At 38.8% G+C, this 72,089-nt stretch overlaps 3 protein-coding genes across 6 annotated transcripts; all 3 read left to right on the forward strand.

Annotated features, from left to right (window-relative positions):
* The first annotated feature begins 9,158 nt into the window (after window positions 1-9,158).
* LOC131237430 (uncharacterized) lies at window positions 9,159-31,369 on the forward strand. The gene is made up of 3 exons (XM_058235176.1): window positions 9,159-9,401; window positions 10,190-10,333; window positions 30,904-31,369. Exons 1-3 carry the CDS (start codon window positions 9,225-9,227, stop codon window positions 31,045-31,047), a joined length of 465 nt encoding a protein of 154 aa, XP_058091159.1. The 5' UTR covers window positions 9,159-9,224; the 3' UTR covers window positions 31,048-31,369.
* Window positions 31,370-35,024: 3,655 nt separating this feature from the next.
* Window positions 35,025-46,472, forward strand: LOC131237431 (uncharacterized). Of its 4 annotated transcripts, XM_058235177.1 has the most exons (5): window positions 35,025-35,362; window positions 35,769-35,935; window positions 40,602-40,634; window positions 45,630-45,731; window positions 46,303-46,472. In XM_058235177.1, the coding sequence occupies exons 1-5, from the start codon at window positions 35,300-35,302 to the stop codon at window positions 46,388-46,390; spliced, it is 453 nt and encodes a 150-aa protein (XP_058091160.1). In that variant the 5' UTR covers window positions 35,025-35,299; the 3' UTR covers window positions 46,391-46,472. The 4 variants fall into 4 exon arrangements, with proteins under 4 accessions (XP_058091160.1, XP_058091163.1, XP_058091164.1 ...); XM_058235180.1 differs by lacking the exon at window positions 40,602-40,634 and having other exon boundaries at window positions 35,065-35,362; window positions 35,769-35,880; XM_058235179.1 differs by lacking the exons at window positions 35,769-35,935; window positions 40,602-40,634 and having other exon boundaries at window positions 35,088-35,362.
* Window positions 46,473-56,154: 9,682 nt separating this feature from the next.
* Window positions 56,155-64,262, forward strand: LOC131237432 (protein SPA, chloroplastic). The gene is made up of 5 exons (XM_058235182.1): window positions 56,155-56,441; window positions 56,537-56,620; window positions 57,978-58,029; window positions 62,234-62,390; window positions 64,029-64,262. Exons 1-5 carry the CDS (start codon window positions 56,271-56,273, stop codon window positions 64,048-64,050), a joined length of 486 nt encoding a protein of 161 aa, XP_058091165.1. The 5' UTR covers window positions 56,155-56,270; the 3' UTR covers window positions 64,051-64,262.
* The last annotated feature ends 7,827 nt before the right edge of the window (window positions 64,263-72,089 follow it).

Below are 72,089 nucleotides of genomic sequence, written 5' to 3' on the forward strand. Positions count from 1 at the left end.
GGAAGCTACCTCCCTTTATATCATTGACCCAACATTGATCCATCTAGGGTCGTCAATCCTAGTTAATCACATACGATAGGCAAGTTCAGGTCACTACCACCAACGCCCTACCAAGTGGCAGCCTATTTTCGAAGGCTCGTCACCAACCCGACTGGGGACCACAGCTAGGCTGCGCCAGGATAGGCTTATTTCATGCTTAAGGTCACTCCACTAATGCCCTACCAACTGGCAGTCTATTTTTAAAGGCTCGTCACCAACCCGACTGAGGACCACAGCCAAGCTGCGCCATTGTAGGCCGACAGCTCGAATACAGTGTCTCATACCACCGTATTCGGCTCACGAGTTTGGGTTGCTCACTGGTCGCTACGGGGAGGCTCGTCGCCCTAGCGTAGGCCAACAACTAGACCACGGTGTCCCATACCACCATGCCCGGCTCATGAGTTTTAGCAGATCGTAGTAACATGGTTAAAACGGGTCTTTACATTGGAAATGAGTACCTCAGGTTCAAGCAGTAATGTCCATACATGGTAAACACACAGTAGGCAAATCAGGTTACTTGATAAGTTCGATTTGTACGAACGTACGCTGAATTAATCGACATGGAGCGCTAACCACTGTCGACAATCATCGTACGACTCGGATTCACCGAACGCCTCAAATGTAGTAAGACTAACTCAGCCACTCAAACAAGAATTGTTACCGATTGCCTGGACTACGTCGTAGTCCCAATCACAGTCAAATGCAAGAAGTAAGCATACATGATAGTCATACGGTATTTAACAACCAATTCCAACGTACATATCATTTGAGCATATTATTCAACACATAAAACATGATATTCTACATATATATTTACTACACAAAATATGCACTTGAAATTAAAGCTACATGAAGAAAAGTATACATATAGCTAAGGTAGTTGAGAATACTATCTCAACAACCCTTGTAATTACAAAGTATCAACCAATTACTCATACATGCATTTTGTCAAACACTTAGACTACATATTACACATACATGTAATATACTAGTTCCAACAGACATTAGGGCAAATCCTTTCACAAAGGAGCTGCCACTCATACGACGATCATATATTCTCAGTTTACAAGCATGGCAAGCACAAATCATATTTTCATAGTCGTTCAGACATTTCAACAAACACATAGAATGCATTATTCTCAACATAGTTTATATCTATATGTAATATATGAAAAACATCGTATCTAAGTACATGTGACAGCAATCAAGTTAGTCATAAACTATTACTGACACTGAAAGCCTTGAAAACCATAATCTAAACGTTTATAGTCCGCACCTTCCGTCGGTAAACTCGTATCGAACTTAGTTCGAACATCACGCCTTTGTCTACGGCACAACAGCTACCTGAATCACGAAATAGGTTAGCTATTTCACCATTAACTCATTTTGAATCCCTAAAATAGATTAGGGTTAGGATTTCTTACCTAAGAACGAAGTCGGAATCGCCGGTATAGCGAAACGAACAGAGTGATTAAGCACGAGAAGCGGCAGGGAAGGATCCCAGGGACAGTCTCCCACTTTCTCTCTCACTCTCTCTCTCTTTCCTTCTCTCTTTGCCCTCTTCTCTCTCCTAGGGTTGCAAATTCGTATGTGAAGGGAGAGAGAGGGTTTAAGGCACTTATATAGGCCCAGAACTGATGAAAATGGCCCCAGGGCTAAGGTATACTTATGTTATATCCAAAGGGCGTCTATTTCAGTCCAACAGAGCACTTCTGATGGCCCCTTTTCTGCATGCGGTTGGACTTAAGCTTCCTGACGTTGGATCTAGGTTGAGTTAGGTTTTCAGTCCGATCGGATTTACAGATCGACCGTGGCGGATTAGTTTCAGTTCAACGGTCACCGGTACTCGATCAGGGCCACAAGTATACTGATATGTGTTGAAAATTTTTCTTGATCCGAGGGTGTAATTGGGTCGGAATCTGACAGTCTAAAACCTTAAAATTGGCGTGCAAGCGAACGACTCAATTCACTTAAGCTTCAATTCATATCTTAAAGATATTCTCGTTTCTCACACACTTCGTTCTGCGCTCAAGTTGTATGCTTCTGGACACTATCTGGATTTGATTTCCAAGGTGGTAGTCAAGCCCAGTAAGACAGTCATAACTGTATAGTTTCGCAGTCATTGGACTTTCGACACGCGGTCTAGGTCTGATACGAAATTTCAACACACTCCCGAGAGCAACTGGGTTCTGAGATTGATCCTAAGTTTTTACGTGATATAGCGTTAACGATTCTACTTATTTTGGGTCTTATAGATCGTATTTAAAGTGATTAGTGTTAATTTTATAGGTAATCTAGTTTCGCACTTAATAATTTTCGTCTAATTTTTACAGGGTTCGGTTCTTAATGATTTTTGCCTAAGGGGGTACTCGGGTCTTTGTACGAATTTTTTCGGGACGTTACAGATGGGCTAGGTATGGGTTCATTTGACTTGGTGAAGAGAGAGGTATGGGTGAGTAATGAGTTGTACTTAATTAATTGATGTGATAGATTGGGTAGAGATTCTCTTGGAATTCGTAACATATGGCATTTTTCTCGAAATAAATGCGGGCCTACAACTCCTGGCCTGGGTATCGCATCGGTGTGCAAGACGTGGCGTAGGAACCACAACGACGACATGGTCACAATGGTACATGTATCTAATCGAGTCGACTTAGATATATAGGATGCGACTTAGGGTCGCGCGCAAACACTGATTATAGGTCGCGGGTTGTCAAAATTCGACAAGGAGGATCACGAGTCTAAGGAATAGTACAGTCTAGGATACGAGCCTTACATAATTTATTATATGTATGAGCAGATATGGAGATCAGGTAGTTAGTTTATTATGATTGGGTGGTCTAAAATCAAAGTTGACGGTTATATGTCTTTATCTAATGGTGAATAGTTGGTTAAATAATTGGTTTTGATGAGCGGATGAGAATACTGGGGTATTTGATGGTTCATCTTGAAAATCAACGGTCGAATGACTTGATCTATGGATGAAGATTACTCTCAACAATTAGATTCATGTTAGAGTGTAGATGAATGGTTAAGGTATGCTATATTCGTAACTTACATATGTAAACACTAAATTAAGTTTTGTAGGTAGCACCCAAAAACTTTTGATACCCGAGTATCAAAAAGTCCAGGGTGTTACACAAACTTAGCCAATATTAAGGCTTTCGAATCGTTAGTTTATGACCAAAATTAAGGGTATTAACCTTAAGTAATATCCTATAATTACCCCTATAGTTGTGACCCAGATTGATGATTGATAACCATTAGACTAGTCTCTTAACCATATATATCAATTTTCGTGTCCGAATTGCGAGGTGATCGTAGCCTTGCGTAGATTGTCACTTGGGACAACTATACTATGGCATAGATCGACCTATACACCCGATACTAGACTCCAAAAGCTAAAATCAACCTAACGTAGGGTTACATGACCAACTACCTAGTTGTTAGTGCTTGCTTCTTGTTGGATTTTCCTTCGATTAAAACCTAGTTGTTAATTAATCTTCAGCCGAATCTACCTCCACTTGCAATTAGAAGTAAGAATTCCATCCAACCCTTCGGTTTCACAACCTAATCACAGATTTTTAGTTATTAATGAGATTTCTTTGATGTTGGTTTAGGAATCGATGTTTTTTTTCAAAAACTATAACCCTAAGTACGATTAGATCGCGTAAAACTCTTGTAACATGAGGACCATTTCTTCTAGGTATATTTTATCAATCATTGATAGTCTCAAATAATGAATCTGTGTGTTTATTAAAATTTTATATGCTATAATTGTTAGATTCACATTTTTATTGCAACCCTGATGATATTTGTTATTGGTTGTCAACATGCTCGATAAAATGCTTGAATGATATGAAATTCCTAATATTATAATTATTTTATGCCGTTTGTTAAGTTTTATTGTTATAGATTAGATTGTAATGATTCATACATGTATTCAATTGGTTTACCCTAATATGAATATTAATTTGTTTTATGCTTGAGATTATATAATTGATGGTTGAATTATTATCGTTGTGGATCAAGTTCAGTAAATTGTTTAACTGGAAGGTTTGCCTTAGGTTGGCTACTCGGAGCTTATACAGTCGACCGATAATAGTAGGAACTATGCGAGATATGTTTTACATCCAATGTCGGTTTTGACAGAGTTTTCTGAAGTCAATCGGATCAGTCTAATACATAGCTGGTCATTCGTGTGCTTAATGATTGTACAAAACTTTATAAAATCTAAGATACCACTATTTTCACTAAATTTGAGTGCATTCATAACCATTAGTGTGATATGATCCTATTAAAGACTCATGGGACAGGCATAGTAGTATGAGACATTATGTCTGAGTTGTCGACCTATGCTGGGGGATGAGTCACCCCCTCCCCTCTTCCCAAGTGATTTATAAGTATGTATGAAGGTGTCAAGCCCTATATATTATATGCTCGTGGTATCAACCCTCTTGGTTGACATATAAATCATTGGATTAGTGGTGCATATTATTGGTGTGCGTAATTCATTAGGTGTGGTATGTCATTTGTCGTGCATGTAATTCTTCACAATCCTTTGTTATGCCATCTCAAGATGTTCACAGACATTTCTGAAAAATTCATTATATTATTTGATTTTGTGCTAACAATCCCTTGCCACCGAAATGATTATACACCTTTGACATTTAGGTGATGAACTATAAATTGGATTAAGGGACACTGGTGAGGAGCAGCTATGTGCCACAATAAGTGATGTGACTCGTTTATCGACTCGTAATATGATAACGGTATCTTAGATTCACGAATGTGCTATTTGAACTTGGATTAATGAAGATTTGGCTAAAACATGCATATCATGGTATCTGTTGATAATTGTGGTGACTGGCTACATTACAATATGATAGATATTTTGTAAATGATGGTGTTGACAAAAAGTATTACAATTGTCGTTATTCCCGGGATATACATCCACATATCATGCCATCCATGCACTTAATAAACCAGATTAGGGAACTATTTGTTTTGTTATGCTATTATTACAAGCACTTAATTGTATTAATAACATGTGTTACTTAAAAAAATTGTATCAGTGAATTGATTACTCACTCCTACCTGATTGGTGTTTTAAAACACCAACCAAATGATATCATTGATACAAGTACCACATGTGTCAAGATTCTAGATGAGCCCATCTAGACCCTGTAGAGGAGATACAAAGTGCTTCACTGCGATTCTATTGTTGAAATTGTGTTAGGATATTATTTTTCTTTTTTGTATATTTTTAGAAACGTATAGTTGAGTCCCCAGCTAAGCGGACTCCCTCACTTGTATTTGTATGACTATATGTTTTAATTTGGATATATTATTACTTGTGTACTATTAAACTCTAAATTAATGACAGGTTTTGGTTTACTTCTGTGTTATTATATTGGATACTAGTTAATTGTATAAAAAAACTATGTTTCTACATTATGAGTTCACACCTAGAATATCTAAAATTGAAAATGTACTTGATTTTTTAAATTTGTGATGTGACAACCATACCATAGGAAAATAGTGAGGATTGAACATGAACTTCCTAAGGCCCATTGTAATGTTTATTTGTCATCTAACTTGTTAATAAAATTACACAGACCTAGATGAACGGAAAACACAAATATCAATTTGATCCAAAGCTTTTGTGGTTGTTAAAAAGTTTTCAACAATAAGCATTCAATCCCCATTGTTTTCTAGTGGTGTGATCTACTTGAGATTTGGATTAGCTCATTTTTGGGCTCATGCCCTAAAATGCCCAAAAATGAGGAAGCAAATCGATGGATGACATTGATAAAACACATTATTGTGGTGGGGCCTACAGAGCTTTGACACTAGCTAGGTGGTTGGTGTTGGGCTCACTAGCCAAACTGTGTCCGGCTATCACCCACATGATATTGGAATATGACATAACTATTTCATCAAAATAGAGCCTGTCCTTGGGGAAGATTATATAGCTGATTTATGATTAAAAGAAATTATGCATATTAGACAATAATTTCCAATTTTATTCTATTTTGGTTAAAGTAGTGGCGGAAAAAAAAGTCCACTTCCAAGTGGAATTAATTTTAGAAAAAACAATTAATAGGATTGTCTTATAAGTTAGGGAGTGGACTAGGCGTAACTTTATCTCACCTAAGACCCTGTCCATCCATTTTGACATATTATTTTAAGACAAAAGTAAAAAAAGAAGAAGGAAATTGAAATATCAAGCACATTATACTACAGGAAAAAAAAGAAAGAAAAAAAGAAGTGGTGATTGACTCTTTTCTTTTTTTTTTTTTTTAGACCATAGTTTTAAATTAAGCTAGTATTTATTATTTGTTTCCATATAAGTTTTTATTTTTATTTTTATTTTTTAAAATTTTTTACCTTATCAACCAAATGGATGGCAAATAAACATTACAACATGGGAAGTTTTTAATAGTGGAGTGGCCAATCACCACTCCTTAAGATTAAGGTTTACTTAAGCTTTTGGGCTCCTGCCATAAAATGATCCCCCAAAATGGATGGACGATGTGGATTTCGAATATACACATCAAGGTGGCAAGGGCCAATGCTACACGTAATTCCTTCCCATATCATGACTTACGAAGCGGACTGTGTACCGAGTAAACTCCATGGGAGCCATCATGACTTGTCCTTTATCAACTACATCCTCACCAGATAATTTTAAGAAGCTGATTGGCTGGTGTACCACACACCACCGACGAGGATGGCGTGTGAAAAAACCGGCGCTGCTGCCCTGCGTTTTACTAAGGGTTCGAAGGAGATGAAAGTTAAAGGGACCCAACAATGGTATATTTATTATATCCACACGGGTCATCCGTTTTGCAAGATCAAAATAAATCTTAAGTGGACTACACTACAAATAGCAAGGGTATAATGATTCTCACCATTAAAACATCCTTAGGGCCCACTATAACATTTATTTTCCCTCAAATCCATTCATAAGGTCACACATACCTTGATGAAGAAAAAAAATAAATATGTTGTTGATCCAAAACCTCTGTAGTAGAGAGAAGTTTCAATGATAGACATTCAATCCCCCACGTTAATTTATAGCATGCTCTAGTTGATGTTTGAATCTGTCTTATTTTTCAGCTCAAACCTTGCAGCCAGCTCGCTCTATAAACAGACACTTTGAATATTACGCATACCTCATGATCGGACCTTAGACCTTGATTATGTTAATATACCAGCCAAATTGATGGTGTACAGTACACTAGCCAGTGAGCTTTCATAATTTGAAGGGTTTAAGCGGAAAAATGAAGCATACCAAAAGTACCGTATCACATAAAACATTGTGAAACGAATGTCCACCATTGAAAATTTATTCGAAGCCATAGAAATTGTATTAAGGTAATATTTTTGTTTTACCTGTGTACACGTCTGCACTATGTTACAAGAAGGTTAGAGGGCAAATAAACATAACTCAAGTATTAAAAAGATTTTATTGGTGGAAATTATTATTTCTATTATTTGCCGTGGTGTGATTTAATTGAGCTTTGGATATACTTCAATTTTAAGTTCAACCCTGACACGAGGTGGAAAAGTAGATGAACGGCGTGGATAGACTGCATGAATGATGGGCCAAACAAAGTACTCAGTGCCATAAAAGCATTCTGAGTTAGTCAGCCCGCAATCCGATTTCTATTAACGTATTTCTTAACACGTGTCTGATAGAGAGATGACCACACTACATACAGTGTCAGTTAGAAAATCAAGCGTGCTCTTGTGGTATCCTGATAAAGAAGTTACTACTCCGACAGAGCGTGATGGAGACGTGGTAAACTGCTGTGGGCCTTGCCACAATGTATGTGTTATATATATCCACGCTGTTTATAAATTTTTCGAGATAATTTTAGAGAACGAGACAAAAAATAAGGTGGATACAGATTGAAAATAGACCACACTACGTAGAGTACTTGGACAATGAGGCTTACTGTTGAAGACTTCTTGAAGGACAGATAAGCTTTAAATGAAGCTGATGTTTGTATTTTTCCTTGATCTGTGTCTATAAGAGACCTCGTGATCATGTTGGATGACAAAAGAAGATCATGTGGGCCCAAAAAACGTTTGAACGGTGGTCATCACGTGCTGTGGTACACTTGAGCGTAGAATCTGCCTATTGTTTTAGTTCAGGCCTACAATGTCTTTTAAGATGGATGGACGGTGTGGATATAACACATAAATCGGTGAATAACAGTTTACCACGTCAGCACACCAGAGAGGTAGGCGGTGTGTCTCACACCATGCAATCCGTGTCCCAAATTAAACGGTCCAAATCGGAAACGGATTGGCTGGTGTACCACGCTCCAGTCAGCAAGTTCTGTGGGTCCCATCATGAGGTATGTGTTATATCCAATCCGTCCATCCATTTTGTGAGCTCGTAGTAAGGATTGAGACGAAAAATAAAATAGATATAAGGATCAAGTGGATCACACTGAAAAAAGCAGTGGGGGATTGAACGTCTGCCATTGAAAACCCTTTGGGGTTCACAGAAGTTTTGGATCAATGTAAAATTTGTTTTTCATATTCATCCAGGTCTTTGTGACGTTATGAACAGATTGGATGGAAAATGAACGTTATGATGGGTAATTTTTAACGGCGAAAATCATTATCTCGGCTGCTATTTGTGGTGTGGTCCATTTGATATTTGGATATTATTCAATTTTTGGATGGTATTTTAAGATGATCTCAAGAAATGGATAGATGGCGTGGATATAATAAATACATCATTGTGGGGCCCATGTAACTTTGATCTCCTTTGAACCGTTCGTAGGAGCGTCAGCGCTCATCTTCACACGACACGTACCTACACCAGCTACACCAGCCAATCCGCTTCCGTTCAAATCATGGTTCACAATTCAGATGAATAATGAACCAAAATTACTGTATATGTGCTTGGTTATCTGACCATTGGATTGGCGAACATTTATTGGACGATTAAAAATAAAAAATCTAACGGTTCAATTTCAACAAAAAAGTGACGATGAATCAGAGGTTAGGATTGTTCAACCAATCTGATTTATGGACCGTGACTTGGGCGCCTGCATATCAAGTGTCATACGATGGCTGAGTATCATATGTTAACTTGATCCAAGCGTCTGGGGAGTGGGATTGAGCGTCCTGTGTTGGGGGGAGAGAGTGAGAGAGGGAGAGAAATGGATTTGCAGAAATTGAAGGATTTGCTGGAGGGCGCAGGGGAGGAGAGTGTCCCAGCAACCGTTGATGAACTTCCCGCCAGATTCTACGATCGATTCATCATGCATGGCATCCACGTCGATCTCATCGAACCCGGTCGGGTACTCTGCTCTCTCAGAGTCCCACCCCGTTTCCTGGTATTTTCATTCTTTTCTTCTTCTTCCTTTTTCATCTTTTTCTGTTGTAGCTGCTTTTCTTCTTCGTTGTGGGTTTTTCTGTGGATGTCTACATCCACCCCGAACGATTTGTACACACCCATTTTCAATTGAGGCTGGTTCTGATACGAAGATTTCTAGGTTAAAGATTAACGTACAACTTGCTTTGTGGGGCCCATTGCATTTTTTTTTAAAGACATCCAATCCGTCCATCATGTGAAGCCCTTCCTTTTCTCCTTGGCTTCCAAAAATCAGGTCAGTCCAAGACTCAGGTGGGCAACACTTGTAAACTCATGCCTAAACCCTGTAAAATCACGTGTTGTGGCGCACGTTAGTTCTGGGATGGCCTGGATTTGTGGGTGTCTATCCATCCTGGATGGATGCATCTTCTGAATGGATTTCGATGGAATATACAGAATACATTATCCTCACAAACAATAAGGAAGGCTTTTAATGGTGGAGGTTGTAATCCTAACTGTTTTCTTTGGTGCGGTCCACCTGAGTTTTTGATTTGCCTGAATTTTAGGAGCCAAATGGAAAAATATGAGGCGCAAACAATGGATGGATTGGATGTCATTAAAACGTCATGGTGGCCCCTGCATGTTGATTTGTACTTTAAGATTAAAGTAGAAATATTTGTGGTGGATCCATCCTCTTTACCATTTTGGGAATTGGAATAGCACAACTTTAATTACCCCTATTCTTTTCTTTAAGTTGTAGATTTGAGATTATAATCTTCTTCTTCTTCTTCTTTTTAATATAACATGTAGAACACTGGTAACTTTCTGCATGGCGGGGCGACGGCGTCTCTGATCGATTTGGTGGGATCGGCAGCGATTTTCACTGTTGGAGCCCCAACATCTGGCGTGTCCTTAGAAATCAATGTCTCTTACTTGGATGCTGCCTTTCTCGATGTGGGTCTCTCTCTCTCTCTCTCTCTCTCTCTCTCTCTCTCTCTCTCTCTCTCTCTCTTCTTTCAATTAGTTTGTTTTAATACTGTCTTGAATTGTGTTTTGTTTTGGATTGCTATTTGAAGCTTCTTATCCTTTGTTTGTATTGGATTTCGAGGACATTGGTTGCATTGTGTTAGGATCGAGTAATTTCCTCAATTGGATCTGTCCTCTTTTTTTTCTTTTTTCTTTTTTGCTTCTAAGTCTTTCCTTTTCTGATACGAGTACGACTTCTTTAGGTGGTGTTTGGATGCCCAAGTGGATTGAATTCGAAACATTCATTTTAACTTGAATTGAATTACAATGATGTTCACTCAGTAGTCACATTGAAGATGTATCCTGTGAGTTGCAGACTTGCAGTTATGTTTCTTTCAAGTGCAACTTAATCTTATAAATAATGTGAGTGTATTTTGGACCTCCATCTCTCAATATGGATACTAACAAAGGTTACTATGGTTTTATACGTGTAACCTAAGTGACCAACACCCCTTATGTTTTCCATTCCCAACCACTCGATCCTGTTTATGGGTAATTTTCAATTAGGATTGCCATTGTACTGACTCGAAAGTATGGCTCTATACTACTATTTCTGAATAAGTTGCAATGTCAATGAATATTTAGAATGTAGAGATTTATACTTTGATTTTTGCAATATCCCATGTAGTGAATATTGGGACAAATCTTGATCTCAGTCTTTGCAACCAAGATTGGGCAGAGTGGGGTTGGGATTAAGGGACCGAAGAAGGACCATTTGATGGTTGTTCATGGACTTTTATGAAGAAAAAAGGACTTAGTAATCTGTAGACTGGGGAATATAAGTTGGGTTTGAGGTTACAATTGAAGACTGGAAGGAAGACAAGGAGACGGTTGGGATTTTGTTGGTTGCAGTTAACATATAGGGGTGGTATGGGTGTAGGGCTGACAGTAATGTGCCCCTTCCAGGATACGGATCCTCTGGTTGTTGGAAAAGCCTTATGGTTATGGAAAATGCAGTCTGGAGACGGATAGCGGTGGAGATAGGCAATGGCAGAGATACTAGTTTTTGGTGCAACAGGCGGTGCAGGGAAGTTGAACTGTATATTGAATTTCCTTGTCTCTATTCATTGGTGGTTCGCAATGATGCAAAAATTAGTGGACTAATTTGAAGCAGTGAGTATGATTAATTGGAATCTAGTGCTCAGAATAGATTTCACGAAAGCGGAAGAGTTGGAAAAGTCGTCTGTCATCAATTGTGATTGATATGGAGGATTTTCTCCTTTGGAGATGGGATCCATCCAAAAAATTTAGTTAAGTCATTGGCCAAAAGATTGATTCTTGAGAGTGCATTGGTAGCCCTGACAGGCTGGGTTGGAAATCTAAGGCCCCTCCCAGGGCCATCGTATTTGTATGGCTAGCTGGGTGCGACCGCATCTTAACTATGACCATTAACATGATCATAGTTAATGGGTTCTGCTTATGCTTGAGGAACACTGAAGATGTGAACCATCTCCCTATGCTCGAGGGTGCCGCTTATGCTGTTTCTCACAATCAGTGTGGATGTGGATGCTGAGGCAGTTCCAGGAGGTATGCGTCATGCCAAACGCAATCCAACAACTGTTCGATGCTTGGAGTGTTCGTGTAGAAGGTGCAAATCCATGTGGCAAATTTGCTTCTTTGCAGTCCTGTGGGTGATATAGAGACAGTGAAACAATCACACCTATGAGGGTCTTTGCTTGTCAGTTTCTTTCATGATCCCTATATTAAACATCTTGTTTTCTCATGGGCAGAAGTGGTGGGTTTGCCGCCTCCATATTGTGTTGAGGAAGGCCCCTCCTTTGGTCGGCTTGTTTGTATGCTTGTATGCTTTGGCCTCTCGGCCTTTTATTTCTAACAAAAAATCCTTATTGCTGATCAAGACAATATAGGGGTGAAAATTGTGTTTTAGGGACTGCAGGTTACCGAATATGTTTGTGGGCTGTATGTAGGATGCAGTTGATGATTAGGTGCTGTGAATGGAATTTAGGTTTGGTAAGTTGGTTTAATGTAGGCTATGTCTGAGGATTGGGGACTATATGTGTGGCATGGCCACATAGGGTATGTAAGATGGAATAGGAGATGGGGTTAACATTATGGTTTGGACATTTTAGGGTTTTAAGGTGTGTGGACGGGCTAATCTGGGGTTTTAGGATTTATGGTTTGGCTCATTTGTGGATTTAAGGTTTTGGGGTTCAGAAAATTGGGGATTTTGGTAAAAGTGGGGGAATTGGGGTTAGTGAACTGAGAAATTTGGGGAAGTCTAAAGTTAGGATTTGGAGATTTTTGGCATTTGGAAAATTAGGTATTTTGGGTTTGGGAAGAATTCTTGTTTTGGCAAAATTGGTTTTGGGGAAACTGAACAATCTAGGGCTTCAGATTTAGGTATTTTGGGAAATTGGAAAACTAGACTTTTGGGGATGCAGAAAATTGGAAAGAAGGAAAAGAGCATACTTTCTAGGGTCCTTCTTGCTCTGGTACCAAAATTGATGCAGCAATTCGAAATATTTGGACATAAATTCTGTATCCTGAATGTATGTATCTATGAAAAGCTAAAAAATCCTTCAATATTGCTGCACAATCGAAAAACACCAAAGTAATGGACTGTGTAAGTATATACCATTACCAGTGGTCTGTTCAACTAAAAAGAAAGGATAGAAGCAACTAATGCTTGATAAAATTAGAGCAACTAGTGCTAGATCAATACATGCTCAAGAAACCTCAAAACAAAAATTTCCACTCATTGTAGTCCATCTTGTTCATGCTTATGGCTATTTATTTATAGTCTTTGAATGAAGAACCTCTAAATAATGTAAAAAGCCAATGTCAGATTAGTTAAATAATTAATGCAAAAACCAAGAATGAATCCTTTTGGTCCATGTAACCAATCAAATCCCTGTCCAAACTTTATAAAGAAGTATTCACCAAAAAAAAAAAAAAAGAAAGAAAAAAAGAAAAAAGAAAAGAAAAAGGAAATCCAATGTTAGGTTCAAAAGCTACTGGAAATATCACATACACTGACCGTATGGGCCCCCCTATACAGCCATATGGAGTATTATAGCTGATTGCATAGGAAGCTCAAAATAGGTAACCAGCTGTTGTATAGGATCATTTAGAGCCTTTTTAGTAACATTTATTGCAACTAGAGATCCCTTTTCCAATTAAGTTTCTATGTACCAACCGTAGGATCATGGTATTCAACTGTAGAGAACAAAAAATGCCATATGGTTGTCTATAAAAATTAGATAGGGCAACGGGATGATAAATAGAGATATCTAACATTGCTAGGAATCCAATTAGAACTCAAATACCTTATATACCAGTAAGGAGCCTGCACACCATTTGTATAACTATACCTTCTTTTTTTTTTAATTTTTATTTTTTAAAAATTATTTATTTATTATTATTTTATATTATACTGCAGTTGCTTATACAAGCCTCTATTTGAACAAATGACTGGACATGGACCAACCGTCCACTCTATCACTTTTTTTTGGACCATCCAGTTGGACGTGGGCCCCATAGCCCGATCAGATGACTTTTTCTTGTTAATCTTCAATTGACCAACCAATGGGACCTATCTAGGATCCATCTTGATAGATGTGTGGCCTGGAAGCATCAAGCTGGTTCTGGATGATGCACAGTTATCTTTTTAATGAATAAGATCCTTGATTAATTAGTCTATGTTCAATTTGATCTAACAATCTACAGAGCCTGTTAACATTAAGTACAATAACAGAAAATGTGCAACTATGTAAATGAGGAAGATTGTATTTTGTAATGGATATGCAACAGGTATGCATATGTAGCAACTCCAAAAGCACGTCAATTGATGTGCGATTTGTGATTCAAATAAATTGAGCATGTATGAGAATTTAATTGTACCAGTGACCATGCATGAATGCATGAACTTGTACATGCATCAGTATGATAAAAATAAGTTTATGAAAATTACCATTTTAGAGGGGTGGGTGCTTAATCAGGTATTTGGCTAATGTTTAGTATCATTATTATAAGTATTACACACACACACGATTAATACAATGTTAATCTTGCCGATAAAAAAAAATCATGTTGATCTCATTTCTCATAGTTTATGTTAACTGTAAAAATCCTCAAGATATCTGATTTTTTCCAAACAAACTATTGATTTTTTAGAATCCCTAAATGATCCTCCGAAGGAGTGACTGTCAACAGATGCCATCTTCTTCATAGTTCCAGATTTCCTCTTTTTCATTCTTCTTTCTTTAATCCCAATGTTGCATACATGTTCTATCAGTGATGTTCTTCTGTTCAGTTAACTCAAAAAATCCATTTACTTACAATCAGCCTTTCAGTTCTTTAGTCCACCATTATAATATGAGAGAAAAGACTAACAAGGACAATATACATTAGACAGTGTTTGTTGCTCATATGGATTAGTATTTGCTTCAAATTGTTGTTCCTAAGCTGTCTTGTAGGACGCATTTGCTTCAGTTAAGCAACTGGTTATATCTCCGGACTTAATATTTTCAAGTGCTAACAAAAGCACTTGCAGTGGTCGGTGGTATCCTAAAACATATTGAGGCTGTCATGCCACACAAGCACATAAATAGGAAAATGTGAACTAGGTGAACAGAAACTGCTCGAACAACTCGAAGCTGCACATGAAATGGGATCCAGCTCCTATTTGGGCCTTTCTCCTTTTTGATGGTTGAAGTCATATTCTGAATTTTAAAAGCATTTGCAAGTTTCAGATTTTAGGATGCAGGTGTTATGAGTCATGACCTTTACTTTAGAGAACTCCAAGCCCTGTGCAAAACAGAATATTGTGCAACTATCTCAAGTCTCAACCTAATCCAAGGAAAAAATTGAAAAGGTAAAGTAATATGAGCTGTTGAAATTATATATTAAAAAGGACACATAAATGCTTGATCTGACATTCCTCCACTAATAACAAAATGAATAAGCCATTTCCAACATATTGGATGGAAAAAATTTGCATGAAGGATTTCTTATTGTTTCAATTATGAATCCTACTAATAGGCTGATCCAATCATCAGGTGGGCCACATGGGAATTTAATAATTTTTGGGTTGCATACATTGTTTTCTATTCTCAAGATAACCTAAGAAGTATGAAAACAGACAGTATAATCATGTACAATTGGATGGCTAAGACAGAAAACAATAATTGTTCATCATTTATGTGAACATGTTCTTTGTTTAGATGCTAGGATTGCCTGATAAGGCAATTTTTGGTTCGAGGCCAATCAAGATGGAGTCAACTGAACGTATGGTTTGGATCTCGTCCATGTATTTACAAAAAAACAAAAAAAACAAAAACAAAAAAACATGGGGGCATGGTAAGGGTCATTGGATAAGCTCCTTAATAAAGTAGCTTAGGGGAGCATGATTCTGTATTCAAAGGAGAGCTACATGTGGAAGCATTGAGGTTGTAATTTAATCATCTGAAGATAATATGAAACAAAATCATTATAGATTTGACTCCAATTCAATGTGAGTCATTACAAGGGTCGTGCTCATATAGAAACACCAGCAGTCAATTCACTAGCAAAAGTAAGATTTAAGATTTGAGAGAACCATTCTCTCTTATAGTGAGGAAGAGTTAACAATGCATTTACAAGAAGAGGTCCCATGGGGTATGTTGTTCGCTAATGACATAGTTTTGATTGACGCGACGAGGAAGGCCATAAACACAAAGCTAGAACTATGTAGGTGTGCTTCAAAATCTAAATGTTTTAAAAGTAGTTGGACAAGTATATGGAATGCAATTTTTGTAATGGTGGGAGTGCAAATGAGGAATTAGTTAAGATTGCTGACCAAGTACCCCAAAATGACCATTTTCAATATTTCAAGTCAACAATTAATGAGAGTGAAGAGATTGAAAAGGATATTGCTCATAGCAAGGTATTATGTAACGGTAATAGTGGCTATAATGACCACCATTGTTGCCTTTACGAAACAGCCGTTACGGTCCCTTGTAACGGCTGTTACGATCTCTTTTTTCTTTTTTGAAAAAAAAAAAACCCCTCGAAAAACCTATATATGCCCCATAAAGGACTGTTATGGCCTTTACGTGGGGTGTAATTGGTCGTTACGGGGGCTGTAATGGAGGTTACTGGTCATTTTTTCTATAACAGCCCTTACGGCCATTACAACCTTGTAACATATAATGGTTGCCACCGTTACCTTTACATAACGGCCTTTACAACCCTGCAACACCTGTAATGGAACACCATGGCTCATAGAATTCAAGCTAGGTGGAATACTGAAGATGTGCCTTTGGAGTTTTATGTGGTTGTAGCATACCCTATTCAAACCGAAGGGGAAATTTTTTGGGGTAGCTATAAGACCAACCCTGCTTTATGAGATAAAATGTTGGGCAGTTAAGGAACAACATCTCAATAGGATGAGTGTAGCTAAAATGGGGAATGTTGAGATGGATGAATGGCAAGACGAGGAAGGATAGTATTAGAAATGAATGCATTTGAGGGAACTTCGGAGTAGCACCAATAAGATGAAGAGAAGTAGACTTTCAAATGGTTTGGCCATGTGCAATGGAGACCAAGAATTATGTTGGTTTGGACTAGGTACAAATTGAAGGCTCTAAAAGCATTAGGAGAATGCCCAAAAGGTGTGGGTTGAGGTAGTAAGAAAAGACTTGACGACCTATGGTTTAACTACATATATGAATGGTGGGACATGATTCATGTACCCCACCCTAGTTAGTTGGGATGTGGCTTAGACAATGATGATGCTCTCTTATAGTCATCATTCTTTGACTTTTACCCCACCCTAGTTAGTTGGGATATGGCTTAGACAATGATGATGCTCTCTTACAGTCATCATTCTTTGACTTTTGAAGAAATTATCAACTTACATGATTTTTTCTGAATAACTCATGAATTATTGAACAATTTATAATTATTCTTGATTCGCAACTTATGTGCAATAATATCCAAATTATTCATGAACCTTGTATGAGTATTTCAATATTTTGAAAAATACAAAAAAATAAAAATAAAAAAAATCTAACGAAGAATAATTTTGTACAAATTATTCAATATTCTGAAGAATATAAAAAAATAAAATCAAACAAAATAAATTTTACTTTGAAAGGTAAAGTTTTAATTAATTTATTTTTAGTGACAATTTCCAAATTTTATGCAAAACAAATACTTATTTTATCCACGTGCCTTCACAGCAAATCGGATGCGGGTCCCATAGCATCGACTCGAGCCCACCAGCGGATCTCTCCATCTCTTTGGAATTCTATCCTTCCTCCCCGCACTACGTCTTCGACCACTACTTCGCACTCTCAACACAACATCCGCCTTCTCAGCCGCATGACAGCAGAATCCTCCCCAACAATTTCGAAAGCCCTCTCTCCCCTCACCTTCCCTGTAGTGACTCGAGGGGAGAAGATTCGGAGAATGATATGTCTAATTATTGCTTATCTGAACCCTCGTCTCACCTGCCTTCTCCCTGCTCTATCCCCGATCCTTCAGTGGATTCATTAGACTTAGGTCCTATTACGCTTTTCCAGGAGAACCCCCGGGTGAAGTGATCTTCGCAGAGCCTCTTCAGATTTGCATGGATCTACAACAGCAATTCCAAATCGCCAAAGACGCCTAGATATCGGATGATGACAGAGAGGAACTGTAAGGGAAGATGTCCAATAAGCACTAGATCAGAGAGGTTGTCACCCACGTGGGAAGAAAGTTGGGTCTCTCCTTCGGGGATAGGATGGAGGACTATGTGGCTCTGTTTCAATGTATCGAACACAGAGGGCGGCCCCTCTCAGAACCCAGAACTTCATTGAAGCAAACTCCGCGTTCCGACAGCAGTTGTCAGGTCCAACATCTGAATTCAAGCTCTACGATGAAATCAACCTCCAAATCGAAGCATAGGAGGCGGGGCAATTGGGGCAGTAAGGTTGTCTCATGAAGATTGTCTCATGGAATGTCAGGGGGGTTGGCTCCAAACAAAAAAGAAGCCTCATTAATGCCTCCATCTCTAGGAAGAATCCGGACATCCTTTGCTTCCAGGAAACTAAAGTCCCCGCTTTCTCAGATTGCCTCCTTGCTTCTTTGTGGAGGGCTCCGGACGCGAAATGGTTTGCCCTCGATGCGTCGGGGACGTCTGGGGGCATCCTGGTTGGGTGGAAATCTTCTAGCTGGGATCTTTTGTCCTCATCGATTGGCTCCTTATCCATTTCTGTTCTCCTCCAAGCTAAGTCATCTTCTTTTCAATGTCTTATCTCTGTTGTGTATGGCCCTTCTATTGATTCCGGTAGACCTGAACTCTGGGATGAGCTAACTTCTGTTAGACATTCCTTCTCAGGTCCTTATTGCGTTGTGGGGGACTTCAATGTCACTAGATTTCTGGAAGATCATTCTAGAAGCAGAAGAGTTTCTCTTGCCATGAGTCGTTTTTTTGATTGGATTCAAGCCCTTGAGCTTATCGATCTTCCTCTGAATGGGGCCAAATTCACCTGGACGAATGGTAGAAGGGACCCCATCCAATCTAGTCTGGACAGGTCCCTCATCTCCCCAGACTGGATAGAGGCTTTCCCTTCTGTCATCCAAATTGCTCTCCCGAGGACAACGTCAGATCATTGCCCACTGCTGCTTCTTATGGAAGACGACAATTGGGGACCGAAACCTTTTAGATTCAATTCCTCTTGGCTCAAAGTTGAAGGCCTCAACCAGAAAATCTCAAAATGGTGGATGGGTTTCGAAGTGGATGGTTTCGCCGGTTACAGATTGCTTTGCAAGCTTAAACTCCTCAAGCTGAAGCTTAAGGTGTGGTTTCAGGAGGCGAATCGTATTAGAGTAGCTGAGTTTGAGGCGATTCTTTCTGAGCTCTCTCGTATTGATATGGAAATAGAAGACAACTATCCCTCAGCCGATGTTTTGGGCAGGCGCATCCAAATCATTCAGGCGCTTTATTCGAAAGCTCTGGAAGATGAGGTCGCTTGGAAAATAAAATCCAGAGCCAGGTGGATTTCTGAGGGCGATAAAAATACCAAATATTTTCACAGCATTGCGAACATGCGCGCCTGAGCCAAGGCAATCGTCAGTATAAATGTTAATGGTGAATGTATTGAAGACAAACAGCTAGTGGCTGACCTTGCAATCAGCCATTTCAAAGCCCTCCTCTCCTCTGATGATTGGACCAGACCACACCTCGACAATACTCTGTTTAACAGACTTGAGGCGGCTGATGCTGATCTTCTTGAAGTAGATTTCTCCGAAGATGAAATTAAAGCTGTTATCGCCTCCCTGGGAGGTGACAAAGCCTCGGGCCCTGACGGCTTCCCCATTTCCTTTTTCCAAACTTTCTGGGACTTGATCAGCCAGGATATGATGATGTTTTTCCAGGAATTCCACCGCAGAGGCAGATTGTCGAAAGGGATGGGCACTACTTTTATCACTCTGATTCATAAGGTGTCTGGTGCCTTTTCTTTCTCTGACTTCAGATCTATTAGCCTTACAAAATTCTTGCCAAAGTCTTTTCTACCATCTTTCTAATGTGATAGGAAAACTGATTTCCCCTAACTAGAATGCTTTTATTAAAGGCCGCCAGATAACAGACTACTTGTTGATTGCTAATGAAATTCTCCACTCGTGCCAGCATGCTGATAAGGAAGGTATTCTGTGTAAGCTGGACATAGCCAAAGCCTACGATCATGTTGACTGGGGTTTTCTCCAGTACTTGCTTACTCGTATGGGCTTCGGTACCAAGTGGAGGAAGTGGATTGACGCTTGTATTGGTTCGGCCCATTTCTCGGTTATGCTGAATGGCTCTCCAAAGGGTTACTTCAAAAGTTCGAGAGGTCTGCGCCAGGGAGACCCTCTGTCTCCTCTCCTATTTCTTATCATAGGTGAAGCTCTCTCCAGAATGTTATCTAAGGGTCAGGAGGAAGGTATCCTCAATGGTATTGTTATGCCAGGCATTGACAAGCCCACCACTCACATTCAATTTGTAGACGATACACTCATCTTCTTCGAAGCATCTGAATATTTCATTTCTAACCTGCGAACAACTCTTTTCTGTTTTGAGGCGGTTTCCGGCCTTCGCATTAACCTCTTAAAGTCCAAACTTCTCGGGATTAATGTCAGCTTTGATAGACTCCAACGCTTCGCGGACTGTATCGGGTGTTCAACACCCCCCCCCCAAAAAAATAAAAAATGATGTCGGATTCTATTATTTCTAGATTCCAGAAATTTCTTACCAGATGGAAATGCCGGTACCTGTCCTTGGGAGGTCGCCTCACCCCCATTAACGCGGCCGTAGGCAATTTGCCGATATACTTTATGTCGCTCTTCAGATGTCTGACGACGATTCTCAAGACCATCGACAACATCAGAAGAAATTTCCTCTGGTTTGGGAGGGAGAACCAGAGCAACATCCACCTCCTTGAGTGGAATGATGTTTGCAAGTTTTTCCGTGAAGGTGGGGCAAATGTCAAAAATCTGAAAAGAATGAACTCTGCGCTTTTAGGTAAATGGACTTGGAGACTTGGCACAGAACCTACAATGATGTGGTCCTCCATCATAAAAGTAAAATACAGATGCTCCTCTGGGGGCTGGTGGTCTAAGGATTCCACAGCGTATCACGCGTCCCACATCTGGAAAGGTATCCTAAAGTGTAAACAGGCAGTCTTAAATAATATTAGCTTCGATCTGGGAAGTGGGGCTGCTATCTTTTTGGGAAGATATTTGGTTAGGTGATTCCAAGCTAAAGGATCGGTTTCCTAACATCCACAGATTGGCCCCTATCAAGAATATACCCATTGCAGATTGCTACTCTATTACTAACGCTAAAATTGTTTGGGATATTAGAAGCATTAGAAATCTCAGAGATAGTGAGATTGCTGAGTACGTGGATCTTCTCGATTGTATTTCCAAGTCTATGCCGCTGATTTCCGAGCCTGATAGGATCATATGGAAGATAGACAAATCTGGTCGTTTCATGACCCGATCCCTATATTCCTTCTTATCCTCCCCATCTTCTCTCCCGATCTCTGCCTCACCTTTCATTTGGAAATATCCCCCCCCCCCTAAAATTATCTGTTTTGCTTGGCTGGCGGACCGCAATAGAATTCTTATCATCGACAATATCAGGAAAAGAGGCATGCAGCTGGTCAGTGTTTGCCTATGTTGCATGCAAGATGCGGATTCAGTAGATCATCTCCTGGTGCATTGCTCCTATATTCACCAGATTTGGAACAACTTCAACCTGCGATTCAACCTTTCCTGTTGTGCCCCCGCCTCAGCCCATAGCTTCCTTGCGTCTTGGCACGGCTGGAAGCTCAGTAAACCCAGAAGGATTATTTGGAGAATGGCTATCTTGGCTATCTGGTGGTCGGTTTGGTCAGAAAGAAATGACAGATGTTTTAATGATAGGTGCTCCCCCGCCTCTGTGACTAGAGCTAGAGCCAAAAGGCTAGTGATTGAATGGGCGGCCACTGTAAAAAACTTGAAAGGATATGATCTCCGCTTTCTAGGATGCTAGTTTCCTTTTCTTTCAGTCCTGCTATCTCAGCAGTTCTGTTTGTTTTTTTTTTTTTTCCCGCTTGTTTTTCCCTCTTTTTAATACATTTTAGCTCGTTGCCTTAAAAAAAAAAAAAACAAATACTTATTTTTTCTCATTTCCAATTGGGATTAATTGCCAAATTATTCCAGATCCCTCCTTTGTAACATTAGTTAGTGTATAAAGGAGAAATTGTCTCACTTCAAACTTATTGTTTACATCAATTTTGATTTGTATTGATTTTCATAGACAATCATAAACATCGCCAAATACGCATAAAGAGAGAATTATGCTAAAAAGCCTTTTATGATTGATTTGGGGTTTGATAATACATTTTGGGTTGTGGTCTGGCACATGCCTTTAATTAATTTATAGAGAATGACCCTTGATTCTAAGACAAACTCAGGAAAGTGTAACGATCTTGAATATATAATGAGAAAATAATTCCAGGAATTAAGCAGTTCTACGTGGATGCTGCACTCGACACATATTTGTTCGAAGGCGGCTTTTCCCTCATAATGCCTAGGGCATTGCATGAACCATCCATATTCCAGTGCAAAGTGCTCATGTGATCGCCATTTCACAATGTGTTAGTTTGATGTGTTAAACTTCAAGACAATGAGCATAGAGTTGTATCTTTGAAAATGAACATGTTACTATATAAGGTGTGGATGGGACTACGCCATTGCATTGTAGAATATATTTTCAACTCATGGTGTTATTGAGAGAGTTGCCTGAACATCATGGGTACATTATTGGAAGGTGTTATTCCCCATACTGATACAGGATACATGATAAGTTGCCACAATCATAGGTTGAAGGCCACGTGCAGAACATTGTTTAGGAGATGAATTTCCAAAAGCTGCTTCACCCATCATGGTCACCTTGTTGCACCATGAATTGGTAAAGAGTCTTGAAAGAGGTGCAATATATAGTGTGGCATGAGGAGCGAGCCTCTAGAGTAAGGTTTTCCATATCCATTACGATACTCCCGTAAAGGCCGATACGTATGAGTAATGGCCATGACTATTACACGATACGAGGGTGAAATGGGGCAGTCGGTTTTTTGGGACCGTATCGGCCGTTATGGTGGCCGTAAAGGCCATTAAAACGATCACTTTATTTTTTTCTATTTAAATTCAAATTTCTCTTCTTCTTCTTCTTCTTCTTCCTTTTTTTTTTTTCACGTTTACATCATTCTACAATAGATTTCGACCACTCTTACTATAGTTTTTAAGATTACAACTGTAGATTGAAGTGATTTAAGCAAATAGAAGCTCCGAGGGGTTTTTTTATTTTCAAAAAATTGAAAAAGCAATATTTATGCCCTTCTTTTTTTCTTTTTCCAGATTTCTAGTTTTAATGCTTGATTGTGGTGTAAACATTAGAGATATATAATCATGTTCGCAAATTCACTAAACAACCCAATATAACATTCTCACCAAAGAGTGGACCGTTACAAAACCATAAACATGTTCAAAACAAAAAATGAATATATATTTGGAATATTTACATTATTTTGGATTTTCTAGATATTTTTTTCAGAATTTTTGGGGCAATATAAAATTTTCAACCGTTATGACCTCTATAACAGTCGTTACGACCCCGTATCCTCTGTTACGGCCGATAACCATATCGGTAATGGTGGTGACCGTTATGGCAACCGTTATCGATATGGAATAACTTGCTCTGGAGCAAGGTGTTCTGCATCCGTTATGATATGCCCATAAAGGCCGATACGTATAGGTAACGGCCATGACCGTTATGCGATACGGGGGTGAAAAGGGACAGTTAGTTTTTTGACACCATATTAGTCGTTAAGGTGGCCATAAAGGCCGTTACAGGGCATAACAACCGTTACTCCTGTAACGGTCTAAAAACGATCACTTTTTTTTTTTTTTTTTTTCTATTTAAATTCATTTTTCTCATTCCAAAAACTCTCCTATATCATTTTACAACAAATTTCGACCACTCTTAATATAGCTTTTAAGATTAAAACTGTGGATTGAAGTGATTTGAGCGAATAGAATCTCCGAGGGCCTTTTTTTCAAAAAAATGAAAAAGCAGTATTTATGCCTTCTTCTGATTTCTAGTTCTAATTCTTGATTGTGATGTGTAAACATTAGAGACATAATCATATTAAACAATTCACTAGACAACCTGATACAACACTCTCACCAAAGAGTGGACCATTACACTACCATAAACATGTTCAAAACAAAAAATAAATATATATTTGAAATATTTACATTATTCTTAATTTTCTAGATATTTTTTCAGAATTTTTCGGGCAAAAGAAAATTTTCAACTGTTATGGGGGTCGTAATGGTCGTTACGCCCCCGTATCGGCTATTATGGCTGATACCTGTATTAGTAATGGTGGTGACCGTTACAGCCACCGTTACCGTTACGGAATACCTTGCTTTGGAGTGTACCGTGGTGCTCGAGGCCCAATGCGTGTCTACTGGTTGGTTGTCATGGTCGTGCCCAACAATCCTTTGAGATCGACAAGTTCAGCCAGTCAATCTCCATTCGGACATGAAGGTGCAGCTGAGGAAGATGATTAAAGGCACCTCCTACTTGAACGCAGACGTGTAGGAGGGTTTGCTGGTTTAAATCAGTCAAGTCTCACCAGTGTGCGGATGTGCAGTTGAGGAGACAGATAGAAAAGAAAGGCAAGAACTTAGAGAAACTTTCAAAGATCTGAGAGGAGAACTCCGGAAGCAAAGGATGCAAAGTACTGAATGAGACCTCTCTTGGGGCATTTATAGGCAAAATCTAGGGTTCAGAGGACGTGAGTCATGCTCCTATTGGCCAACCAGTTCTGGGTCACAATTGTTCTACACCCAAAGCAGGCACGAATACATGTCAGAAGCCCATTGGTGTGTCCACATCGAACGCTCGAAATACCATTGCACGTCCTTGCTAGCAACAAAGAAGACCAAGTGCATCCGCGCCAGCGGCCTAGCAGCCCTTGTGTTCAATGTGGCAACAATCATTACATGCGGCACGTACACAGCAGCGCCTTAGTAGCCCTCTTATCCACGCCCAAGGAATCATTTTTAGCCGGGGCCACCAAAGCTTGAGTCCATTCTTCTACAAAGCAACATATCAAAGCAAGCCTATGCCTGAGGGTAAATGTATGTGCCACGGCCCTTTAAACTTTTTCCTCTTTTCTATCTCAAGTTGTCAACACAATTACAAGCAGATGAAACTTGGGAAAAAATAGACATTTTTCTCTTTATCTTACAATTAAGAGAACCTTAGGGACTCTCAGATTTTCTTTCTAGCAGAAAAGATATCTTTGGATAGATATTACTCAAACATCTTTACCTCCAGATATGACAAGAGATTCGATCAGAGAAAACTATGTCCATCTCATTTCCACCTTGCTAACACAAGTAGAGAACCAGAAGTTTCAGAGTCGTTCCAAAGAGAAAAAAACCCTCCTTAGACTTGAATATGTACTAACGTGAACAAAGAAGCATTTTGCCCTTAAGAACAAGTCCCTCGCCTAAGCCAAACTGACAAGTTGTTAAGCTCAAGATTACCCACCACTAGCAATTTGAGTGGTAGATTTTCACAAGTTGATGTCTTTTAAGGTTCTATAAAGATTTATAAATTAAAAAAAAAAAGAAAAGAAAAAAGAAAAAAAAAGAATGCTCTATAGAGATAGAACATTACTATCAAATTATGCCTAAAGCAAGTTGTGGAAAGTGACATATTGGGATGAAATGTATTGGCTAATTGATACAAAACCTCTTGAGCATGTTTAATATACTGAGAATTTTGCTAGCTTGGGTTGTGAACCTGGCTAGATATTGGTGCTTGTGAGCCCACCAAGCCAATTGTCCTGATCAAAATAGACATGCTATATGAATAGTGGAGGTGCTAGAATGGATGACCAGCCATCTCTAGCTGGCCTAAGGCATAAATATCTTTCCTTGTGAATTGTGATACCTCTTGAGTCCAATAATTAGATATATGATGATAGGATGTTGGAAATTGGTTCTTGGGCTCACCAATCTGGACTGTGCAATTGATAGGCCATAACTTCTATTGATGATATCCTAAACATCTTCACCAAGATTGGCTGTCCTAGTACTCTTATCAAAAGGATCCTTGATTATATGTTTGGAATAATCTTAAACTGCTCAATTTTTGGAGCTATGGGCCTTCCAAAATTTGCATTATGGAAATTGATACGGAAAGAAAGCTTAGGGACATCTGGAAACCAAATGGAAAAAAAAAAGCCTAGGGGAATTGGGAAATTGTCCTTTCTATTTTTATTTTTATTTTTTTTCCGTCGCATATGCTTACTGTTACATTGCCTGATGAATCTCACATGCCTCACTATGTATGTGTACAGTGTTCGAAGTATCGGTATCGCTACAAGTTTCGCTGGCCAGGGATACAGAAACAATATCGATATCGCTAATAATATAGCTGATAACCGGAAATGCTGGGAAACATGGGAAAAACGGTGGGATTTTTAGCGAAACTTCAGGAGATGTTAAAATGTACATATTTGCATATTTATAAATAAAAAACTTGCAAAAAGAATGTATACATAACAAGTTTCCATTTAATGGGGCTTAAAAGCATGTATTGTTGTAAGAAATCAGTTCAACAAGCCTATTTAACCATCTAACCTTCGACCCAAACATTCATCGATGTTGCAAAATATTAACAACACATGATATTTCACCAAGAAATCATCAACAATTGTAAAGAATATGAAAGATTGTTATCTCAATATCGCGCATGTTGCAATATCGATAATATCAAGATATTATTAATAATATCAATGACAAATTGAACACTACAGACAATTGTGTGCCCATGATAAAAAAAATTGAAATTAAAATTTTTTTTTCTAATAAACAAACTTATGATGATATCAGTACGTTTTGGCGATATTATTGAAATATTTTCAATACACTTATGATACAAGCATTACCTAGAATTTACATAGTCAAAAATATTGGCAATATTGCTACATTGACAATACAAGCGACACCTAGAATTTACATAGTTGAAAATATTGACTATTACATTAGCGATATTGATACGTTGGCGATACTTAGCGATACATTGCTAATACCTGGAATTTCTGATATTACCAGCGTTATCGGTATCGCTGAGCTAGAGATAAAGATAATATCAAAGATATTTTGATAATATTGGAGATAATTCGAACACTTTATGTGTATGGGTAAGCCTCATTCAAAAACTGAAATTGCTAATTTCTGTTTGTAAAATTTCCATTTAAAATCTCTATTAAATTGTGTTAAAACATGTTGTCAATTATAACCTTATATAAATCATGGTCCCACAATTTGGATGGTTTGGATTCGAGGGATTCATCTGGTGGATCCATTATGGATGGACATGGTGTAAAATAAGAATAGCAGGTTCATACTAAATCTTTTGATAAATGGTCTTGCATGCATTATAAATATGAACGTTTGGCTATTTATGTCTTTATCTTACCTATGGAAGGTTAGGGTCATCTTACTTGAGGAGAGTGTTGGGGCAGGGTCCATGCATGTTGGGGCTGAACAGTCTGTATCACTGATCAATTAGCCCCTCTCGTACAAGCCAACAATCTGAGCATACCAAGTACTATAACTTACGCAGGTGCATAAGGTCTGTGCCTTTCATCTGTTTGGCCTTATTGTGAATAATCAAAGCTCATGGATGATCCTATACACCAAGTGGAGGACTAGTGAGGATTATGAATGAGTGGTGAGGAAAAAATCAAACAACCCCCCACCCCCCAAAAACAAAAAAAGAAAAAGAAAAAGAAAAAAAGGTTCAACAAACGGTCGAGGTTCGATGTGCAAAAAAATACATTGATCAGCATCCCGTCTCGTTTGTTGCACGTGTAAATGTCACATGGCTGTCTATATTTATTACCTTAGCCCTACTTTAACTTATTAAGTTTAATTAATTTCTGCCATTATATGATTTAGCTATGTAAGACGTATCCAAGTTTGGCAGTTGTACCCTCGTTACAATTTCTCTAAGTCATGATATGATACCCTTCTTAAGAGTGTGATTGGATTTAGGTTTGAATTTCATTCCGACAATCATTCTTATAAAGTATGTGTAAATTCCTTGACGTTTATGGATGGTTTGTTCTGATCTTAACAGCATTTTGATGCTATGGTGTCTTGTCGACCTTGGGATAGTGCTATTCAAGTTTTTAACTAACTATAAAGCAGATTAAAACACTACCTATAAAGCAACGTCAAGTTCAAAGAATACCAGCATGCATTTACTACTATGTATCATGTATATGGGAAATGCTAACGTCCCTATCTTCATGGGGACGTTAGCAACATCCTAAAAGCTTTTAATTGACATATGGCTTGGCCAATCATTGGTCTGGACAGTCCACTCAATCATACCATCTGGGGCAACCTATGGTAAAACATTCGTTCTGATCAGATGATCCTAAACCTTTGCATGTGGGCCATTACGTTACCACCATTCATTTTTTATGAGCCATAGATCAAATGGTTTACATCATCAACCTGAAGTGTTTTGTTGGGATCATAATTAATACATTGTGGTATGTGTTGAATAGATGTTTCAAGATGATGATTGGACTTATTTCATTTCTCCGCTTGATCTTGGCTATCCTTTTTTTCTTTTTCTTTTTTTTTTTCTTTTTTTTTTTGGCTCTTGGTCATGTGGTTAGGACCATCAATTGGCATGATGTTTTCACCATAGGTTTCCCCCAATAGTATGATTCAATGGACTGTCTGAGGATGTGCCATGCACCACTTAAAAGCTTTGAGGATGTTTATTGTCCCCATTAGGATGGGGGCATTAGCATTCTATATTGTCACAGGCCTCCATCTATTCAAGAGCTCCATAAGCCTTGGTTCACATTCATTACCCTCACAACACTTCACACTCTTCCTTCAAGTCAACCATCCAAACTAAGGGACCATTTGGGATGGAAGGATGCCATTGTATTTCCTCTCTTTCTCTTGACATTGCATCTATTGCTCTTTTGCCAAATTGCGGGTCCTGCATTATTCTGATAACTTGGGGAGAACAAGTGCGGTGAAAAAAATATCCCATGCACGGCTGAATATTTATTTCTTCTAATATTTTGAGGGTTGTCAATTCCTTAGGTGTTCCCCCTTTTCTAAAACGCCTTCCAAGGCCCAAAAGCTCATATTCTCATTTAAGGAACCCTTCAAGAACGTCTTGGTCATACATGTATCCTCACATCTCAGCCACAGAATCCATGCACTTGTAGTAAGTCCAGGCATTCCATCTCTTTAGGTTAGTGCAATCCTTAAGAACTTACTGCATATCCCCTATGATCTCTATGCTCCATTAGAGCCACATGTCATCCATGTAACAAGCCGTAGTGAAATCAACATCTCTAACCTAAACTAGCACTTCTAGCCTATCACTAAAGACCGCTAGCTTCGTAGAACCCATAAATAAAATAATCATGCAAAGTTCAGAAATATCCAAAAAAAAAGTCAATATAAAGAATGAAGGTTGAAGTTGAGTTGGAGAGGGACAGCACCATCTCTCAAGTGGCCTGAGAAATGCAACTTCATCCTCAGATGGTTAGCCATGAGTTTCTAAGGCATTTTTAGGAGGGTGACTTTGCCTACTCTCTCACTCTTGCCCAATTTCCTTAGAAGCCCCATCATTTGAGCAGGACAAGGCGCACTAATTAAGACCACATCAATTCCACAAAGAACTCAGAGCTTCTAGCTGCAATACCACTATGTACTTTATGCTTCATGTCCCTACTATTTTTCTTCATGCTGCTTCTGTTTTTAAGCATCCTCGTGGTATTTTATGCCAAATTCTTCACTTTATCATTTCCAAAAAGCTAAAGTAATTACTTTGTTTTCCTTTGGTTAGGAAGGTACTTGCATCTTCATCCCTCATCTTCACAGCCCTATTCAATATCTTGGTTCCTTGATTGAATTCTACAAATTTACATCTAGACTTTCTTACCTTCCCTTTTCTTTTTCTTTGAAGAATAGGTTACTGATGACCACCAATCAAACTTCTCTTTTAATCGCTCACAGTGCTTATTTGGTTGCCAATGCTCGTTCCATGGGTTTTTCTTCAATTGGCTTAGTGAATGGAGGAACCATTGAGTCTTGCATGTATGCTGTGTTCTGAAGCTCCCAAAGCCCCACAACTAGAGCCCTTTGTTCCCTTTGTTCAATGATCTAAGCTGTGGATCTTGTGGGCCTCATGGTGGATTGGGGACACGCCAAAAGTTTCCCAAATTGGAAGACCCTGCTCATTCAATATTTTGGCCTTTCTCTTCATTGAATGTGGACCATCACTGTTTTTCCCCAACTGTATATTTTTATGTGACCGAATGAAGGTATCTTCCAATATGCAGGATCTTTGGGGATTCTCGATCCAGATCCACAATGGGGCCTGTGGATCAATGTTTTGGAATTGGATCATTGAACCATGAAACCCAACCCCATACACACTTGGACACCTTGGGCACATTAACAGGCTGAGATGCAAGACCCAATAGTTGCTCTACAAAACTTCCTGCTGAACTGTTATATGATTATCCTTTTTGTCGAGGGTGAGATGTGAATTGGGTCATTTGCTGAGTTGATTGATTGTGTTTTCAGTTTCGGGTTCTAAGCATCGGCCTTTGGATTTAGATGTACAGGATTTCTTCAATTATGAATTTTATTTATTAATTGGGGGTTTTTGTTGTGAAATCTTAGTTATGATCTCAATGAAAGCAGTCCGAAGTGGTCTTTCTTAGGGCATATTTGGATGTTGAGTCTTGGATAGAATGTATAGAGTCTCCAGGTTTGGTGTTTTGTTCTCCTCACCATTCAACCTTGTTCTTGCTTTTCTTTTCTTTTGGTGTAGATTTCTTGTCTATGCCTTGTAATAAAAAGTTACCCTTCAATTTTTATTTTTAGTTTTTAAAAACACACTAATAATTTGTTGGTTTCAGGAAGAAATAGAGATTGAGGCAAAAGTTTTGCGGGTGGGAAGGGCAGTTGGAGTTGTTAGTGTCGAGCTGAGGAAGAAGAAGACTGGAAAGATTATTGCTCAGGGACGCCATACCAAGTACCTGGCTGCATCCAGTAAATTGTGAAGGAGCCTGCTGTTTTCCTTCTGTAATTGCTTGAAAGGAAAGAACTTGTTCTTGTAACTGACATTATTCTGCCAATATTAGAGGTGGGTAGTTTTTGGTTTAACTCTTGTTTGTGGTGTATTTTAGGGTGTGTAAAAAAGAAAAGAAAAGAAAATTTTAACCAGAAGATGCTTGGCAGGCTAGATGAAAGTGCTGCTCAATTGCTGGTTTTATTTTGAATAACTATAGCCAATTTGTATTTTCTCTACTTTGCATGTTTCAAGAACTCTAAAACTCAGTCAACTTGGGTCGATTTGAAAGACTCAGACAAGTCTTTAATTGACTCGATTCGACTTGATATATTAATTAATTTATTAATTTTTGCGATTATTATAGGTAGGTGTATAAGGCTAAACTGCATCATCATCTAAACCTTATTAAAAGTAACTGGGGTCAGCTACATGAATCCTGGTTCGCCATGTCACAATTCCCCCATCTTTAGAATTTCATATTATTTGGATTAATGATTGAAGTTATGGCATAAGTTTAACACCAGCTGCCAAAACCCGATGGAAACAATGGTATGAAACTGGAAAAAAGGACCAGCACAGTCGATTTTGGCGGAGGAGTTAGGTGGGATGGCAACAAAGGACTTTATACAGCCTGCATTGCATTTCACATTCTGCATAAGCTTCTCAAAGTGCACCAGCGAGTAGGTATCCAAATGCAGAAGCTGAACTGGGGTTCGGCGCAGAACGATTTTTCAGAGGGAAAAATCCCTTTTGAGGGTACGTCTAACCGGATCCTTGGGAAAAAACAAAAAAGACAAGCCTGCATGCCTGGTATCTTCTAATGGGTAGACTTTCACTGCTATTTTAGAAATGGCAGTGACTCTTTAACTGTACCCAGAGTAGTTGACCATGGGGCCCACCTCGATGTAGGCATTATATGTGATTCGTTTTTTCAGTTTATTTTAGGGCATGGTCTCAAAAAATGAAGCAGATACAAATCTCAGATGGACCACACAATGGGGATTGAAGTCCCACCGTTAAAAGCTTCTTGAGGGCGACAAAAGTTTCAGAGCAAGCTAAATTTTGTGTTTTCCCTTTGTCCAGGTCTCCATGACCTTACGAAAAATAAACATCACAGTGGACCCTAGGAAAATTTTAATGGTGGGTGTTCGATAACCAGTGTTTCCTGTGGTGTGGTCCACCTGAGATTTGTATCTGCTTCATTTTTGGGATCATGCCCTAAAATAAGCTTCCACAATGGATGGATGGCATGGATATAAAATGCATACAACGATGTGGGCCCCCACAGTCAGGGTTGCACCCACCTGGCAGGATCCTGGGCTCAGCTACCCTGCGTTCAAAATCCATGGGCTGGGTGGGGATTGGCCCTAGTCCCCTAAGCCCTGGCCATAATTAGACTAAAAAGGCCTTGAAGGTTCCGTAATGAAGAGAATGAAATGATTAAAGATTTGAAAATGTAAGAATCTAAGATTATTTTTTATTATTATTATTTTTTAATATAGTATTTCTTTCATATGTGATGTTCCCATCATACAAGGTTTTGACTACAAAACATGACCTCTATCCAAAATTGATTTTAAACTACACGTGTACAGTGAATAGGACCACTCACAAGCGTCATTCTCTTATAATGGCAGGAACTATGGACTGGTCATAGATTTCAAGCCCAAGAGCCCTGGCCTTACAGGCCCCCTTGCATTTGATAGGAATCATTTAAATTTTACCATTTACTAATTTATTTTATTGTTAATCATCCAATTGATGACTATGGTGGAATTGCTTGATTAGTGTCCCACAATTTGGATGATCTTTTCAGCCGTACTTTTAGGAGGATGACATTACATAGTAAACCGTTGTGTCCGTTATGGAATTGAAAACCCCAGGATACAGGTGGATCCTGTCCGGTGAAGCACCCTATTCGCACAAGGAATATTTACTTTTTCACTCTAGTTGATCTTGGTATTAGGTGCACATATGGTGCAATTTTACTGACTCCATAACAGGTGCCTCTAGACGTGGATTGTGTACTGAGGCGCTCTCTACCCTTTGCTTGGTGTGAAGACTCTCTGGATCCACTTTGATGTATGTGTTTTATCAGTGAAACTAAAATTGAAGAATATCAAGAGCTCAAGTGGACTATGCCATAGGATACAATGGGAATTTCTGCCCAAAAATTTTTGAGGGTATGATATTTTTGGATCTAGTTAATATTTGTATTTTTCCTTTTGCATGACCTTACTAATAGTTTAAATAGTTTAGATGACAAACAAACATTATTGTAGGCTTTAGGAAGGTTTTAACTGTAGATGTCATTGTGCCCTCGCTATTTTTTGTATCATGGTTTACTTGAGCTTTGGATATGCTTCATGTTTGGCCTCATGCCCTAAAATGAGTAAGAAAAAAATGAATAGTTAGGATGGATACTGGGCAGGGTTCTAGTCCTTACCTGAGGAGTTTCAACATGAGGTCTAGGGTTCAAAACCCATAGGTGGGAATTGATAACTGACTGGTGATAACCTTTTGGATGAAGATAAAACACAAATATCAGCTTGATTGAAAACTTTTGTGATTTTAAGAAGTTTTCAATGGTAAGCATTTATGCTTACAAATAAGACACGCATAGCCCTCACTTAAGTAATATATGTGGTCAAAACAGTGTGCTTGACAAACTTATAAATATTCATTGAGATAGGAATTCAATCACATTCAGATATGTTTGACAAAACCGTCTCATACAATCCTACCAAAATGGGGTGCCTCTCCAAAGACCTAGTGATTATGAAGATTTAAGAAGTAGATTCCTTTCAAAACGAAAAGAAATTGGAAAACACAATAAATGATCCGACTCCGGCGAGGCTGATCATGTAATATCCAGGGATCTCTGCAACCAAGCTGAAAAGGAGATATGAATATGGTTTCATACCATAACTTTCAAAGAACGTAATTATCAAGGATTTTAGATCTACTAGGAAACCTAATGAGGGTTGCTACCTTCTAAACCATATCTACGTTAAACACAATTAATCTACACAACGCAACATTGTTTATCTTAGTTATAGTTTTTAATTCATTTACTTTTGTCCAACCATATCCAGAGTTTATGATGGCTTAGATCGCTACTGTCTAACGTCATTATTATAGTACACTTAGGAGTAGTATAAATATCCATAACTTATCATTATCGGATCTTGATCGACTGATTCCTTACTTTGAAGATCACACCCTGGTCACATCCTATCAATCATCCACCTCATTTGATAGTCTATAAAGACAATTGTAAGTATTTATCTCATATTTATTCCTTTGCTTATTTTATTATTAATTGATTGTACTAAGCTTCAATTATAAATCAATAAAATTGACATTTCATCCTTTAATTTTAATAATTCACATCCATTATTGCATCATTAAGAAACGCTAGCCCATAATCGTTCAAAAAAAAAAAAAAAAAAAAAAATATCCCTTAAGGTAACGCAAAAAGTTCTCATTCGGAAGGATTAAACCCCCACCCTAATTAAATCTCTTGGCTAAATTGCTTGATCGACGTAACTTTGATAGTTGGATAGTTAGATAATTACATCAACCTTCATAAGTCTAATTATATGTACTAATTTGGCAAATGGAATAAAAAATAGTTCAATCGGACTCAAGTTGATTACGAGTCCGGCAATGATGCTTCCATTAGACTAAATACAAGCATTCAATAACAAGTGTGACCTCCCGATTTGATCAAATAGTGACCAATGTGATCCCCTTGAACTTTGGATTTGTCTAATTTCTTGGTTCATGTCCTAAAATGAGCCGCAAAAATGGATGGACCGCGTGGATAAAACATGGAGCTTTGACACCAGCGAGCTACCTTGTGTTGGTATCACAAGCCAAACCGCGGAGAACTTGATCTGCCTGAAAATCAATCTGGTCTACTCATCCACTCGTCAGATGGGCCACCAATCTACAACCGTACCTCGATGCAATAATACTAATCATACTGTTTTCTCCAACCGTTGGCTATCGCCATACAAGGCGTGACCCATTTGATGAGCGGGCAACCTTCACATTCTGAGCTTGTGCATGCTCACGCAGGACCCACACGAGAAATGGACCAGATCTCTCACACGTGTCGTACCTCCGCACGTGCGCGAATCACCTCTTCGTTTCGTCTCTCCTCTTGTTAACCGTCGTAGCTCTTGATTGAGAGAGAGAGAGAGAGAGAGAGAGATGCCTCAGCCGAGGAAAGAACCATGCAAGAAGGAAGCCTGCGACATTCAAGCTTGCCTCACCAAGAACAACTTCAACCCCCAAAGGTAAAAATTAAAGGGATTGATATCTACACCCACCCTTTTTTATTTTTGCACACCCCCTTTTCCATTTCTGCACTATTTCAATTCCCCAACTGAGAATTTGGGGTGTATCCAAATCAACCAGGTTGCTTGTAATTTCTTTCTCTGATTATTCTAGTTAGAAACCCCAGAATTCATGCCATTTGAGATGGCTTAGTAATTATATGATCCTCCTCCCCTGGATATACATGATATCAAGGGGGGCCCATGTTTCAATAATCCAGATTCCAGGCCATTGGTCTCTTGGGCCTCACCCCAGCTGAACCATGTCCCCACGAAATCTCCCTTTTTGGAAGAATCCTAGATACTAATTCAGCGCCTTTTCTCAGTTGTATGTGGAGTGATGCTTCATTTCTCCTTTAACCTGTAGGAAAATGGGGGTGGAGGTGGGTTTATTTGCCAGCGGCTGCAGCGATGGATATGGATCGGGATTTGGAGCCAAAATGGTTGGGTGGTCTGCAATTTTCCTTTCAACCACTGGGGTAGGAATGTGATCTTCACTCCTCAGATCCAATGGTTTAGATGGTCACTAGGTGGAGATTGTTAGAATCAGAGAGATAGTAGAGAGCCTTGCAAAGTCTGATTGCACGAAAGCTGGGAGAATTGTTATTTTACTAAACAACTGTTGTGGCTAATAAATAGCCTTACAATAAGATAAAAAATAACCACCCACGACTTTACAGGTCCTATAATCGTGGTGCATAACTACATTAAACAGAAAGCAATCTTGTTCCTCAAGTTTAGGGAGGACTTATTCAACTTAACAGAAATAAACCTAAAACAAGAGACTCTGACCCTAACGGCTAGGAAGCTCCAATAGTTTCATCATCCTCCCTTAAACTGAATGCTATTGTCATTCAGTTTATACCTGGATATTCACATACACCCAGTAAGCCTCGCATCCTCAGAAAAACATCAAGCTTTAACGGCTTTGTTAGAACATCTGCAACTTGTTGTTGTGTAGAACAATGAATTAGCTCCAAAATTCCATCCCTGACAAGATCTCGAAGAAAATGGAATCTTACATCTATATGCTTACTCCGACCATGCATCACAGGGTTCTTTGAGAGTTTAATCGCTGAGATATTATCACAAAACACTACCGTTGGACTGCTTTGCTCTTGATTTAGAACTTTCAGAATTCTTCGTAACCACACGACCTGGCATGCACTTGATGTAGCAGCTATGAACTCAGCTTCGGTGGTGGAGAGAGTAACCACTGGTTGTTTCTTTGAAGACCAAGAGACAGCTCCCGAGCTCATTACAAAAACATAGCCTGAGGTACTTTTCCTATCATCCTGATCACCAGCATAGTCACTGTCAGTGTACCCTACGAGTTCTTCACTTCCTCCCTTCTTGTAGAACATCCCAAAACTAACCGTGCCTTTTATATACCTCAAAGCTCTTTTTGCTGCCAGTAAGTGAGACTCAGTAGGACGCTCCATGTACCTACTGATCAAACTAACAATAAACATCAAATCGGGGCGTGTGGCAGTCAAATACATAAGACTTCCCACCATTTGCTTGTAGACAGTACTATCAACTTCCACTCCCCCTTCATCTTTCGTGAGCTTGAAGCCAGGAACCACTGGATTATGTACCGGGTTACACTGACCCATATTGAACCTTTCCAGGACCTCTTGAGCATACTTCCGTTGAGTGATGAAGATACCATCTGCCTTTTGTAATACTTCAATGCCAAGGAAATATCTCATTCTTCCAAGATCAGTCATGTCGAACTCAATCTTCATGGACTTCTTAAATTGTTCGAACATCACTTCATCATTGCCAGTAAAAATAAGGTCATCAACGTAAAGGCACACAATTAAAATTTTACCTCCAGCTGCAGTTTTAATGAATAAAGTATGCTCATAAGGGCATTTGGTGAAGCCTTCTTTGATGAAATATGCCTCAATGCGACTATACCAGGCTCGGGGAGCCTGTTTGAGTCCATACAATGCTTTTTTGAGTCGATAAACCTTAGATTCATGCCCCTTCTGTTCATATCCTGGAGGCTGCTCAACGAAGACTTCCTCAGTAATTTCCCCATGCAGAAAAGCCGACTTGACATCAAGTTGGTAGATCACCCAAGCTTTCTGTGCAGCGAGGGATATAACAATTCGTATAGTGTCCAAGCGAGCCACTGGTGCGAATACTTCAGCGTAATCAATTCCATGTTGCTGACAGTACCCCTTGGCAACTAGCCGAGCCTTATACTTGTCCACTTCTCCATTTTCGTTGTATTTTGTCTTAAAGATCCACTTTACTCCTATGGTTTTTCCTCCCGATGGCAGCACTGTTAATTCCCATGTGTCGTTCTTCTCAATAGCTTGTATTTCTTGATCCATGGCTTTCCTCCATTTCTCGGACTTCACAGCTTCTGCGAATGTAATGGGATCCCCGTCAGTGAACAAGGCTAAATGTGCCTGGTTAACATTTTCTTCATCTGAGAGGCCTTGTCCAGTTTCATAGTCCCGCATCCACACTGGTGGTCTCCGAGCTCGTATTTCACAAGGTGAGTTTTCTTCATTTGAAACGTTACCTCCATCAGACTCGGGTTCAGTTTCTCCAGATTCTTCATTGGTTTCAGACTCTTCTCCATCTCCCTCGTCTTCCACTTCTGCTTCTTCTTCAGTCTCCCATTCGAGCTCAGCCAATATGGCCTGTTTGTGACCATCATCCCAGTTCCATTGCCGATCTTCTTCAAATACCACATCTCGGCTAACAATTATTTTAATTGAAAGTGGATCAAATAATCTATAAGCCTTGGATTCCTCACTTACCCCCAATAATATGCATTTGAAACTCTTGGCATCAAGCTTTACCCTCTTGTTGTCAGGTACATGGACGTGAGAAATGCATCCAAAAACTCGAAAATAGTCCACTGATGGCTTGTGCCCACTCCACGCTTCTTCAGGTGTTTTGTTCTTCACGGCAAGAGTTGGACATCGATTTAAAACATGCACTGTCCAATTCACTGCTTCAGGCCAAAAGGACTTAGGAATTTGCTTTGCTGTCAACATGCTTCGCACCATATTCATAATGGTGCGGTTCTTCCTTTCCGCGACACCGTTCTGTTGGGGTGTATAGGCAGCCGTTAATTGTCTATGGATTCCATGCTCATTGCAGAAGTTGGTGAATTCCTGTGATGTAAATTCTCCCCCACGATCTGTTCTAAGGCTCCGTATGTATGTTCCAGTTTCCTTCTCAACTCTGGCTTTGTAAGATTTGAATGTGGAAAAAGCTTCTGACTTCTCCACCAAGAAGTATACCCAAGTCTTTCTGCTGAAGTCATCGATGAAGGTGATAAGATACCGTTTTTTACCATTTGAAATAGGGTTGATTGGTCCACATATGTCAGCATGCACCAACTGAAGAATGTTGGAGGCTCTCCACATGCTTTCTTTAGGAAATGGATCACGGTGCTGTCTTCCCACCAGGCAGTTTTCACACACCTTTTGAGAGGCTTTAAACTGAGGTAACCCTGCCACCATGTTCTTTTGTTGGAGCACTTTGAGCCCATTCCAGCTGAGATGTCCATATCGGCAGTGCCAAAGGTCTGCTTGATCTGTGATCAGTGAGGAGAAGCATTGCTGTTCCTTTGGTGCGCAACGAGCAGGCACAGCAAACATCCTGTTGTGTGTCATCACTGTTTCCATGATTAAACCTTTCTCACTGTGAAAGATTCTGCATTTTCCATGTTGGATAAGTACTGCCAGCCCCTTTTCCTGCAACTGACCGATGCTCAACAGGTTGTTTTTCAGGTCTGGTACGTAGAAGACTTCTGTGATTACATGCACAAACCCATTTACCTCCATTCGAATCTTACCCTTGCCTTGTACACTAATACTCGAGTCATTGCCAAGCTTCACCGATTCTCGAAAGCTGCTATCAAGATCAAAAAACATGTTTTTTCTCCCACACATATGGTTACTGCACCCAGAGTCAAGGAACCAAATGTGCTCCGTCGCAGTCTCGTTGGAATTTACAAGAGCCATCAACAGCATCTCCTCCTTTGTTTCAGCATAGTTTGCTTTTTGTTCCTTGTCTCGCTTAGGACATTCCCATTGAAAGTGCCCTAGTTCATGACAATTGTAGCAGTCTATGATAGATTTGTCGAACCCAAACCTACCCCTTCCTCTTCCTCGTCCTCGGTAAGTGCCTCTGCCTGCACCTCTTCCTCCTTGCTGGAAACCATGAGTGATCTGAAGTGCTTGTTCATCGTTCACATGTCGGCTGATTCGTTGTTCATGCACCAAGAGGCTGCTCTGAAGCTCGTCTATGGACATTTTGTCCAGGTCATTGGATTCCTCAATGGAGCAAACAACGTAATCATATTTTGAAGTCATAGACCTCAATATCTTTTCAACGATTACCACATCATCCATTCGCTCCCCATGCGTTCGCATCTTGTTAGCTATGGTGAGAGTTCTGCCAAAATAATCATTGACCGACTCTGCAACATTCATATGCAACACTTCGAACTCCTTGCGAAGAGCTTGCAATTGAGCTCGCTTGACACGTGCATTTCCTTGATACTTTTGCTTTAAAGAATCCCATATATCTTTCGCCGTATCTTTCTTTAAAATGGTCTCCAGTATCGAACGATCAATGGCTTGGAACAAATAGTTCTTGGCCTTGAGATCTTTCAGCTTCTGATCTTCATAGGTCTTCCTCTGTGTCTCACTAAGATCTGATCCTCCTGCTGCAGCAGTGATCCCCGTCTCTATCAAGTTCCAATACTCTTTGGAACGCAGAAAATTCTCCATCAGCATACTCCAATGGTCATAGTGACCATCAAACCTTGGAATGGCAGGTTGCACGAAGCTATTCTCGGATGCCATGTCTCTGGTTCTTCACTCTAATACCTGAGTCACAAGTTTTGATCAGACCTCGTGAGGAGGCTCTGATACCAAATGTTAGAATCAGAGAGATAGTAGAGAGCCTTGCAAAGTCTGATTGCACGAAAGCTGGGAGAATTGTTATTTTACTAAACAACTGTTGTGGCTAATAAATAGCCTTACAATAAGATAAAAAATAACCACCCACGACTTTACAGGTCCTATAATCGTGGTGCATAACTACATTAAACAGAAAGCAATCTTGTTCCTCAAGTTTAGGGAGGACTTATTCAACTTAACAGAAATAAACCTAAAACAAGAGACTCTGACCCTAACGGCTAGGAAGCTCCAATAGTTTCATCAGATTGCTCTCAATCAACAGGTGTGGTTGGATGGTAATGTGGGGTTGCCTTTCTCTCTTTACTTGGGTTTTTAGACATAGCATCAAAGCCCATATCAGAGTAGCATCACACTGCATTTATACTCAATAGCTTAAGAGAAGTACTTCTCAAAGTTTAGATAGACGATCTCTTAAAATTCATCATCACACCAGCCTAAATGCATCATAGGTCGCGCTCCGCAGTTGTCTCGCACTGACTGTTATGACAACTTGTGCTGACTTACTGTTTTCTCCAACTTGCACTGAAGTCTTTGAAATGCCTTAGGACAAAGTAGATATGCTGCTAGATTTTTTTTTGAAACTATACACAACATGTAAGTAAAGGCCATTGAGTTCCTTGAAGAGTGAAGAGATGTCTACGCCTGATCAATGATCCAGACACTTTGAAGACAAAGGATAGTGATTAGGATTCTGCACAATATTTGTGTATTGCTACTCTGTACCATGTAAGATATTAGTTTTCCTTGATTTTTATCATTTAATTAAGGGTTTTTCCCCAGGGATTGTAATCAATGGCTTGTGCCTGTCACGGCCTAGAATCTATTTTGTTTCCCATAACTAACAAAAACCTCTTGACAAGCCATTTTTTGGTGTTCTCATTGACATTAAAATTCAAATTATATCAGAAGTTGGACAATTGTATGAACACTCACCGAAGCCCTATCCAAGATAAAGCATCAAGTTTTTAGAAAGCAGTGTTCAAGTTGGGAGAGGATTTCTCCAAGGTGATTGTTTATAGCATCGATGATATGTGATTTTGGGAGGATGTATGGTGCAAGAATAGTGCCATTTACTAAGCATCTACCAACTTTATTGTTTGTTGCCAACAAAGTGGTTTTAGTTTCTTAGTGCTAAAACATTCTCAGAGATTAGGTGGTGCGGTCCCCATTCATATTTAATGGGATTTGTGTAGCTAACCCAACTGGATGGGGCTTAGCATTGAGAATATATGTATTTTTGAGTGTTTTTGTGTGTGTGCGTGCGTGCGTATGCGTGTTTTGTATACTTTGTTGGAGCACTATATGTGCCTATATATTGATAATATGAGGGTTGTGTTAATAAGTCAACACAACCATTGTCCTAGCCGTCTCTCTCTCTCTCTCTCTCTCTCTCTCTTCTACTCTTTTTTTAGTGGTTTCTTCTCAAATCTTCTTCCACTTGGTATTAGAGCAAGGATTTCTCTCGTTGTTTTGTTCATAGCCATCGCATCTTACTAACATCAGCTACAATATGGGGCGTCAGCATTTGTACCATCCGTACAGACATGTAGTCAATAGAGAGTATGGTTTGATATATCTTTATTTTAGAAGGTTTATGGTGATTTTCGTGGATTTTTTTTTGAGCAAGTTTAAGGTGATTTTCAAACCCCACAAGCTAGTTTTAAACAACACCACCACCCCCCCCTGGGTACTTTTTGAATATGGCCAATTTTGAGTTTTTATGAAATTTCTTCCAATAAGATGGATTTTTATGAGGAAGTCAAGTATAGGGTTGGTCATTTTGACTATTATTGACCATCCCTGGGTGTTTTTTGCATAATGATTAGATCTTCCTTGGTTTTGGGGGGAGATTTGTGGTGCGAGTCAACTGTTTTTGCCCTTTTTCATGTGAAAGTTGGTTTCGAGGAGGCCTGATGTCTAACATCTCTTTGGGTATGTTTTTGAATTTGCTCATTGAGTTTTGGGTTTATTATGTGGGAGTTTCTGATTTTTGAATTGTGTGGACCTTTAACTATACGCTGAAAGTTGGGTGTATTTGTCATCCTGGTGTGTTGGGTTAATTGTTGTGTTTTATATATATATATATATATATATATATATATTCTCAACATTCGGCTCTCCAATTCTCACACTTTATTGATTACAACCATCAAGTTGAATGGGAATAATTACTTACAGTGGGCCCAATCTGTCAAGCTCTTTTGGGGAGGAAAGGAGTGACTTATATCTCGGATGATCCTCTAGATTCTACAGATCAAGGATTTAAAATTTGGACTAAGGAAAATTACTAGGTCATGGCTTGTCTTCTAAACAATATGGAGAGTACCATTAACAATTCCGTTATGTTTTTAATGTTGGATAAGAAATATCAGATACTATTCGAGACATGTATTCTAAAGATTGCAACATATCCAAAGTATACAAGTTGATTTTGAACATGTAAGTTTCAACAAGAATCTAGCAGTTTGAAGGAGTATTTCACTATCTTATGTGTTATGTAGGATGAGCTGGATATATATCATCCGCCCCCATCTCATTGTATCTAAGATCACGAACTCATCCGACAACAACATGAAGAGACTTGGATCATGTAGTCTCTCTGGACTAAATCCAGAATATTAGAGTGTTTGTCATTAGATCATATGTTATGGAGCCCTTCTCCTCTTTGCCAATTGTCTATGCTCTTGTTCAGAGAGTTATTGTCCCATCTTTTGTTGCTCCGGTTGCTACTAATAAATTTGCATTTATGAATGGCGATCATCTTTCTTCTGGTTCCAGTTCTTGGGCTTTGGAATGTTACAAGTACCAATCGTGCACCTGGCTATGATAGTCGAACTAGGGGTCAAGCTCTTGACAGAGGTGGTCATGGTAACTGGGTTTTTAGTGGACATGGTCCTCGGACTCACACTCATTGCCGTGGCACTAATCATACGGTTGATCGATGCTGGGAAATCGTTGGGCGCCCTTCGTGGGCTGCTTATATGGTCGGTGTCATATCATATGATTATGAGAAGACTCGTCAAGTACCTTTATCATTGCCCCATTGGATGTCTGCTTCAAGTGATTCTATTACCATCTCTCGAGAAGCGTATGATGCATTGATGCACCGCCATTCTCATGACTTGATCTCTTCTTCTAGTGATAGCTTAGCCCAGTCAGGTACTGCACTCCATGTGTCCTCCTCATCCCCCCTCCTGGGTCGTCGACTTTGGTGCCACACCTCATATGACTAATAAGATTCATCTCTTTCAATCTTATGAACCTATTAATCAGTCTAATTTTGTTATAGTTGTCGATGGTAATCAATCTTATATCTCTAAGACCGGATCCATCACCATTTCTCCTACCATGTAGTTATCTTTTGTTTTTCATGCTCCTTCTTTTCCATTGAATTTATTGTCGGTTACTTCCCTTACTAAATCATTACACTGTTCCATACATTCTTTCCTTCTTATTGTGTATTTCAGGATCTCCAGACGAAGCAGACAATTGGTAGGGGCGATGAATGTGGCAGGATTTACTACCTTGATGATACCTCTACTAATCCTATGAATGCTTTGTCATTAGATAGGGAGTCTGTGTCAGATGGCATTGTTGTTTAGGACATCTATTTTTATCAAGACTGAAACTTCATTTTCCTTCTATTATTGCCATTATACGATTATGTTGTGATACTTGTGAATATTCTAAACATCATAGAACTGTGTTTCCTCCTAGTTCAACCAAGAGGAAGTCTAGACCTTTTCAGTTGATTTACTTTGATGTTTGGGGCCCTGTACTTGTTGATTCCGTCTTGGGTTATAAATGCTTCTTGTCGTTCATTGATGATCATTCGCGCATGACAATGATTTATCTTATGAAATTCAAACATGAAGTTTCGATATGTTTAAGGTCCTTTACAATGAAATTGCTACTCAATTCCAATGCTCCATTAAAGTTCTTTACTTTGACAATGGGGGTGAATATGTGTTGAAAGCCTTCTGGACTTTTTCGTAGGATCATGGTATTCGATCTCAGACTTCTTATACACGGACTCCTCAACAAATTAGTGTTGATGAAAGGAAAAATTGTCACCTTCTCAAAGTTACACGTGCCTCCTTGGTGTGAATGTTCCGAAACACTTTTGGGATGATGCTTTACTTACTATTGTTTTCTTATTAATTGCATCCCATTTGGAATTCTACTGTTGTTTTCTTATTAATCGCATCCCATTTGGAATTCTATAAAATAAATATTCCTTTGAAATTTTACATCCTTATGCATTCTCGTTTCGTTGCCTTAAAAAAATAAAATGATAAAGCCTTCCCCTTTTCTCTTAGATTATTTATTTATTTATTTATTTTTTGTTATGCTTTTTTGGTTCATTAACTTGATGGTAATAATGGCAAGTTGAAGTTATCGGTCTGAAAATTGTGTTTAATGTTACAATTCTCTGACTCGCAAGGAGTATGTGTCAACGGATGTCACTTTCTTTGAGGATGTTCCTTACTTCTCACATGAAGGGTGTTACACTACATAATCATCTCACCAATCATGGGGAGACTTTGTTAATCAACCTATGCCTCTTCCAATTCCCTTACTTGATGAAGATTCCCATCCTCAGATTGATGTAAAGGCAGGAAACAGCCATGAGGCACCTTAGGAAAGGCTGAAGCTTCCCCCATGATTAACTAATGCCGCACAAAAGACCAACACATCATCTGCAAGTTGAAGGTGAGAGATGCACATTCCTAGATTGTGCACTAGAGAACTCATGAGACGTGCCTCTGTCCTCAGAAAGAGCTGGCTAAAACCTTCCCCCATGTTTGTAGAAAGGAGCAGTGGGAGAGTATAACCTTGCTATATGTATACATTTCGTTATCTTAACCTCACATTCTTCAACATGTAGCAAATTTCACTTACTCTTGTTGCGTCGTTAGTGGATAAACTGTTAAAAACGTAAAAGTTGAGTAAACCAACCTTGCTAAGTCACTTATTTGTACAGTTGAGAGAGTACTCTCCACCATGTCAATGTGCGGGGAATGGGGTTCAGGATGCTTCCATGGTCCACTAGGTGAGTTGTCTTGCCTATTTTTGGACCAGGGAATCATCAAGGTGGGGCCCCATGATGGGGCAGCTTGGATATTGCACATTATCATGTGTTGGTTAGTTCACTATCTAGTGTAGAGTGTACTTGCAAGGTGCATATTGTACTGAAATGAGTTGAACTGCTAAAAAGAAAAATGCTGTCATTGGCCCAATAATGCGTTTTCTGTTTGCTATTGTTGTAGGTGCCTGAAAGTCGTTGAACTGCTGCAATCATGTTGTGAGAAATGCAAGTATAATTCCACGCATTGTGCCTCTCTCTCTGGGCTCCTGAAAACAAATAACAAGTAAGAAAATCCAACACTGGTTTTGGTATTCTTGTATATAATTTGTTGTGAATGTGAATACAAAGTCTGTGTAAATAGTGGTTGTAGATCGGCTAACGGCTATTATGATGAAGACTATTTATCCTTTGGGCTCCTCTATGAATGGGTCATGCCTCAAAAACCTTCCCCATCAGAAGGTCCAAGTGATTCAACTGGTGATATATATATTTTTATTTTATTTTTTTAAAGATTTTATTTTTTATTTTTTTAAGAACATGGTTCATTGGCTACACAATCCATCTTCAGGCCACTAAATGGATGACAATTAACGTCATACAACAATGAAGATTTTGGCTGCATGGGCCATTATGAGGGAGCCCACTAGATGAATCGCCCGGATTACAAAATCATGGCGTCCACTTGGAAAGTTTCTGCGCCAAGGAAAAAACCACCAACTCATTCTGCCAAGTTCACGTAGCACCTAATTTTGTTGCCTCCATAGCCGGAGACGATTTTATATATAGATGGTTGTTGGTAGGGTGCTAGAGTGAAAGAAATGCATATGACTGATGCTTTCATCTGATTTTTGTAGGCAAGGCAAAACCAAGGACAACAAAACTACCAATGCCAACGAGCAGACTCGCTTAAATTCAAAAGCACATGGCATTATCAATGCATAAGTTGTAAATAATACATTCTTTTTTAACAAATGTAGCTTAAAAAAGCTGAATATCTCAAAAGAAAGAAAGAAAAGAAAAGAAAAGGTAAAGCATTTTTATGCATGAGCTTTGACTGCCAATCTCTTCAGAGGGATTTTTTTAGAGTAGAAAAAGCTTATCTGTATCATCTGTCCTATTTAAATGGGAGGAATTATATGACGCATGACCTGAAGCTTTGCGTATCACACGCTGCTTTCTGATTCTAGCAAGTATTGTCAATGCTTTGGTAATCCAGACCATTGTTCTGCTGCATCATCCACTGTGGATGGACCATGCTTCAAAATCTTGCAGGGTGGGAGAAACCACCCACCATTCTTTGGACTTTCAGTTGAATGTGGACCGCCACTGTATTTTTCATCTTAACTGTTTATTTCTTGCTATATGACCAAAAGGTTATAGTTGAATGTGGACCGCCGCTGTATTTTTCATCTTAACTGTTTATTTCTTGCTATATGACCAAAAGGTTATAGTTGTCCTGTTGAGGATATTTGGGCGTGGGCCCATTTGTTGGAATTGAAAACCTATGTATGCTATGCAAAGCCATGGATCACGTCCCATAATTTCTTCCACTAGTGATTTTCTGCCTCTCATTTGTAAGGTTGAGTTATTGTCTTATTGGGAAACTTGTTGATTCCGAATGCCTTATACCTCATCTTTTATGCTTTCTTTTCACTTCTTGCACTGGCCTAAAAATTGCCTAGGTGCACCTAGTCTTTTGACAGGCCCATTTATCTGATGGACTGGGATCATGGTCCAAAAGTCATTTGGATGAGAATTTTCAGTATCTGGCGATCGAATTTTCAAAGTTATGGGATGTCCCTCATGTTCTTAGGCCACCACTCGGATAGCTAAAGTTGCTTGATTCTTGTTGTCTTTCGGCTGTTTCAACAATGCTTGGGTCATCAGATAGGATGGGAATGTTGTAAGGAGCTCATGCAGCAAAATGCTTTGTGGGGTTGTTGTGAATTTAGGCTGTCAATGGGTACCGGGACCTGACCTGATTTAAATGGGTCTGGGTCCCATTTTTGGACCTGCTAGCGAGCTGGGTCGGGTTCGGGTGTCACCTTCTTGGGCCAGGTTTAAAATCGGGTGTTGCAGGTTCTGGATTGGGTCCATCAAACCGGACACTGTCACTATTGGGTCAGGTTGGGGCAAGTCAGGTCCGAGGCAGGTCCAGTTAGTTTTTCTGAAGTAATAGATATGTATTGATTATTCTAGCAATGAAGTGAGGTTTTCTAAGCCACGCTCATGTAAGAGAGCTTGTTTACTCACCCATGCATGTGTCAAAGTTGCACATGTGCGATCTAATCCATCCATTGGGTGGGCTTGACCATGTAAATATCTTATTTGTCCCAAACCCAATTCGTAGCCTATATATATATATAAAACAAACAAACAATGGGTAGCCTAACTGAGCAGAGCTGGGCGTGTCTTAAAGAATGAGACCTAGACCCCAAAGGACCTGGGCCCAGCAAGACCGGAACCTGGTTATTTCTGGTATGGGTGCTAGAGGACCTGACCCATTGACAGCCATAGCTGGGATTGGTCTGTGACATCCACTGTCCATTTGTGCCTTTTTCATGTTAGGACTTGGAACCCAAAACATGGGCCAATGGGTCCGTGAGGAAAAGAGGCAATGAGGGTCCTCACCATCCAAAACCATCCTGTGGGCCCCATCCTGATGTTTTATATGCCATCCTTCCAAGACAGAGGAAAATTCAAATATCAGATGGGCCCAAAAGGGGAGTCACCATCTTCACTTTCCATTGTGGTGTGGCACACCTGAGTTTTGGATCAGGCCCGACAGTGCTTTTTGTTGCTAGGGCTACCTACAACAAAGAAATTCGTGTGAAATGTGCCAAAGGGTCCAGGCAGTAAGATCTGGCAAAAGATGCAATGCAAATTGCAAAGGAAAAGATCCCACTCCATTTTAATTACAGAGCATGAATGGTCATCATTTAACAGGAGGTAAGTTACAGACGCTAAATTCATATAAAATAGAAAGGTCGAACTTGTGGAATTGTATGCATTAGATTTAAAAGTATCCATCAGGTGGGCCATAACTCAAAAGTCACGCTAATTGGGCAATCGTAACCATTTAATCAATATCTTACCAATAAACATTGAACATGAACAAGATAAATGTAACGTCCCGAATTTTCACTGTTTTGGATTTCCAAAAACTCTTGAATTTTTATATTTATATATATATAATTAACTTATATTATCACTTACTAACCATTAACACTCAATGTTGATTTATACACGAGTGGTACCAGTAAAGAACCGTATAAATTTAATTAATCAACTATAGGAAGCCAACGAATCCAGCCAATTACTTAAACACCAAGTTTAGCCACATGATTTGCTCACACAAAGCCTAAATCTAGCTGACCTATCGTTAATTAGTCAAGACAATTACAACTAAATAAAGACCTACTAAAATCTGAGATAACTAGTGGTTAGATCTTAATTAACAAACCAAACTGACCCCGTATCCTTTTAGCCTAAGAATCGACGGTTTATGGTGATTATAATCGAATCGTTATTTTCGCTAGTTACGAATAGGCCACACTATGAACTTACCTAATCCAAACCCTTATGATTGTGTACTACTCAATTCATTCCAGAAATGCCCTAATTATCCAAACAAGCTCTAGACCACTTGTTAGTGGGCCACTAAACTAGAGGCTATAGAAATATGTTCGTCTTAGTGCGCTGGACGTCCATCGCGGGACATCGAGTTGAGATCGCGTCTCAAATCGTTCAACTTGGACTCGTAAGTCGAGTGCTTGGGTTGTGTGAATACCTTATATGAAAATATGAAATTTAAGTGAAATAAGTCTATTTGTTCTTTCACAACGAGGTACCGACTAAAGATATTTTTCCAAATATATCTGTATAGCCACGGCCCCGGTCGACTATCGGTGACCGTTGAACAGACTTCTAATCATATATATTGATCGGCGCATCCAAATGACGGGCCGATCATATCTATACATAGATCATCATTGGGGCTAACTATCCTACGGTGTATATCGATATGTACACCCCATAGTGGGCCCTATAGGTTAAAAAAACCATCTCATTGGGCTAGTATAATGAAAACCTAGCCCTTAGGGTCATTTGCATAACTTCTGGAACTACATAAAGTCTCCATTTGGGCACCCCATCTCTCCATACGAATTTTGCTCAAGAAGGAAAGAAAGAAAGAGAGAAAGAGAGAAGAAGGGAGATCTTGGGGTGTTCTTGATGGATTCCCTTCGATCAAGCCCTAGTTTTGACCGTTCTTCTACATTGAATCCATCCCACTAATGATTAGAAGATAAGAAACAAACCCTACTTCCCAACCTAGGTTTGTCTATATCGAATTGCATAAATCTCACTTAGTTGCTTTGAAATTGGTGTAGGAATTATTTTTCCCCAAATTCCTAACCCTAGGAGCTCAAAATCGGAGATTTCTTCTTAAAGGTGCAGACCATTATGCTTAGGTTTCCATTTATCGACCCTTGAGGGTCTTAGTTAATGATGTCTTATGTTGAATGAGTTGTAATAGCTAGCATGTTCATATTTCATGTTTGATTGTATTATGTGTCATTGGTTGTTTATGAATGTCTTTATGTTTGATAAAACGCCTATGTGATTAAAAGTGTTAATCTAATGATGCTCACATGTTTGATTAAATGCTCGATTAAATGTATTGATTTGTTGATGTTCACATGTTTGATTAAATGTTCTAGTGAATGTATTACTCTATCGAGGCTCATATGTTTGATAAAATGCCTATGTAGTTGTGTACTTGAATCTATATTGACAGCATGACGAATTGCTAAGTTTATAATAATGTTTAAGTTACTTATAATGTTGGGTCAGTTAGCCAACCACCAGAATTAAAGGAGTGGGTCGAATTGGGGTGGCCACCTTTGGCTTGTTCGATCGACACGGGTTGAACACGGATGATCGATAGTAGCTGGACTATAGGAGATGCTTGCACCCAATGCTAGTTGTGTCGTGGTTCTCTCAAGTCAATCAAATTAGTCCACTAACCGACTAATAATGTATGTTCACAATGTATGACACGACTAAATAAAATTTAGGATATCCCATTTGCAGTGGATGAGTTCATTTATAACCGTTACTACAATACGATCCTCCTAAGACTCATGAGCCAGACATGGTGATATGAGACATCGTATCTGAGCTGTTGGCTTACATTGGGGTGACGAGCTTCTCGGTAGTGACCAGTGAGCACTAACGGAGGTGAAAGATTGCTGTTCGAACGGCCCCTGTCAAATTATCCGGCCGATTATTCTGTGCCAGAGTACCGTTCGAATGACCTGGGTATGAATAGAATTGGGTGACGAGCCATTTCCTTCGTGGTGGTTTGGTTTTATGTGAAAAGCCCGCACCTCAGAACTGAGTGATTATACTCGGTATTTGGGTGACGACTCATACCGGGTTGATCCTTATATTTTTAGGTATCATGTCATACCTTTGAAACTGTTGATTAGTGAGAAAAATGGGTGATACCTAAAGTTGGATCAAGGGACAATGGTAAGGAGTCGCTATGTGCAGTAACAAGCCACGTGATCCGGATAAGGACTCGTGATGTAACGTTGATATCCTAGTTTCGCCAATATACTGGATGAATGAAACTTAATAATTACTCAGCTAACATACGCATCAATCGCATTGCATTTGATAAGACGTGGCGATTTGGCGTTGAAGTCACGTGATGAGAGAATGTTGGGATTTGCGAAATACGTGTTGAAGTCGCATGTGAGGGAGTGTTGGATTGAATGGTGCATGTATCATTTCATAATCTCATTCATACATTTCGCAAGAGTATTTAGGAAATGCTTGATGTCTTGTTTATCATTAACTGCGCTGATTGAGTCAATAACATGTGTAACTCAGTACTAATGGAATCACTGAGTTAGCTACTCACTCCTACCTGGGACGGTGTTTTAAAACACCAATCGGGCAATATTATTGATGCAGATACTAGAGAGGCCTCCAGCGGATAGGCTTGGATCGACTTACACTTTCATCGTGATGCCTTGGAAGCGTCGGACGAAGTTAGAAGTCTTTTCGTTTACTTAATTTTGTGCATGTTTATGTTAAAGTCGTGCTTTATGTGTAAGTTTTATTGTATATTCATTGTGGCTTGTATAATCCCCATTTTGAGTGATCATCACTATCGGAACTGTATTTTAACTCTTAACTCTCTCTCTCTCTCTCTTTCTCTCTCTCTCTCTCTCTTTATATATATATATATATATATATATATATATATATTGATTTTTGTTATCTTTGTCTCGCTTTGGTTCTATTAAGTTAAATTGTGCAACTCTGATTATCTGTGTGTGAAATAAATTTGAATCTGAATGAGGACACATGTGCATTTTATTAACTCTTGGGAACTCGGGATTGGAGTGTATGTACTCGGGTGCCGATTTTTGGGGCGTTACAATAAACAACTTACATTCAAAAAAAAAAAACTCTATTAAGACGAGGGTCGTCTAATAGTTTGGGATTCTCAACTCACAGATATCTAAATGCCATGGCCAACTTGATAAACAGTTTGGATCTAACTCTAGGACTGTAATTTTTGATAATTTGAAAAAAAAAAAAGTTTTAAGCTTATAAAAAAGGAGGATATTATGATTTAGAAAGAAGGAGAAAAATAGGCCGTTGTGATTTTAAAATAAACAGGTGTAAAATCCAATTAAAGATAATATAAATAAATAATCGAAGTAAAAATAAAATGTTAAAGACTATTAAAAAAGAAATGAAAACTCACTCATTTACGCTAAGGGGTCGTTTGGCACCGTGGATTTGAGGGGATTTCAAATCCCTTAATTGTTTGGCAGCATAAAGTAACTGGGGGTTTCAAATCCAGGGGTTTCAAATTCCCTCAAAGAGGGGGTTTCAAATCCACGGTGAGAGCTTGGATTACACCTAAAATCCTTTCAATAGTTGCATGTGTAACATGTGTGTCACCATACTATTATTCTATTGGGAACATGGCCCACTAATGATATCCAAAAATAATTAGATTATCAATTGCATCACTATAATTACTTTAATATGATGATCAACATCGTCCAAACATTGTCCATGTAAATCAATGGCTAAAAATTGTTGGTTAGTCACTCAAACATGATCTTGTGCCTATGGCCCATCTGAGACTTGGAATTTCATGATTTTGGGGCAAAGCATATATTTCAGCGGACTTATTACAACCATTGTATCAAACATTACATACGTCACTAATTAGAGATATTAAAGTTGATTTAGTAATTAAATTTAAACCCCTATAAATATACCATGCATAACTACTTTTGGATTAAAGTTGATTCCTAATCCATGGTGCCAAACACAATAGGAGGATTTCATATCTAGGGGGTTCCGAATCCACACTCCCAAATAGGCCCTAAGGATTGGTCCTGATTTTACCAATGTTTTACACAACTTGACTACGGTAGAGTTTTCAAGACTCGGTGGATTGGCCTAGTCAATGTAGAACTCGGTCGAGTTGTCAAAAACTCCTATGTTTTTTGTATAGAAAGATCCATAGCATGATTTAGCCAGGTTTTTAACTCGGATGAGTTCCTAGTTGACTCACTGAGTTTTGAAATAATGGCTCAACTATACTAGCAATATGTGCTTAAAGAAAAAGGAAATTATGTATCTACAATCAATGGAATATATAAAAGAGATGGAAGGGGTTGGAATCTTCCAACCTTGGAGACTTTGAGGTAGCTTTATCATAGTGTGGTTGATGAGATTAAGAGCCAATTTGGAAGCACTGATAAAACTAGGGCTCATATATGAAATCCTCATTTTGGCATGTTTGGATTGCACTTACAATTGTAAAACTCTTATTAGGTGGGCCACACATGATCATTAGTTTAGATCTGAGTGTTGAATTATTCAAATTGAGCGATTCAGTGGGCCCCACTCCAGTTGTGATCATTGTATATAGGTTTGGGGCGGGACGCTTGAACCGATGTCGTTATACTCGGTTATTAAGCCAGATATGGAAACCTATGGTGTGGAGACCCTAAAAGGGAGAAGTGTGATGGGTAAGCTTCTAGTCCTTTTTCCTATATATAAATGTCTTGGTCTCCTCATCAACACTACTAAGAAAATCCTAGTCTCATTGAGAGGTTCTCCTAAAGGTGTGAGGTGCGCAAGATCAAGATTCTCGTCAGTGATATCGAGGTATCGAGAAGGTCTTCCCAATCAGGTACGCTTTCAATTTATGGTATTGAATCTCCATTGTTGATGCATAGACGATTCGTCAATTCTGCAATACAGTTGTAACAACAATCTCCTATTTGAGATCCACCGCACATTTTAGGAAATGTTCATGCAGTCGATAGTCGACATTACCTCCAAACAGGCCCTAAAAGTTTTAGATTATTGAACCATGGGCCCCACCTTATATAGAAATTTGGGGCTGCAGTAAACAATACACTTTGAGGGTTGGGTCCCCCATGGCTTTAAGAAACACACACACACGCACACTTTTAATCAAAATTCATCTATGGAAAGCAATTTCTCATGATAGTTGTGGGAAGGAAGAGAAGAAAACACATTCATGTTGAGCAGTTTGATTCTGTCCATATATAAGTAACAGACATGATGAATGGCATGGTAGCAATTGAAACTTATATATGAAGAGAATAAAATTAGTCTGAGTGGTTATACGATTCTAAAAACCCGATATGGGAGGTATTTCTAGAAGAAAAAAAAATGGTATTTTAATTTTGCAATCCTAGAAACTTTGGTGGTAGTTCGGATGTGTAAGCTTTTAATTGATGTTGTAAACACTTTACAATTGAAACTCTTTTTAGATAAAGTGTGTTTCAGATGCAACGTATGCTTTGGGTGTAAAGTGTTTATAATTTAGCTTATTGACTTTAAGTTGTACAGTGTTTATAGATAGCTTCAAGTTGAGAGAGAGGGTGAGAGAAAGAAAGAGATGGAGAGACTACAAACTGCAAACCTCTCTTAAAGAATTGAAAAAAAAAGAAAGAAAAAAAAAAGAAGAAGAGAGAGAGCCTATTAGGCTTGTAATTAATCAAATTACTTGCAATCTAAAACACAATAAAATACTAGAATTCTAAAATGTCCTTTTAGAGTGTTTATAATTTTTAAAAGGTTTATGAACAATTATAGGCATCTAAATAGCCCTTGTAAATATTTTTCGGCATCCAAATGACCGCCTATGGAAGTTCTATCATTGAACATCACGGTTGTTTTTTGCTAATAGACTATTCTAGTGGACTCACATATCTTCTATTTAGTTCACTTGGAACTAGTGTTCCAAATATCGGCGGCATTATTGGTAATATTATATATTATCTGTATCATCGGTAAGTGATACCAAAATTGTTGGAAGTAAATAAAAATTTAAATTTCGCTGATATTTTAGATATCAATGGTATTTGACAATATTACCAATATCCACGAAATTTTGGAAAGAATCCCTTACTTATAAAAGCTTCTTGGTACCAGTGATATAAGACTCCCGGTGCTGGGAAAACATTTGTAAATGGGTAAAAATTGATAATAAAAAAACATAGAAAAATTTTCAAAAATTCAAAAACTCTTCTTTTAAAATTTTGTCACTTAAGTAATTTTGGTAACTTTTTCATTTTCATTGAATCAAATTTTGAATTGGGAGAGAAATCTCAACTTAAAATATGAAAACGACCCAAAACTTAAAAGGTACAAAGTCAATGGTAACTTCATTTTTTTCAAATGTTATTATAGATTGCAATGTAAATCCATGTCAATGAGATTTTGTGCCAAAAAAAATTCACATTTTAGTGAAAATTGAAGGAAATTGGTGAAATCCTAATTTTTTCATTTATATATTAAAAATTTTGTTTTTCTCTGTTAATTGATGTTACAATATATATATATATATATATATAGTGTTGGCCATTCTATTGATTGGCGATGAGTTTTATGTATTTATTGTTTGCTGATTTTTTTAACAACACATAATTCGGCCCTTAAAAAATCGAAACTGGCTATGCATTGTTATTTTTTGCAATGCTGTGATTCCATGTATAAACTTGTGTCTTTTAACATCTTTTAAAATTTCACCAAAATATTTTACCTTTTTCCAACAATTTTATAATGTTTCCATCATATAAGCATTATTATTATTATTATTATTATTAATTTTTTTTTTTTTTTTTTTTTTGAGTTTCAATGATATTACAGGCAATACCGGGACATGTTTCCAAACGGCGCCCCTCATCGAAACATGTAACAATATTAATACTCTGAAAAGTAGAACATGTTACAACAGGCTATACTGATATATCAGTAAGAACCTTGTTTCCAAAAATGAAATGGATTTGGCCTTATTTACTATATCCATCAATTTTCCAAGCCATGGATTGGATGGTTAGGATTCACTGGAAAATGTCATCCATGGGGACCATAAGCAATCCATGATGGCCACTAACAAATATAGGAATCAAAATTGTTAGTTATATCTAATTTTTCACAAAATCATCTCAACCGTTCATCTTTAAGGCTATTGATCGTACCATTACGAGCATTCCATCCATTTTATTTATTTATTTATTTTTACCAATTTGTACAAATGAACAGCCCAGATCGATCAATTGCAGTGTCCAAGAGTCCTAATGCAGCTACGAGCACAAGAACTAGTAGTCCTCTAGAGCACTCCATCATTTCTCTATCTAAAACATGCGGTCCACAAACTCCCGCCTGAATCTGCAACTTCTACACGTCTGATGGTTGGAAAAACGGCTTTTCCGTTTTAGCAATCTCCCACCCAAAATCCCAAACCATGTCAGTTGCACCTCGCCTCTACTCTCCCTTCCTCCACCCCTTTCCTTATTCCCATCCAAAACTCTCTCTTCCTCTCTCCTCTTCTTCTCATAATCACACCATCAGAAGAAATCAACGGCCACCCACTTCTTATCCAAGCATTAGGGCCGTGGATCTTGACCAAAACACAGTAATCTCGACCGACCATCCATTCTCATGATGGTCTCATCTTATTTTCTTTTCTTTCTCATCTTCTTCAATTTAATTTCCCTGTTTTTTTTGCAGCTGGTAGCGGTATCGGTGGGCGTCGTGAGTGTTGCCATTGGTATCGGCATTCCAATCTTTTATGAATCTCAGATTGATAATGCGGTGAGTTCATATCAGTATCTCTTACTAAAATAGAGAAAATGGTGATTTGTCAAAGAGAGTGGCTGTCCCTATCTATTGCCATTGCGCTATCTATGAATGCATTTTCTGGAAATCATAGAGGCTAGTGTATCATCTTGCCTTTTGAATTTGGGCACTGGAAGTTTTTTTTATTGCTGACTGTCGATTCAATGGTCACAAGTTGGATGGTTATGATTGCCCCATCGATGCGGTTTTGGGGCTGTGCTTCATCTATGATGGGTCCCACGATTTTAGGCCGTCGGGATTGGAGTGAATATATGTCATGAGTACTCTGGATGGATGCTAGCACCCTAGTGTAGTCCTGCTCCATGGATGTCATGGGGAGCTGATCCAATGCCTCTGGAGCCACAGGAGCTACTAGGCCAGCAGCTTGGATGAGATTGGAATCAATCATCCCTTGAGCTCCGCCATTCATTGACCACTAACAATACATTGCCTTGATATCACAATCTTAGTCATCCAGATTCCATACATTGAACTTATCGGTGAATATGAGCCGTCTTTTAGCTTCCATTTGTACACCACTGACTAAATGGTTAGGATCATCTGGTCAGTATGATTTTTTTTGGCCCATCCACTATTGTACCTGTTGAATGTACGGTCCAGATGTTGTCGGAGATATGCCATAGTGGATCAGTGATGGAGTGCCCTTCAACCGTTCCCTTTTTGGAAAGGGGAAATACAAACAATGAAGGGAATTTTCTTTGTGAATTATATCAGGGAGGTGGAGGGGTAGTTTGGCACTCTAATGTACAAGTGGTCGTATAGGAAAATCTAGACAGTTAATCTGGTGGGGCCCTACCATGTGTGGCCCATTGTAAAGAAAGCACACTGAGTATTACTAGCTATCAATTTTGTTGCCATATGGGAATTTCTATTATAAAATAGTTAGGATTCTTCAGTTGATCTGCTTTTGTACCGTGGGCCATCCACAATAGGCCCACAAAATGACCTCCCTAGATCACCATCGGTGTGACGTTGCGTACTTGTTGCGCCAACTGGCTATGACTATTTCAATATGTGGCCAACCTAGCCACCTGAATCCTACTTGTTGGCATGTGTGGATGAGTCTCAGACCATTCATCAGGTGGGCTCCACCATCTAGCAGTGGCCTGAAAAGTATTCATTCCTGCCCTTATGTGGTTAGGCTGAATGTGAAATATTTTTAAAACGGTTATTTTCATGCACTTGTAGCACATATGATGATGCTTTATAAATAGTTTCGTAAGCAGAGATATCCAAATAGCCTTATTCAGGCTCTTGCTAAGTTGGATGAAGACATTGATGCGTGTTCTTGTCTATTTTCTGGCATATACAGGCAAAACGTGAAAATACTCAACCTTGTTTCCCCTGTAGTGGATCAGGTGCTCGTAAGTCCACAATTCTCTCTTGTTTTCATTTTTAACTTTTTCGGTGCTCATCCATTGTAGAAACCTATAGCTAATGTTCATTGTGGCTGAATCTTATCATCATCTCATTTATCTGGTGATCGGGAGTGTCCCACTTGACACAACCCACCCCATGAATGGTCAAAGGGTGCAGTCTTTTTCAAATGGGAATTTGATAACAATCACCTAGGAGTACTTATTTTCTTTGGTTAGAGAAGTTTCTCATGCTCTTCCTGTTAAAGACTTTTGTTGGTTGAGGATATGCACAGATTAATTGCCTTTTAGTTTGGGGCCCATGGTTCATTGATCTACACCATTGATGTGGTCATGGACCATACCTTACCAATCTCCTACATTGAAGTTCCATCTAATCTCTCTCTCTCTCTCTCTCTCTCTCTCTCTCTCTCTCTCCCTCCCTCTTGCAGTATTGATCATCCACAGTTCGGCCCACTAAATGAAATGACTGGATCACAGAATGGTGGCCCTTGCTTGTATAGAACACAGTCTTGAACTAGAACACCATTTCCTTGGGGATTATACCTTGAAGTAGAAGGTCCCATGGATATGAGGCATAAATTACACACCGAAGTGGAGTCCTTTGAGGATGCCCCGATGCAACTTTTTCTCAGGAATATTGGTGGAGAATTACACCATGCAAGTTATGAACAACACCCATGATGGTTTTGTAATGGTTTAAAAAACCTTAGGTCCCACTCCTGCTTTGAATTTTGCTTTGGACTCATGCTCATGCTTATGCTCCCTCTTCTTAGCTTTTAATACTTAATTGACATTTTGAAAGAAATGCTTGCATGATTTTGCACCCAAACCTGTTGCTGCTTCATTTCTGGCTCCATGCAACTGGTTTAGTGACAGTGACTCAATCTCCTACCTTCAGCGCACACAGATGTTTATGATATAGTCGAAATGATAACATCCTGGATGCAAACCCATCTTGGTTACTTAATTGAAGTGATCCACATGTAGTCATGGTGTGCAATGTTGCCGAAATTGTTGACATATTGTAAATTGCTCTAGGGTTCAGTTGAATCAAATTGTAAATCATAAAATGTGATTAAAAAATAAAAAGAAATAAGTTTATAAACTAATCATTCATTTCAAATATACACCACACACATACTTATCTATTAAACATGAAATACTATGGAAGTATGAACACTTCATGCTGTCAATAAGTAGGTCTAGTTATGTGTTACTGTGTGGAGTAATCCTGAGTTAAATTTATGCAAGTGTTAACTACTACATTCGTCTTGGATCATAATTCAAAAGGGAAAAAAAAAAAAAAACAGAAAAGGAGATGAGTTTCTAAGTGCTATAAAAGACGTCACCGGAAAATGCATAATGTAAAATCTCATAAAGATGATCCACCCCACTTTGGATGAAGAAACACACCACAAAAGTACCCAGCACACTTGTTTTCTTCTTTTTATAGTGTAGGATATTTCAGCTTGCCCATCCCTGGGGAATGTGTTGGGATGCAAGTGTTTTCAATGTGAGCCTTTTACCATGGCTGGTTCAAGAACCCTGTAGAAAGAAGAAGGCAATTGCTAGCACAATCAAATGTAAAAATGTTCCTAATCTATCATTGAAAAGCTGTCAATGAGCTGGGATAATGACAATGATAGTGGTGATGATCATCCTCTTGTAGGCTAGACAATACCTTTTCCTTTTTTCCTCATGGGTAACTCAAAAAGCAAAAAGTAGAAACTCAACAGCCTACTTAGCACACTTTACCTGCCAATTAAATGCTGCCATGTACTGTTCTGGATAATCTGATTGCTGAATATTACCGATTTCATGTCTACAAAAGCTGACTAATCACTAAATCAACTAAAGCTCTGCTGGCCAAGTCAATTCACTATTTGCATCATTAGAAGTGACTTTCCCATGCTCCATGTCCACCACTCGAAGTGAATTGATAACTGAACTTGGTTATATGAGCTCCCCAAAACCTTTGAATACATCTTCATCTATGTTTCACGGATATGGATGGCTGTCAATATTAGATACTAACATAGAGTGCCAGATTCGACGAACCCAGAAAAAAGGATCCTGGTTTCAGCAATATGTAGTTAAGAACAAATATTTTATAAATGAAAATAATTTAATTAGGAAGAAGACAATAAATATCTAGAAAACCTTCAAGGTCTTAAGCGTTTATTAAAATTGAGAAGGAGAAACAAAATGGCACTTGATAGCTTATCTCATTTATAAGTACTTGTACAGATTTAAGAATAATTTTCTAAAAAATAAATTTGATTTATGTTTGGTTCTACTATTTTTAATCTTTCTTTAATACAGTGCATCCAGGAAAGAATTATATGGGAAGAGGGTTCTTTATGTCTAGGTCTCTAAATGGTTCAATTCGATAGGATTCAGTTGCACGAAGAATCGTACAATGTCTTCCAAGCATCCATATGCATGTGGATGTTGGATACTTCGAACACATGATAGTTTCCTACTTACGAATCCATGTAGCATAGCTCCTAACACTTCCAATCATATATCAACACCTCTTGACAATGGGAAAAGCTCATCTGAGCTGTGTCCATTACAGTAGTTGCAAGTGACATCTGAACTGTTGTAACACCAATGAAAGTCACATTCCTTCAAGATCCATACTTTACATACTTCCAGTACCATGATTGTATAAATCTGTAAACTCAGTGGTAAGCAGAGCAACTTCGATATGCTTGAAGAACCCAAGCTTTATATATATCACAAGTACACTACGGAGACAATGTTTGCTTCTCTTAATTAATCCCCAAGGGGGTCAGAAAAAATCAACAAAGTATCTCCATCGTGAATACTGTGTACAATACCGGATACTCCATGGGATGACATGCCTCTACATCATGGTTTCAAGTCAAATTAACATCAAATTATTCTATAAAGTACTTCATTGCTTGGATCCCACCAGAAAAAAAAAAAATTACTTGGGGGTCATTTTGCATGCTGGTGGTTCCAATCAAATCGATAGGATTAACCTCTGTTTCAAGTGGGAACAAAACAAAACTTATTGAAAAATCGAGTCCTTTTAATGCCTTCTTGCTTTCGTGTGACATTTCCGATAACGCTTGAAATTTTCATTTTCAACTTCTTTCAGATTAAAAAAAAAAAGGGATTCGGCCTTGGGTCCAAACTGGCCTAACTAAGCCAACATACAAATTGTCACCATTGAAGTTGAACCTAGCAAAGCTGATATCCTGCATTCTGTTTCTGGGGGTCAATCATCTATCATCGTCATTGTTGGTGATTGAATAATCTAATTGTTAGGATCATGAGCTTCAGTGCTTGACTTCCATTATAACCATTTGTATTTTTCCATATCCTGTTGCTGCTTAGAATTTGAGATTTGTTCAGCCTCCATTGAAGCATGCAATGTGTTATATTATATGTGGTTATACACAAATTTCATACCCAAACTTGGTAGTTGGATGAACTAGTGTGTCTTCATGATTCAATCATTCTCATAGTCTGCATCATCTGACCAAAATGCTTCTTTGGAATCATTAGCAATCCATGGTGGACCAAATAAATGCTTCAAGATGATTATTTGACCTATTTTGTCTGTCTGATCTTGATTATCTACTTCTCATTATTCTATCGATCGAGATTGGTGTGATTTTTGCAACATGGTTTGTGCTATTTGTTTAGGTGGAAAACCGTACAAAAGGATATGAATTCCTCTGATGGGACGGTTTCTTCTGTTTGAGATACCAAAAAAGAGGAGGAAATTATTTTTTCTCTTAACATTTGCACCCCATGAAACATTCTCCATGAAGGTGGAGACATTAGCATTCCCTACATGTACATGCATATATGCATGCATGCAATTGACAACTCATGTTGATTTTTCCTAGGTAACTTCTATAAAAGTTGTTTACCTTTTCTTTCTTTTTTTTTGGTATTTTGTTCAATATATTGCATTCAATGAAAAAATGAAACAAAAACTGAATGTTTCAAGCAATGGATTTGAGATGTATTGTATTTTTAGCAGCCAACATGTTGATTCAACCGAGATTCTGAACATTGTTTTTTCTGTGAATGCCGAGCAAATATAAAAAGTTCATACCAAACCACCCCCAAAATGCAACCATGATCTTATGCTTACAAATGTCCACCATTCATTAATGCTTTGCAAATGATTAGGAATGTTATGTTTTAGAGCAATGTAGATTTTGCATGGGATCGGGAAGTGTGACAGTCGAGCTTGGTGGGAGCGAAGCTGAAGTTTCACGATGCATCAATTGTGATGGTGCTGGCACTTTGACATGCACGACCTGCCAAGGCTCTGGGATTCAACCTCGCTACCTCGATCGCAGGTAAGACTTCATAGGTTTTCTATAGTGCGACTAAAAATAAAAATGAAATTTGGGGTCTCCACTCATGGCTCAGTGGTAGACACTGTGTGTTTCTACTCTAACGTCATGGGTTCAAGAACCCATGTGGTGTGTGTGTGTGGGTGTAAGAGTGTGTTACCTTTCAAAAAAAATGAAACAGACATTCAACTTTTCAACATAGTACTGGTTACGGAATTTGTATCATAGCTTTGGTAGGACAGACTAGTCCCTGCATAGGCCTGAACTTGGGTGACTCAACTAGAAACATGGCTAACTCAATTTGATGAGATTTCAAGCTGAGTCATTGGAAAATACTCTCCTAGACTGACTTGGTCAAGATTTGGCGAGACTTTTTGAGCCAACTCATTGGCTCGGTCAACCTGATGCGACTCACAGGGACTCAGACCCAAGTCACTTGGTTTAACAACACCTGGGTAAACAACTGGTCAACTGCATTGTTGATGAAAAGAGAGACTAGTGAGTAATGAGAGTTGAAGCATAACCTATATAAAACTAAACACCCTATCCAACACAATAACAAAACTTCACATATTATGAGTACTTAATTTATTTTTTTTACTTCCCAAAACTGTTTTAAATATTGTTCTTTAAGTAATTTATTTAATTATTAAATACTGAGCCAAGTCAAGTGGATACTCGGTGAGTCTTTGAGTCGACTTGACCTGACATCTCGTCGTATTTTCAGGTCTTTGAACAATTGTCCTGTGAACATTTGTTTGAAATTTAGGAAGTGACAAGTTAGAAAATAAACAGTGTATATCATCTGGAAAAAAGCAAATGATATTAGATAGTTGTTATGATAGATGTAGATTGAATAATTGTTGGGGAATGATCCCAATGTATAGTTATCATTGATTTAATCATGGACAAGTGATAGTCAATAATTGGGTCTTGGGTCATGATTTGATGGTGATCATAGAGTGGGACCCAACACCCATGCTTGCATACAAACCTATAATGGTGAGCGCATCATTTCATGATCGTCACCTGATCTGATGGTTAGTATTGGGGGAGTTCTGAAGGATGACTGTGGCAGCATTAAGTTTACCTTTGGGCAGGTTGGATTGGGAACTACGAATAGAGTGGAGCTTCTGGCTATTAAAACCAGCATTGAGATCTTTGTGAGTCAGATGGGTGGGCCTTTCACTGTGTTGGTGAGGCCTTCACTGTGGGGGTGACTCTTGTAATGTGATAGTTTCCAGAAATGCACTGAGCTTCTGGCTATTAAAACCATCATTGAGATCTTTGTGAGTCAGATGGGTGGGCCTTTCACTGTGTGGGTGAGGCCTTCACTGTGGGGGTGACTCTCGAGAGCTTGTTTTCAAAAGATCATGGAATGTGCTCTTGCTCCATGTTATACTGCTCTTGTTCCATGTTATACTCCTGCAAAGGACGGTGTCCATGTAATACTCCTTTTGATGTGATGAAAATGAATTTTTCATTCAGTCGACTCAAAATCTGTTTAATCTAGTTGAGTCGACGATGGGTTTTTTTAAACTATGATACAAATTATGTGTTTACTTTGTATTAACTCTGCATGGACCTAAATCGAAAGAATTTCCTACCAAGGGTGTGATCGGTATATATTTTGTTGCACAGAGAATTCAAAGATGATGACTGAAGCTTGAGTGATCAACGATTAGCAGATGCATGGCGATCAGCAGAAAATATTGTATATTGAGTGATTGGTGTGATCGGCGATTAGCAGCATATCATACATGCCATTTCATGACATTGCCATTAACTTATGGAAGAACAGATTTTGTATGGATGTACCATGTGTTGTTCAATTGTATCGAATTCTGAAATTTGTCATTGCCATTCTTTTATTTATGATTTCTTGGTTCTTGACTGCTTTGTAGCCTATACAATTTTTCCTCAAGGGCATATGTTTGGGTACATGGAATCCAAAGGAAGAGAGGAAATGTAGAAGGGTTTTCCTTTGATTGACAACGTGGGATGTTTGAATTGCAAAGAAGATGGAGGATTTCACATGGCAATAATTCTACTATTCCACGCCAATACAAGAAACTATGTGATCGTTGTCTCATATGCATAAGGTTTCCACTCACCATTCAAACATGGCTCATAATATTGGAATTATGCCCGTGGAGATAATAATATTTTAGTAATAATTAATGTTTCTTCCTTTTCATTCCATTTCCAGTGGGTATTCGAACATGTCCTAAATGTAGTTTGAAATTTCTAGTAATGACTGTAGTATGATGTTACGGACTTACATACTCCTTGTAACACGCCTGCAACACTCGTGCAATGCTCCAATGCTACTCAAGTAAGCTCTCCTACTACTTGCACCATTAAGAACTTCATAAGAAAGCCATGCTACTCAAGTAAGCTCTCCTACTACTTGCACCATTAAGAACTTCATAAGAAAGCAGTGCTACTAAGTAAGCTCTTCTACTACTTGCACAGTAAAGAACTTCATTAAGAAAGCAAGAGAGCCTGATTGATTCTCCGGCTCAAGTGTAATTACCATGTAAACGGGTTATAATTATTTACCTAGGTTATTATCACATCCCAGTGCAGAAGTGACAACTTACTTTTTTAACACTTTAATTGAGAAATTTACAACATCAATGTGGGGCCTGTCATGATGTATGTTACTTATCCACACCGCTCATTTGTTATGCCAGCCGAATTTATGGCATGAGCAAAAAAATGAGGCAGATCCAAAGGTCAAGTGGACCACAACATCAATGTGGGGCCTGTCATGATGTATGTTACTTATCCACACCGCTCATTTGTTATGCCAGCCGAATTTATGGCATGAGCAAAAAAATGAGGCAGATCCAAAGGTCAAGTGGACCACACCACAAGAAACAACGGGAATCGAACGCCTACCATTAAAGTCTTCTTGGGGCCCTTAAAAGTTTTGGATCAAGCTGATATTTGTGTTTTCTTCTTATCCACGCCTGTGTGACCCTATGAACGGGTTAGATGATGAAAAAACCTCAATGTGGGCCCAGTGAAGAAAATAACTTTCAATGGTGGATGAATTAAGGCCATTGTTTCCTTTAGTGTGTGCCATTTGAGTGTTGGATCTGCCTCATTTTTTGATTCATGCTCCAAAATGTTCCAATAAAATAGATGGACGGTGTGGATATATCATATACATTATAGTGGGGTCCACATATTTAAGTCAACACTTTTGTTTCGGTTTTCAAGGTGGAATTACTCTCATATTTTCAAACACGGTAATAAAAAAAAAAAAAAGAAGTTATAATTACTTGTTTACCCTCATTTATATGTATCATGGAAAGTCAAACAGGCCCAGAACACGAGAGCAATAAGGAACTCCCAATGCACTAGAGAGAAAATAACACTTATAATGCTCGAGTGATTTACAAATGAGGGGGTCGCCCCCTTATAAAGACACAAGTATATATAAAGAAGTTCTAATCTAAGGTTAAAATTGTGCCAAGTGGCACTCATCCAATGGCTAAGAAGTCTCTAGAAAGGTTCAATAGAATTTCACATAGATTAATCCCAAGACATTTGTAGGTATTTTTAGAACTTTCTACGAATCTCTACAAAACTCTACTTCCTATTAGGGTCTGTTTGGGCGGTGGGATTAGAAGGGATTAGGTGGGATGGGATTCAAAAAACATAATTATTACAGGGATTATCCCCTGTTGCCATGGATAAGATTAATGGCCTGCTTTGTTGATAATTCGGTGGTACATAGAATGGATATACCCACTATCATTTGAAATTACTGAGAATAACACACGTGTTATATCTAAACTGTTCATTTGTTTTGTAACCTCATTTTATGGCATGGACTTAAAAATGATGTAGATCCAAAACTTATGTGGCCCCAAAGAAGTTTTCAACGGTGACTATTCAATCCCCATTGCTTTCTATGGTGGGGTCCACTTGAGCATTAGATTTACCTGATTTTTTGGCCCATGTTCTAAAATAATCTCGATAAATGGGTGGACGGTGTGGATATAGCCCACACATCATGGTAGGACCTACAACAACTTGCTGACATTGACTGAAATTGGCATGGGACCCAATGCAATTCTATTTAATGTAATTCCAAGCTTTTCCATTCTTCCCAAACATGGAGTGGAATTGGCACAGGACCAGATGAATCCCATCCCACCTAATCCCGTCTAATCCCACCGCCCAAACAGACCCTTAGAATAAATATTATTTACAAGTTTCTTAGTGCATAAGGCAAAAAATTGGCTTTGTCATAGCAAAACTTCTAAGCTTGTGACAATTCTCCACCTCCTAATATGTTGACACCCTCATCGAGCCTTCTTCGATGATGAACCTACGTATGTGGTCTTCGAACTACTATGGAGTGCTTCCTACTTGCTTTGTTCTTAGGTAGTTCCTTTCATTTTACCAAGTACTTTATGTGTAAGGACTCCACATTTAGTCGTCAAGTCACCGGTATCCACCTCGACACGCCTCGTGCAAGGTCTTCCACAACCTCATGATATGGCTTCAACATGCCGACATCTAAGATAGGATGGATCTTCAGTTAAGTGGGAAGCTAATGTTTGGTGGGATACCATGCCTACCTTCTTGACAAAGGTAGAGGTATTGTAATGCTATACCAACCCCTCATGCGCTTTCCTTAACGCCTTGAATTGATGGGGCAGTACCTTCATTATCACTTTATCCAGTTATGCTCGACAGGCTATCTCTTTGCATCTGCCTACTTCTTCATGCTCTTAGCGGCTTTCTATATATGTCTTGGCGATGTTGGTCCTCTCGTGTCAAGTCTTAGAAAACCAATATGCCGTTGGACTCTTTCTGTGTAATCTCCTTCACCAGAATATGTGGAGTGAGTGGTTGTTGCCTCGTTGCAAGCATAAAAGGGCTATGCCGGGACATCTCACTCCATTGCAAGTTATAACAAATTCAGAAGTTTAGATCCAATCCTTCTGCATGGTGTTGATGATGTTCCGTAGATACTCTAGCGACGCATCGACTCTTTGTCTAGCCGTTTGTTTGAGGGTGGAAGTGTTGGGTTTTGGACTGCGGAATCACATAGAGATAGATCTAAGATAGCAATCCAAGAGCACCAAGCAAACACAAGAGAACACAAAGATTTAATATGAAAAATTCTTTCGAGAAAAAATCACAGCACAAAGCGACAGAAATCCACTATGAAAGCATAAATTACAAAGAGAAAAGACTTACCCGATTCGAACAACCTCGAATCTCACCCTTGCTATATCCTTTGAAACCCTAGAACTTTTTCTAGAAACCCTTTAGAATACTTTAGAAAGCCTCAGAATACCATAGAATGGCCCTAAGGACACCTATTTATAGTTTAGGAAACCCCTCTTTCGTACCTCCCTGAAAACCGCTTCAAATTTACGTAGTCCTTGCACAATCTACATAACCCTCGACTAGTCGAGCCTGAGCTTCGACCAATCGAATGGACATTCGACTCCTCGAAAATCTCGGGAATTCCAAATACATAATTGCTGGACTTCGAACCAAACTTTCTCAGGGCTAGTCAAAGATATCCAGATTTAAGACTTCTTTTTAACAACAATTTCCACTATGTCTTTAATCTTCAAATGTGTAGTTTCTTAACCTCTTCTCTTATATTTGCATCACACTATAGCTTCAATCAACGCTTCTTGTGCATACTTTGTCTTCCTTTTATGCTATCGCTAAGCCTAGAAAAGTTACACAGAACTTGAACTTTTTTGTAGGAACGACCTTGGTGAGTATGTCTGTCGGATTCATGCTGGTGTGAATCTTCTCCAAAGTTATACTTCCTTCTTCAAGCATCCGTCGGATAAAATGGTGACGAACATCAATGCGTTTAGTACGTAAGTGATAAACAAAATTTTTAGCCAAATTAATAGCACTCTCGCTATCATAATTAACCAGCACGGCCTCCTGCTGAAGTTTTAACTAATTTATCAAGCCTCTTAACCAAACACCTTCCTGAAACGCTTCCATCACTGCCATATACTCTGCTTTTGTTGTGGAAAGATGTTCACACCCCAAGTATAGGGTTGTGATGTAGTAATAATCTCGGTAGGACCGATGTCGAATCCACAAAGGTTGAACCTTATACGTAATCTGAAAGTAACCAGAACTAGGACTAGGCGAAGATGTGATCTAAACCAGGGAAAATTAAGAGAATAATGGTGAATTTATTAAACTAGAACTTATAAAATTTAAACGTAGAAAGCTATAGTGCCAAGGATCCACTTATAGTGATCAGGGAAATCTATGCTTGATTCATAAGCACAACTGGATTTAGAGTCCCATCTTCATCCAGTTGGAAGATAATTCATTAAAATCTATGGCTAAACTTCCTTCGATCCAGTTTTCAAGAGATGAGAGGTATGAGAATTATAATTGATTTTATCACAAAATCATGCCCATGAGACAAAGCAAACAACAGAATTTAGTCAATCCACATCCAATCTAAGGGAGTTATGAACATTAGGAAAGGTTCCATCACCCAACCATGCTTAGGAGACGATGGTGAACAACAAGGTTCCTAAATCCACAAACCCTATAGTGAAAATAACATACTCAAAGCTATCGTAGATCTATTGTAATTTAAGTCATAATAAACCATTAAAAACTAAAAGCATATCTTCTAATCAAACTAAAATCAAGAGGGTTCATCAACCATGAATCAAAGCCATAAAACACCTCATCATGTTACAAGCTTCACCTCTTAGCCCTAGCTAAGAGGTTTAGCCAATCATGGACATGATTAAACCAAATCTCTTAAAAGAATATAAAATAAACAAACAAGAAATAAAGAAAAAAAAACTCTTTAAAGCCGGCCCACGCTCCACGGATTGCCTCCACGGGTGCCCACGTCCAAGAATGGCCTTCCCACGTCCTTCTCTCTCTCTCTCTCTCTCTCTCTCTCTCTCTCTCTCTCTCTTATAGGCCCCAGGGGCGGTTTAGAGGGCTGGAAGTCGGTGGAGAAGGTCAACGATAGTTTCTTATGCAGCTACGTGCGTATTGAACAAATTTTTCGGCTGATGGTCGTCCAAGAAACCTATTTTGGCTCCATGGTTGGGGTAAAGACCCCCCCTCCCCCTCTTAAGATTCTAGATGGTTCAGATCATCCAGCCGACCACAAACGGTGGCCCACAACACCCCGCAACATTCAGAAAAATCGAACGTGCGTACGGTGCGAAATTTCCTACGCTGAGATGCTCGGTGGACCCCACAGTGATGTTTGCAATGAAATCCACCCTATTCATTGGATTCCTAGCGACATTTCAGTCGGAAGGGAGTTGTTTTGGTCGAGTTTTGGTGCGGTTAACTGTATCAAATCAACTCGCCGTCCATCCTGCGTTTTCTGGCGATCCACGTGTGTACGTGTGAATGGGGCTAAAAGGCTACTATGGCAACGGTCGTGCCCCCTATTGATTCAATGGACGGTCCTGATCGTCCAAATGGATGACATGTGGGGCCCATTGCTCATTGCAGCGTCCAATGGTGAAACGAAAATGATTTTTTCATTTTTTTAAAGAAGAAGCTTGGGTCAATTCACGCTGACCGTTCTTTATTTTTGGTGCACGACCAGTGCACTTGTGCACTGTGCACACACCACTCAAGGTGGGGTCCACTGTGAGGTTTATGAGAAATCTGCTCCGTCCATCCATTTTTTTCACCTCATTTAAGGGGTTAATATAAAAATTGAAGCATATCCAGATATCAGGTGGGCCCCAGATTAATGCTTTATGAAATGATCTATCCGTTGTGCCACTTTCACAAGGATCCAATGGCTGAAATTCTACGTGTACGGTTAATTTAGAGTCCTCAGGCCAGATATAAAGTTTCAAGCTGAACGGATAACGGGAACCCTTTAATCTTGCATTCAGGATGACTTTCAGGCCTCTTGGACTTCAATTGCTTGATTTTCTCGGATCTCTGGCATGTAAATTCTTTGATCTCGGTCCCCTGGGGTCCGTTCCTTACCTTGGTAATTCTGGAGTGTCAAATCCATGCATTTAGTACCCTTTTTCAGTCCAGGCTCCTAAATTCACCTTGCAGCATAAACACGATTAAAATTGGGTGTTAAACAGTATCATCTTCATAAAATCAAGTAATAACTAGGATCTAATATACAATATTTGACCTTCAACACAATCCCCAACCAACATTTTGCTAGTCCCGAGCAAAGTATGCAAAAAATATTTTAAGAGTTACGGGACAAATTCTATAAACTCGAGTGATTTTTGAAAAATAAAATAGCTACTAGAACTAAGATTCATGAATGTTGGGCATTACTTTCTCTTAGACTCAAGCGCACTGTAAACTTCATAGTCAAGTTCAAAGTATTAATTCATTGATTAGAAAAATTCTAAACATTGAGTTCCATGAGTGTATAGTAAACCTAAACTTCACAATCAAAGGCTCAATTCTTTATTTTCATGATAACATTGATAATCACAAAAGCATTTAGGATAACCATAACCTAAACCAAAACTTGCCTTACAGTTCAACTTTTTATTCTTTCAGCTTTTGATTTTTTTCATTAATGGCTTTCACACTATGTCAACCTTTTAAAGGTAAAGCCATGGAGGGGAATCGAACCCTCACCTGTAGGGAGCAAACCCATGGTGAAGATTATTCACCCAACCCTTTTCGAAGACAACTGTTTTTTAGCTAAGTATTATTATTTTTTCTTTGAACATGATGGACAAATTCCCCAGGTTGGTTCCTTCCATGCTTAGTGATTACCAAGTTAACCTTTCAATACTGAACTGAAACCTTAATGTGTAAGTTAGGGGTGACATGTGAAATCATGACTCAATCAATGTTTAAAACTTCGAATCATGGATTAGCAATTCGAACTTAATTGTGAAATCTAATAGGTAACTGAATCCAAGAGTCATAATTCACCAATATTAAGTATCTTATATTTTTAAATCAAGAATGGCTATCAAAATCACTTCGAATTCACAAAAAGTCTAGAAAAATGTTAAAAAGTTTTCACAATTTTTGCTCAAGACTAAGAAAACACTAATAAAGTAACCTAATCTCCCATCCCCAACCTAAAATCTACACTTTCCTCAATGCAAAAAATATAAGCATGCAAAACACATGAGACAACGAAAGTAAAGGAGAAGTAATGGAAAGATAGTACCTGATGAAGGAAATTGAATGACTTTTTCCAAAGAGATCTTAGCGTGAAAGTAATTCGGTACAAGAGTTAATCCAACAAAAGCAAACTATCCTAAAACAACTGAAAAACAAACTAACCTAATGGTATAAAGCCGACTAACCTAAAACGATATAAAACAAACTAATTCTAGTCCTATGATAGCAAGGGAAAAGCTACACAATCATGCCACAAGGTTCCTCCTCCGGCCAATATCTTGATAAATTTCTCAATAGGTTTCTCAACAAAATCATCCGAAAGCCCTTTTTGCAATAGGCTTAGATGCCCTAGAGCATGAATTTCCAGAGAAATTTATGTACCTCAGCATAAGGTTTCTTTTTAATCTCCTGAGGTGTCCAAAATATATATAATTCACCTGTGACAAAAAAAGTTTCAGAGTTAGTACCCCATGGTGAATTAAAGACTACGCATAGATGAAATTTAGAAAAATTCTCAGAAAATAATGTAGTCTCGACACATTCCGAAGTTTCAGACTCTGACTCAATTTCTAGCTCCTCCTC

Source organism: Magnolia sinica, chromosome 2 (assembly GCF_029962835.1).
Source record: "Magnolia sinica isolate HGM2019 chromosome 2, MsV1, whole genome shotgun sequence".
In the NCBI taxonomy this organism is placed as follows: domain Eukaryota; kingdom Viridiplantae; phylum Streptophyta; class Magnoliopsida; order Magnoliales; family Magnoliaceae; genus Magnolia; species Magnolia sinica.

Bases quoted from the DNA above. Each gene is read 5' to 3' on its own strand.
- LOC131237430 (XM_058235176.1), top strand. From the start codon at position 9,225: ATGGATTTGCAGAAATTGAAGGATTTGCTGGAGGGCGCAGGGGAGGAG. The intron at 9,402-10,189 runs GTATTTTCATTC...TATAACATGTAG, and splicing joins GAGTCCCACCCCGTTTCCTG to AACACTGGTAACTTTCTGCA. The intron at 10,334-30,903 runs GTGGGTCTCTCT...TGTTGGTTTCAG, and splicing joins TGGATGCTGCCTTTCTCGAT to GAAGAAATAGAGATTGAGGC.
- LOC131237431 (XM_058235177.1), top strand. From the start codon at position 35,300: ATGCAAGAAGGAAGCCTGCGACATTCAAGCTTGCCTCACCAAGAACAA. The intron at 40,635-45,629 runs GTAATGTGGGGT...CTATTGTTGTAG, and splicing joins TCAACAGGTGTGGTTGGATG to GTGCCTGAAAGTCGTTGAAC. The intron at 45,732-46,302 runs GTAAGAAAATCC...TGATTTTTGTAG, and splicing joins CTCCTGAAAACAAATAACAA to GCAAGGCAAAACCAAGGACA.
- LOC131237432 (XM_058235182.1), top strand. From the start codon at position 56,271: ATGTCAGTTGCACCTCGCCTCTACTCTCCCTTCCTCCACCCCTTTCCT. The intron at 56,442-56,536 runs GTAATCTCGACC...TTTTTTTTGCAG, and splicing joins TGGATCTTGACCAAAACACA to CTGGTAGCGGTATCGGTGGG. The intron at 58,030-62,233 runs GTAAGTCCACAA...GTTATGTTTTAG, and splicing joins CTGTAGTGGATCAGGTGCTC to AGCAATGTAGATTTTGCATG.